At 46.8% G+C, this 72,089-nt stretch overlaps 2 protein-coding genes across 2 annotated transcripts; both read right to left on the reverse strand.

The window, feature by feature from the left end:
* Nucleotides 1-15,278: 15,278 nt before the first annotated feature.
* On the reverse strand, nucleotides 15,279-16,676 carry LOC127292700 (zinc finger protein 1). Its single transcript, XM_051322148.2, has one exon. It carries the CDS (start codon nucleotides 16,512-16,514, stop codon nucleotides 15,690-15,692), a length of 825 nt encoding a protein of 274 aa, XP_051178108.1. The 5' UTR covers nucleotides 16,515-16,676; the 3' UTR covers nucleotides 15,279-15,689.
* Nucleotides 16,677-23,061: 6,385 nt separating this feature from the next.
* Nucleotides 23,062-24,512, reverse strand: LOC127348398 (probable indole-3-pyruvate monooxygenase YUCCA10). Its single transcript, XM_051374438.2, has 4 exons — nucleotides 23,901-24,512; nucleotides 23,545-23,778; nucleotides 23,340-23,462; nucleotides 23,062-23,241 (listed from the first exon to the last, which is right to left on the reverse strand). Exons 1-4 carry the CDS (start codon nucleotides 24,510-24,512, stop codon nucleotides 23,062-23,064), a joined length of 1,149 nt encoding a protein of 382 aa, XP_051230398.1.
* Between the last annotated feature and the right edge of the window lie 47,577 nt (nucleotides 24,513-72,089).

A 72,089-nucleotide genomic window follows, 5' to 3' on the forward strand; every position in this document is an offset into this window, starting at 1 on the left:
CGTATCAGATTTAGGCAGTCCTTGCAAGGGCACAAGATTGGTTCATCTGTATTGTCCAAGTGTTCTCGCGCAAACTTGATGAAATCCCTAACACCTGCCATGTACTTTGCTGTGAACTTCTTGGTGCCATCAGTTATCCAACTTCGATCCATTGCCTACAATTCAGTTAAGAACATGCCAACGTTCTGCTGAACAGATATTGACAAATGATTATTCAATCGAGACCTAACGAACAATCAGGAGAACTCACCGATGATGCGTCTCGCCGCCACCACAATGGAGCCTTCACGGAATTCTTCTCACCTCGACGAGAACCCTAGTCGATTCGACTGTTAGCAAGAGCACCTATATAGGCCGTGTCTGCTAGCGGCGCGACTTAAACGAGGCACCCTCGGCCGACATAAATATTAATAAGGGAATTATTATGTCGTAACATCTAGATCACACCATTGAAATAAATATGTAGAATAGACTACTTACGGATCCAGATCAAAATTCCATATCTACCTTAGCGGTAAGACTCCGCGTCGGTCACGCCGAAGCCCTTGTTCGATTCTTCCAAACCACAATTTTTACTTAATTAAATATGTTCCTGACAAGTGGGTCACGCATGATATATAAAACTAATAACATTTAATAAAGTAACTTAGTATTATTTCGTCACCTCGATCTTTGATTTCGTCACCTATTAACAGACACGATGGAAGCCCTTCCCGCTTGGGTAATGGGTGACGATTTTTTCTTGACGAGAAATCATACCGTCAAGCATTACCTTAAATGCTTGACGAAAGATGAATTCGTCACCTATAAGGACACATCCATGACGGTATGCATTTTTGTCACCAGGGTTTTCGTCAACAAATCCCCCATCTCTTGTAGTGATATTTTATATTACCTTCCTTCATATCAATGATAGCACCAGCAGTTCGAAGAAAAGGTCTTCCCAATATAATGGGACAAGATGCATTGCATTCAATATCCAAGACAACAAAATCAACGGGGACAAGGTTATTGTTAACAGTAATGCGAACATTATCAACTTTCCCCAAAGGTTTCTTTGTAGAATGATCAGCAAGATTAACATCCAAATAACAATTTTTCAGCGGTGGCAAGTCAAGCATATCATAAATTTTCTTAGGCATAACAGAAATACTTGCACCAAGATCACATAAAGCATTACAATCAAAATCTTTAACCTTCATCTTAATGATGGGCTCCCAACCATCCTCTAGCTTTTTAGGAATAGAGGCTTCGCGCTCTAGTTTCTCTTCTCTAGCTTTTATGAGAGCATTTGTAATATGATGTGTAAAAGCCAAATTTATAGCACTAGCATTAGGACTTTTAGCAAGTTTTTGCAAGAACTTTATAACTTCAGAGATGTGGAAATCATCAAAATTCAAACCATTATAATCTATAGCAATGGGATCATCATCCCCAATGTTGGAAAAAATTTCAGCAGCTTTATCACAAGCAGTTTCAGCAGTTTTAGCAGTTTCAGGCAGTTTCTCGTGCTTTGCATTAGAAGTGGAAACATTGCTAACACCAATTCTTTTATTAGTATTAGTAGGAGGTGCAGCAACATGTGTAGCATTAGCATTACAAGTGGTGGTAATAGTCCAAACTTTAGCTACATTCTTCTCTTTAGCTAGTTTTTCATTTTCTTCTCTATCCCACCTAGCACGCAGTTCAGCCATTAATCTTATATTCTCATTAATTCTAACTTGAATGGCATTTGCTGTAGTAACAATTTTATTATGATGATTCTCATTAGGCATAACTTTCGATTTCAAAAGATCAACATCAATGACAAGACTATCGACTTTAGAAGCAAGTATATCAATTTTCCCAAGCTTTTCTTCAACAGATTTGTTAAAAGCAGTTTGCGTACTAATAAATTCTTTAAGCATGGCTTCAAGTCCAGGGGGTGAACTCCTATTATTGTTGTAAGAATTCTCATAAGAATTACCATAGCCGTTGCCATTATTATAAGGATATGGCCTATAGTTGTTACTAGAATTGTTCCGGTAAGCATTGTTGTTGAAATTATTATTTTTAATGAAGTTTACATCAACATGTTCTTCTTGTGCAACCAATGAAGCTAATGGAACATTATTAGGATCAATATTAGGCCTACCATTCACAAGCATAGACATAATAGCATCAATCTTATCACTCAAGGAAGAGGTTTCTTCGACAGAATTTACCTTCTTACCTTGTGGAGCTCTTTCCGTGTGCCATTCAGAGTAGTTGATCATCATATTATCAAGAAGCTTTGTTGCTTCACCAAGAGTGATGGACATAAAGGTACCTCCAGCAGCTGAATCCAATAAATTCCGTGAAGAAAAATTTAGTCCTGCATAGAAGGTTTGGATGATCATCCAAGTAGTCAGTCCATGGGTTGGGCAATTTTTAACCAGAGATTTCATTCTTTCCCAAGATTGAGCAACATGTTCAGTATCTAATTGTTTAAAATTCATTATGCTACTCCTCAAAGATATAATTTTAGCAGGGGGATAATATCTACCAATAAAAGCATCCTTGCATTTAGTCCATGAATCAATACTATTCTTAGGCAGAGATAGCAACCAATCTTTAGTTCTTCCTCTTAATGAGAAAGGGAACAATTTTAGTTTAATAATATCACCATCTACATCTTTATATTTTTGCATTTCACATAGTTCAACAAAATTATTAAGATGGGCAGCAGCATCATCAGAACTAACACCAGAAAATTGCTCTCGCATAACAAGATTCAAAGAAAGCAGGTTTAATTTCAAAGAATTCTGCTGTAGTAGCAGGTGGAGCAATAGGTGTGCATAAGAAATCATTATTATTTGTGGTTGTGAAGTCACACAACTTAGTATTTTTAGGGTTGGCCATTTTAGCAACAGTAAATAAAGCAAACTAGATAAAGTAAATGCAAGTAAACTAATTTTTTTGTGTTTTTGATATAGCAAACAAGATAGCAAATAAAGTAAAACTAGCAACTAATTTTTTTGTATTTTGATTTAGTGCAGCAAACAAAATAGTAAATAAAACTAAGCAAGACAAAAACAAAGTAAAAAGATTGAGAAGTGGAGACTCCCCTTGCAGCGTGTCTTGATCTCCCCGGCAACGGCGCCAGAAAATATGCTTGATGGCGTGTAACTCACACGTTCGTTGGGAACCCCAAGAGGAAGGTATGATGCGCACAGCAGCAAGTTTTCCCTCAGAAAGAAAACCAAGGTTTATCGAACCAGGAGGAGCCAAGAAGCACGTTGAAGGTTGATGGCGGCGGGATGTAGTGCGGCGCAACACCAGGGATTCCGGCGCCAACGTGGAACCTGCACAACACAACCAAAGTACTTTGCCCCCAACGAAACAGTGAGGTTGTCAATCTCACCGGCTTGCTGTAACAAAGGATTAACCGTATTGTGTGGAAGATGATTGTTTGCAGAAAACAGTAGAACAAGTATTGCAGTAGATTGTATTTCAGTAAAGAGAATTGGACCGGGGTCCACAGTTCACTAGAGGTGTCTCTCCCATAAGACAAGCAGCATGTTGGGTGAACAAATTACAGTTGGGCAATTGACAAATAAAGAGAGCATGACCATGCACATACATATCATGATGATTATAGTGAGATTTAATTGGGCATTACGACAAAGTACATAGACCGCCATCCAACTGCATCTATGCCTAAAAAGTCCACCTTCAGGTTATCATCCGAACCCCTTCCAGTATTAAGTTGCAAAGCAACAGACAATTGCATTAAGTATGGTGCGTAATGTAATCAACAACTACATCCTTAGACATAGCATCAATGTTTTATCCCTAGTGGCAACAGCACAACACAACCTTAGAACTTTCATCACTGTCCCGGTGTCAATGCGGGCATGAACCCACTATCGAGCATAAGTACTCCCTCTTGGAGTTACAAGCATCTACTTGGCCAGAGCATCTACTAGTAACGGAAAGCATGCAAGATCATAAACAACACGTAGATATAACTTTGATAATCAACATAACAAGTATTCTCTATTCATCGGATCCCAACAAACGCAACATATAGAATTACAGATAGATGATCTTGATCATGTTAGGCAGCTCACAAGATCCGACAATGATAGCACAATGGGGAGAAGACAACCATCTAGCTACTGCTATGGACCCATAGTCCAGGGGTAGACTACTCACACATCACACCGGAGGCGACCATGGCGGCGTAGAGTCCTCCGGGAGATGATTCCCCTCTCCGGCAGGGTGCCGGAGGCGATCTCCTGGATCCCCCGAGATGGGATCGGCGTTGGCGGCGTCTCTGGAAGGTTTTCCGTATCGTGGCTCTCGGTACTGGGGGTTTCGTCACGGAGGCTTTAAGTAGGCGGAAGGGTAGGTCAAGAGGCGGCGCGAGGTGCCCAGACCATAGGGCCGCGCGGCCAGGGCAGGGGCCGCGCCGCCTATGCTCGGCTGCCTCGTGGCCCCTTTCGTTTCGTCTTCGGACTTACGGAAGCTTCGTCGAAAAATAGGCCCCTGGGCATTACTTTCGTCCAATTCCGAGAATATTTCCTTACTAGGATTTCTGAAACCAAAAATAGCGAAACAAAGAATCGGCACTTCAGCATCTTGTTAATAGGTTAGTTCCAGAAAATGCACGAATATGACATAAAGTGTGCATAAAACATGTAGATAACATCAATAATGTGGCATGGAACATAAGAAATTATCGATACGTCGGAGACGTATCACTTGTCAACACCTTCTGCTCCTCGTTGGGATCGACATTCTTACTTATCGAAGATACTACGATACACCCCCTATACTTGTGGGTCATCACTGTGACCTGAGGAGGCGGTGCCGGCCAACCTGACGCTCACCTCCGAATGCTTGAAGGATGCTGGCCGGAGGATCCGCGAGTGGAAGTGCTCAGCGGCCCGTGCCGGATCAGATGCAGCGCTACGCATTGCCTGCTCTTGGTACGAAGAGCTAGATCTGGACGCCTTCCACAGCCTTCGCGGCGACGCTCCCACCGACACGGACCCAGTCCTCACCGCGAAGCGGAAGGACCGCGCCTACCGGATAGCGGAGTTCGCCTCCACCCGCACCTTCATTCCTCCTCCTCCCGATGTTAGGGATGCCCTCTCCGACGACGAGGAAGAAAACGTCGATGACGAGGAGGATGAAGAAGCCGGGAAGGTGAGGTGCCTCCAGAGCAAGCCCCGGAAGCTCCTGAAGCTGGTGATGCCCCTCCGGAAGCTCCTGAAGCTGGCCCGCAGTCCCCCGTTGCCTAGATATTCTCACTATGTGTTTGTTGTATCTGTTGGCTTACAAAACAATATTGGTTAAACTCTGCCCCGGTATGCCAGGGTCTTTGATGTAAGATAAAACTTAGCATTTCTTTTGGTTGAGCTACAACTTTTATGCCGGTGGCTTATCAAGTTAAATTCGTATGCTATCTTAGCACTTTGCCTTTGTTGTTTGCTTTTATCTTGCACTGTGAAGATTCCGGAATTGTTTCCGCATCCAATCTGATGCACACATGGTTCTTTTGCTTTGGCTCTGCCTACCTCTCTGGGTGTTTTGGCGTATGAGTCTCAAAGTTCTTTTGCCAAGCAAGCACTTTCTTGAACTTAGAAATAACTCGAAATTTTTCACAAAAAACCGGTATAACCGGGGTTAGTTAAACTTTTGCCGGATTGTTTGTTCCCACTCCCTCTTTTCGTGTTTCACGTGCTTAGTTCCTTCCGGTTTATCTTGCTTGCCATGAAGTCGGGTTGCGGACAGCAGCAAAGTCGAAGACTCCGGTAGGTTTAGCACGTTACTAAACCGGAAAGAAAAAACGTCCAACAAGCAACCGGTAAACTGAAAAAATAAACACATTACATGCAATTTCGGTAGAGGCAGTCCCCGAGATTAATTCGAGGTGCCGACATCCTTTATTCATAGTAAATAAGGTACAAAAAAGGAACTTCTTACACCACATCTTCAGGAGTAGAAGGGACGCAACAAAGCTATGTTCCACGGACACTTGGTCTCATCTCCGGATCTGTCCGCCTTTCCTTCCTTCCATTCCTGTGCATCGATCAAGTAGTAGGCATCATTGTGCAGAGCCTTGCTCACAATGAATGGTCCTTCCCACGGAGGTGAGAGTTTGTGGCGTCCCTCAGTGCGTTGCACTAGGCGTAACACCAGATCTCCTTCCCGGAACACCCTCGGGTTAACCTTCTGGCTATGATAGCGCCTGAGATTCTGCTGGTAAATGACTGTTCTTGCCAAAGCCAGCTCTCTTGCTTCTTCAAGAAAGCCAAGCAGTTTGCCGGCAGGGACACCAAAGGTGCACTTTGCCGGATTGAGTTTCATTCGGAACCTTCTTAAGTTATCAAATGTTTGCCTGAGATCATCGATCAAGGTTTCTTTTAGCTTAGTTTTTATCACGACATCGTCCACATAGACTTGCACATTTTTTCCGATTTGATCAAACAAGCATTTTTGCATACAGCGCTGGTACATTGCACCAGCGTTGCGCAAACCGAAAGGCATAGTGACATAGCAATAAGCCCCGTGCGGGGTAATGAACGCAGTTTTTATTTGATCTTCCTTTTTCAGGGGAATCTGGTGGAAACCGGAATAAGCATCCAGAAAAGACAACAGCTCACAGCCAGCAGTTGAATCAATCACTGGATCGATCCGAGGTAAAGGGAAAGGATCTTTCGGGCAACCTTTATTCAGGTTGGTGTAGTCGATGCACATGCGCCACACCTTTGGAGCTTTGGGTTCCTCTTCTTTTTTCTTCTCGACCAGCACCGGATTGGCTAGCCACTCGGTATGCAGTACTTCCACGATGAAACCGGCAACCAGCAACTTTGTTACTTCCTCTCCAATGATCTTTCTTCTGTCTTCAGCGAACCGGCGTAAGGGTTGTCGCACCGGCTTAGCATCCTTCCGGACATTCAGAGAGTGCTCAGCCAACTCGCTCGGAACACCTACCAAGTCATCAGTAGACCAGGCAAAGATATTCCGATTCTCACGGAGGAAGTTGACGAGCGCGCTTTCCTATGCCTCACTCAGGCCAGCACTAATACGAATGGTACGGTCAGGGTATGCCGGATCCAGCACAATGTCCTTTGTTTCCTTGCTTGGCTTGAACGCCGGTGTTCCCAAGTTACCACTCGATCATTGCCGCTAAGATCAACTGTGAGGACTGAGCCAGCGCAACCGCAGTTTGCATCCTTCTTTTTTCCTCTGCGATCACCAGCGATTCTGCCAGGTTTGATCTGACGGAAGCGGTTTCCAGTGAGACTTTGTAGTTTCCCACCACAGTTAAGGGTCCACGAGGTGCCGGCATCTTCATCTTGAGATACGCCGTATGAGTTGTTGCCATGAACGCTGCCAATGCCGGTCTCCCTAGCAGTGCATGGTAGGGACTGTCTAGGTCCACGACTTCGAACAAAACATTTTCGACCCGGCAATTGTCATGCCCTCCGAATGACACATCCACCCGGATTTTTCCCATAGCCTAGCAGGAGAGGCCCGGAACGATTCCGTGGAACGTAGTGTGAGTTGGTTGTAGCATGTTTTCTGTTATTCCCAGCGTGTACATTGTGTGCCGGTACATGATATTTATGCTGCTTCCATTGTCTATCAGCACTTTGCTGAACTTGACTCGAGTCGTTGGCCCATGCATGATTGAGTCCACAACAATAGCGTAGCCACCCGGGTTTGGCATGATCTTGGGGTGATCCTTGAATGACCAGGTGATTTCCTGATCTGACCACAGCATGTATTTTGGAACTGCCGGTATCACCGCGTTCACTTCCATGGAACGACGATGCACGCTTTGTCTGTCGGTTGGCTCAGTAACGAACACAACGCAGCACAAGTGTGGGTCCTTGTAAACATTCTGGCCCAAAGGTGCCGGCGGTGGCGGTTGGCCATTGCCATCTTCCACCTGATGAACTTGCTGGTGCTGTTGCTGGTTTGGCTGAGGCTGTACTGGTAGAGCGTTGGCTCCGGTAAGCGGTGGTGGCGGTGGTAGTTATTGCCGCAAGATGTCTTGCGATGGTGGTAGTATCGTAGTACAGCCTTGTGCTTGCGCATCTTTTACCGCACCTTTCAACAGCAAGTACTTAGTCCAGGAACAATCTTTTGTCAAGTGGTTTGCCGGCTTCACCGGATTCGGAGTGTGCCAACGGCATGGTTGTTCCATTGCCGATTCCATGGTGTATCTTGCATGCTCTTGCCAATTCTTTTTCTCCCGACGGTTTCTTTTCAACCCATTATTTTTTAGGACCCGCCCACGGCTGCGATCCGGTTTTTTGCCTTTGGCTTCCGCTGGCACCGGAATTATCCTGCACCGCGGCTACTTGCTGCAGACCATACCTCCGATCCGGAAAATCTTCCCTTCTTTTGTTGTGCCGGTTATCCCGGTATTGATCTTGGCGCGGTTGGCTTGTTTGCGCCGGATCAGCTTGTACTGCCGGTTGCATTGGGTCTCCCAACGCGTAGCTATCTGCCACACGTATCATTTCTGCCAGAGTTACCGGCATGTTTCGCTGCAGCTTTTGCCACAAAGGTGAACCTCTCCAGCACCCATTGCAAAACCAAGCAATGGCCTGCGCCTCGATCACCCCTTCACAGGAGTTTCTTGTGGAGTTCCACCGGGTCAGGTAGTCCCGGTCTGTTTCATTGGGGCGCTGCACGCATAAAGCGAGCTGCTGTGGCCTGTTTGGCCTCCGGTAGGTACTGCTGAAGTTACTCACAAATGCTTCCTCAAAGTCCAACCAACCATTTATGCTTCCCGCCGGCAAATTGTTAAGCCAGATGCGTGCCTATCCTACCAAGAAAGATGGTACGATTCTCACGGCCCAGCGTCGGTTACCTCCGCCAGTTACAGTTCCTTCGCCGCCAGCGACATAAACTGCGGTCACGTAGTCCGCGAGCCAGTCTTCCGGCTTTGGTGCCATCATATGTTTTTGTGTCACGGGGCAACTGGAAGTTGCGAACCGGTGGTTCCTCTTTCAAGATCTGTGGACCAAAGCATTTTGGGCCAGGAGGACCTTCTGCCTCGATCATCTCAGATAAATGCACCCTGTCCAGCTGGTGCCTCGCATCCCGGTCTGTTAAGCATATTTCTCCTACGCGTTCCCCTAATGGGTTCCGGTAGGCTGCGACTCTTTCAGTTGCTGAATAAGCTTCATCGTAACATTCCGGTGCCGCGGCCCTTGCCTGCCGGTACCTTGGTGGAGGCATTTCCTCTTCAACGTACGCTGCCCTTGCAGCTCGATAATTTTACCCGGTTTCATATCTACCGGCATGATTGTTTCCGGCATAGCCTCTTCTGGCGTAGCCTCGATCTGCCCCTTGGCTTTTTCTACCGGCATCGTGTTGCCCGGCTTGTTGCTTTCCGGCAAGAACCGGATCGTACACAGTCAATTGCTGCGCATTCATTTCTTTTTCTTTTCTTCTGTCCGGATGGGGGGACGACGCCTGCCCCAGGGACTTACTTCCGGCGTTTTTTGCCGAACGCACAGATTTCGAAGCCGCATCTTTGTTTGCCTTAGCCAACTCAGCATTTTGTTCCTGGATCATGTCAAGCAACTCCCTAACACGATCTTGTTGTTTGGCTAGGGCATCTCCGGTAAGCGAATCACACAGCTCTACAGCAGCCCTAGCAGCTTTTATGGTTTTATCCGGGCTACTGTACTTAGGTTTTTCTACGATACTCAGAGATGCAGAGGTACTTTTTCCGGCAAGAACTTCCTTACGCAGATCCTGATCTAGGTTGCGAGCCTTAAGCCGGTTTTCCGGCATCCTAGCAGCCTGAGCGCTAACAAAAGCAAAGCCATGGGCAGCGTTATACTCACGTAGGGTTAAGTTCAGCTCGCGCTGTGCCCGGATGATGTCCGCGCCTGCTGAGAGCAGCTTCTGTTGTTGCGCCTCCAGCTCCGCCTGAGCCGCTGCAGGATCAAGGTTCTGTGCGAGGGGCGTCGCCAGCACGTTCATCGCCGCTTGCAGAGGAGTCTCTGGTGGTGGTGCAGATGCACCCGCAACCCCTTGGTCACGCTCTGTCGGCGGTTTGGCCGTGCGCGTGGACTTTGTTTGTCCAGCGCCTTCCGCCGCAGCCTCCTTGCCGGCGTCAGCCGCGCCAACCACCAGCACCTCGACGCTGCCGGCGGCATGGCCACCGCGAAGCGCAGACCTTGGCGGGTCCGGAGCCACCAGCACCGGCGAGATGCACTGGCGCTCAGGGACGGTGCCGAGGTAGACGCGGTGGCTGCCGAACTCGATGATGCAGCCGTTCTTGGGGAACTTACCGCCGTTGGAGAAGCAGCCAGCGTTGTCGTTGATGAAGTCCAGCGAGCCGAGGCGGTAGACGAGGCCACTGACCACGCGCTCGCCGGAGATGGTGAGGATGCCCGCCCGAATATGAACTCCAGCAAGCGCCGCTGCTGGCCCCATGGTGGGCGCCAACTATCGTTGTGGTGAACAGACAGATGCCATAGGATGGCTTAAGTTGGGGCCGAATGGGCGCTAGAGGATTCAGAGGAGGGTTTTGGTTATTTGGGATGGATTTCCGGATGGATTTCCCGATGAATTGGCCTTGGCCAGAGGTAGAAGAAGAAGAACACAAGGGCAGAATCACCTCTAGATCTCTCTATTGCATGAACATACAAGGTTACAGGTTTTTCCTATCTCAGGTTCGTCATCTCTCTCATAGCATGCCCGCGATGGGGTGTTTCCCCTCTCCTTATATAGGGGAGAGGGTGGCTTACAGGGGAAGAAACCCTAGGAAACCCTAATGGCATCTTTGACTGGACAAACTACTTTACAAAGCCTCTTTGGCTACCGGTGACGCCGGTATGTCTTTAATCAGGAGGAGTGACATCCTCCGGTACCTTTTACGTCATCATCTGCTTTTGCCTCAGAGCTTCGATTAAAGCTGAAGTGCTTCGCTCATCTTTGTCTTCTAGCTCCTTAGAGAATCTTTGACCAGTCTTGCTGACGTGCTACAGTGTAGCCTGTACCGGTAATCCGGTACCTTCTTAGCTCTTTCCGGTATACCCCTCCTGGGATACCGGTATAGATTTACTTAGCCAAAAGCTTAGCTTCACAGCCCGGAATAATCTTTAAACCGGTATCTTGATAGCTTAAACCATCCGGTTTGGCATGCCTTTATCATACCGGGGGTCATCCCCCCAACATGGAGGGAGTAGAACAAAATTTCATGACATTGTCAGTACAAAGAAATTTATCCTTCTTTTCAGTTTGCTTCTCTACCATAAATTTCCACTTTCTAAACACATCGAACACATGAGATTTATATTTTAGAAATGAAATCCACGCTCTTCTGGAGTAATCATCAATGATAGTAAGCATGTAATTAGCACCACCATGGGAAGTCTTACGGGAAGGTCCCCACGCATCAAAATGCATATAATCTAAAATCCCTTTAGTGGTACAAACAGAAACATTCAATTTAACTCTATTATGATTACCAAATATGCATTGCTCATGGAACTCCAACTTACTCAAATTGCAGACATTTAGCAGGTCTCTCCCATGCAACTCTTTCATGCCATGTTCACTCATATGTTTAAGATGCATATGTTGCACATTAGTTTTGCCAGGTTAATCAGGAATAATAACAATAATACCAGGCAAAGTGCTACCTCTAAAAACATATTGCTTAATTCATATCACCTATCATGTGCATGAGAGAACCTTTTGATACCTTAAGAAGTCTACGCCCACCGGCGTACTTATACCCATCAACATCAAGGGTACCGAGGGATATTTCTGGCCATGGTTGGTACGTGTTTCACCCCAGCCAACGTGTGTGTCATGCCATCATGTGTCCTGATCTGAACAGAACCAATGCGAAGAATATGACAAGGGTTGTCATTCCCCACACGCACAAAATTCCAGTCTCCACATACTCGTGTGAACTGAACCAATCTTCGTTATAAGAAATATGAAGCAAACATGCAATATCAAGTATCCATTCATCATCACGAGAAACACATGCAGCAAAAACAGCTAGACATTCATCATCAGAATTATAACTAGAAACAATAACAACCTTACCATCACCATTAATTTTTTTTTGGTTGGTAAGTACGGTTTCTTTTCTCCTTGTTATGCAACTTCCAACAATCATCAGTATTGTGATTAGTTTTCTTACAATACCTACAGAACTGGTTCCTTCGATTTAAACAGACTCTCTCTCGGTCTTGCTCTTATATCGGTAGTTGTTGGTGTTTCTTTGCTCGGGTCTGCCTCAGAATTGCAGTGCTTCTGCCTTAGATGACAACCCCTCTGCCTACACCATAGTTTTAATCTTTTTCCTTTTCTGGAGGGCCTCATAAACTTCGTCAAAGGTTAGTTCATCGTGACTTAATAATATGGTGTCTAGGAAATTCGTAAAGGAACTAGGAAATGCGACTAACAGTAGAAGAGTGTGATCCTCATCTTCATACTATACCTCCATGGACACTAAGTCAGAAACAATCTATCTAAAGATAGATAAGTGATTCATCACCGATGCATCTTGTTGCAACTTGTGCAAGAACAATTTAATCTTCACGTGCATCTTACTGGTTAGATCTTTGGACATGCAGATCGATTCCAGTTTCAACCACATGGCGTTGCAGTTTTCTATAGCACCAATTCATGCAAAATATTATTGGAAGGATGAAGTTCAATCAAAAGAAAAGCCTTACAGTCCTTCCGCTTTCTTCACCGGTCCATCTTTGCATCCGGACTTTCCAAATCCTTCGAGTGTTTCATCCAGATTAGAAGTGTTTGGGCAAGAATCGCCCTCATCTTCACTTGCCACAGAGAAAACCTTGTGGTGTAGTGCAGCTGCGGTAGATCAATCTTCAAAGAAGACATGTTGCAAACCCTAGGTTGAAACACGGAATCTGATACCACTTGTTATAAACACGACAAGCAATAATGAAGAACAAAAAGGAAATCATAGCGGGAGGCACAAGATTTTAACGTGGAAAACCCTCTGCAACAAAGAGAGGTAAAAACCACGGGTGCTAGCCATCAAAACTTCACTATATCGGGGAGCGTTTACAAATGTCGTGGTTTATCGTATGAAGCAATAAACCCTAGCTGGCAGCTTACAAGAGGTACATATAGGCGGTGATGATGAAACCTACCGGCGACGGGCTTGCGTACCTCGCTCCGCTCGTCAGAAGTTAGCCTCCCTTTTATATGACACGCGTTGGGATATGGTGTGGGGGATCTTAGGATCCCATACCGATCTCCGGTGGTGAAGATCTAGTCGACAACGAGCTTGGGGCGACGGGGCAGCCGGTGGAAACCACGCTTTGACTTCGGTCTTGGCAGACGATAGTGGTGTCACTTGGCGTCGTTCCTTATCGAAGGCATCTTCTTTTCTTGTCTCTTCATCACATTTGGGAGCGGCGAATCTTGCAGATTGTCGGCGGGTGGTGTGGGGGCTACTGGCTTTGCTTCAATAAAGGAGGTGGACCTAGGATCCCTCTCAAGCCAACACGAAGATCTGCTTGGCGCATGTCTTCATTGATCTTGCCGAAGTGTCGTGTCCCGCAAGGCTCCGCTGGAGAACTCCACTATGTGACTCATGCTTGGAGATTGCCGAATCAGATGAGATCCGGTCACGCGCAACCGTATTTTTTCCGACCGTTCGGTTTCAGATGGAGCGATGCAACTCTGCAGCCTGTTGCTATCCTGGGACATGTCTTTAGTTCCATGATGACGTTAGTAGCGAAGTATGGCATGGAAGCCAAGATCTGAGGACTAGTAATGATAGTTCGAGTACTGATGAAGATGAGGGGTTGGTTTTGTGATGACTTGGAGGAGGCACACATCGGCAAATAGGAACTACAACACAAGAGAAGTTCAAAGTCTAATCTTCATGGTGAAAACCAAGATCTGCCCTTAACTGATTATGACAATAACCTTGTTAAAGGCATTATTTTTAAGAGAGCGGATCTTCTCAAGAGTGAAAACCTATGATCTATGATCAAGACAACGACGACGTTTATCATTGTTCTTTTCTTGGAGCCGTCGCTTTTGGAGAAGATTGATTTCTAGTGCTATCTTGGTGGTATGTTGATACAAAAAAAAAATCGATCACAGTGGCAGAACTTTCTTTTTTAGGAGTAACTTTTTTTTACCGTATGTATCCGTATTACCATTTGGACGCTCTGTTCTTGCAAGGCTATGGATAATTAGTTTTTTCTCGTTATTAATGTGTTATCTTTGTCAAGAAAATGCTGTACGTAGCGTCCATCGATTGTGCCAGACTCTTCTCTTTCTCTCTGACTTACCTGTTAAGAAAACGTCGCCGAACTCCCAAGACGACGTACGTGGTGCGCACCATCGCAGATCAGACAGGCTGCACGCGGCCGCACAAGATCGCGCGCCACGGCGACCGGAGTTCGAGAACGTCACCGCCATGCGAAACACGTACGGCGACCATCCACATCCCGTCGACGCTTCAACGTTCGCCACCGTACCGCGATCACTCGAGAAGAAACGTAGACGACTAGATGTACGCAGGTGCGCGGAAGCACCGTGTCACAATGGCTCCAGCCAACTGAATTTTCCGTTCGACGTAGCACCTCGCGAGCGGCCGGCCGGCGGGTGACTGCTGCGTGCCGGCCGTGTCGACGCGGCGGCCGGCCGGCCGGCGAGGCGGTGACTGCCGTGTGGAGCTGTGCATGGTGCGGTGGCCGCGCGCGTCGCCGGCCGGCTGTTGCGTCCGAAAGCGATCAGTCGATCCAGCTGCAGGTCGGCACGGAGTTATCTATCAACACCGGCGGGCGGGCGGGCCGGCGTCGCTGTCTCGCCCTTTCCACCGCGCGCCAAGTTGGGTTGCCGCCGGTCGACGTGCACGAAGCTACGAACCGGCCCGAGTATTTTGTTTCCACTTGCGGCGCCGCTGCGTAGTCGTCGCACATGTCAAGCTGCAATTCCCCCGACGGTGGAATTCGGATTTGATCGATTCGTCGACAACTCGTCACGCCAACGCGTACGTGAATAACAGGTCTTTCTCGGCGGCTCGATCGGTCGATTCTCGCGAGGTTGAGCAGTAACTTCTGGACTCTGCATGCATCTGCATCTGGTGCTGCGAACTGAAGCAGAGAGGTTTCCCGCCTCTTTAATTTTCTTGCAAGTTACGGTGTTTCTTCGACGCGAGTGCAAGTTACTACAGTGCACGCAAAGGGAATTGGCGTGGCAGAGCATCAATCCTTTTACAGTTCGATCAAGCAACTGAAATGAGTATTGACAAAGTGAAGAAACCAGAATTTCAGTTCAAATAATCTCCAATTTCCATTCATGTGTATGTTACAGAGTATATACTACTAATAGTATTAGTTCATCATCAATCTCTATACGAGTGTGTATGTATGAACTACTATTGACTACAATACACTGACGGCCACAGAAGAAAGTACTCTGCCATCGTTACAAAGAACCAACCAACAAGATGAAGATCCACCTATACCTATATGAGTATTTTGTATGGCTACCTACTATGATGTACTGTATCACTCACTGACTCGCTCAATCTGTACATGAGCAGGAACAAATTTAACCAAACGAATGAATCGAATAGTGTTGACCGGACGGACGGACGGACTCTCAATTTCAACCACTGGACCAAAAACTTGTGCTGGCTGGATCGATGGGATCCATGCAGCTAGCTAGACGTTGATTCACGCCGTGAGGAGGCGTGGCTTCTTGAAGGCGAGCGGGCTCTGCACCTCCTCCTCGTCCTCCCACATCATCTTGTTGCCCTTGGCGCACGGGCGCCACACGAACTCCGGCACGGCGGGGATGTTGAGGTCGAACGCCGCGCGGGCCGCGGCCGCGGAGGAGCCTGCGTTGGCGCCGGTGCTCCCCACCTCGGACTCGGCGGCGGCCGCGACGGCCAGCAGCTCGGTGTTGGACGAGGCGGTCGCGGTGGCGCCCACGCCGCCGTCGTAGTGCTTGCGCTTGTGCCCGCCGAGCGCCTGCCCGGTGGGGAACTCCTTCTGGCAGATGGAGCACCTGTGGACCCTGCCGGTGGTTGTGCCGTCGGAGGACGCGGCGGTGGACGACGTGGCCGGCTCGGCGGGCGCCACGACGGCGGTGGCGACGACGGGGGGCGCGAGTGGAGCGGTGGCGTCGGCGGGAGGGGCCGGCTGCTTCACCCGGTGGCTCGTCTTGTGGCCGCCGAGCGCCTGGTAGGAGCCGAAGGACTTGCCGCAGACGGAGCACCTGAACTCGACCGGGACGGACAGCGAGGGCTGCGGCGCCTGGACGCGGTGGTTGCCGCCGCCGCCGCTGCGGGAGAGCATGAGGAGGCAGAGCGCGAGGTTCTCCTCCTCGGAGCGGTGGCGGCGGGAGCGCTTCTTCTTGGCCCAGCCCTGCAGCACGTGGCCGCTCTCCTCGCCGCTGCTGAGGCTGAGGGCCGCGGAGGCCTCCTCGTGGTGGTGGTGGTGGTGCTCTGCGGCGGCCGGGATCAGGGCGTGGAGCGCTTCCATGGCGGAGGACGACATGGCAGTACCGGAGAAGCTGATCGAGGAGCTAGGGAAGCAGCAGGGGAGAAGATGGACGCGTTCCTGCGTGGGACTTGTTCTTGTTCCTCTTGAGCCTGAGCGGTGGCTGGAGTGTGGTGGAGCTGGGTGTGGTGGTGTGGGGGGAGTGGTGGAGTGAGATGGTTTTAAAGCGGCGGGAGAAGAAGTTGCGTCGCAGGTGGGGCAAGGTGGGCGATGATGATGCGGCGTGGGCGCGCGCACGAGGCGGGGGGCGCGCGGGGAGGCTGACGGGCGGGGCCGGACGCAGTGGTTGGTTCGTTAGTTAGGAGCCGGTGGAGTGGCGGCGAAGGCTGTACTGCGGTTGTGCTGTGGTGGGTGGTGGAGGGGAGGGTTGGTTTGGGAACGAACGAATAAGTCGTGGTCAACGTGGAGGAGAAGACACGGCCGTGGGATGGAGGAGTGTGGGAGTGTGATGCCGGAGAAGAGTGAGGACTGAAGGTGGAGGGGGCTGCCTGCCAAGTGTGGACTCTGTGAAGCGGTCGTCGTCTGCTGGGCGGATTGGTGGTGCAACGGTGTGACCCGGCCCGGTAATGGCGTTTTCTATCAACACCATTGATTAAGGCATTTTTAGTGGGAGAACCATTTTACTCCCTCTGTATTTCATTATTAAACGTTATACCGTATTAATTTAGCTAAAACGTCTAACGTTCTAATACGGAGGAAGTACTTTTCTGTAGACGTTTATATTGGGACGAATATTAGGACACAGAAACCTGACCTAGAGGTGTGCTTTAAACGAGTAAATGATAAAAAAAACTATCACAGTTGAGACAATCGTGTCACATAACTACCAAATATGATCGTTTTGTCACATGACTACCAGTATTGCAGCGGGCGTCGTCTAACCGGTGGCGGTCGTGAAGGACTATGCGGCGGCGCTGCATCCCTGGCGCGCGGGAGCTAGATTGCCTCAATTATGATAGTTATGTGACGAAACGATCACATTTGGTAGTTATGTTACACGATTGCCTTAAATTGTGATAGTTTTTTTTTTGTCTCTTACTTGATTTAAACGGACAAACTTGACCTATTTCGGGACAAAATTTTATCCAGCTTGGGGTTGGTGCAGATAGTTATGCGCATCCGCACGCGGCACGCCATCCGACGTCCGACATGTCCCACTTGTCACCCACCTACACTTCTCTCTCCTCGTCTTGTCTTTCTTTTCACCTTCTTCCGATGTGAAGGTTCATCACCGATGTCATTCAATCGACGTTGTCTTTGTTCTCACTTGCTCGTTGTCGATGCCTGTCGTGCAGGGGCGCACTCCGCCTCACCCATCGCGTCCTCCCTTGTCTTCTCAGACAACGTGGGCTTCTTTTAGGGGCTCGGCGCAGGAGGTGGTGATGCTTCCCTGCTCGTCGTGCGGGGCACGATCAGGCGGGTCTACAGGGGTGTGTGAAACTCCTCCACCAAAGACGAAGGGCAGTCGCGTCGGGCTGAAGGCCAAGCTCCATCCTTTTCCACGTGAGCTGGCACTTCTAGCATGCCATTGTCAAATCAAGCACTTCTAGCATTTATTTTGTGGCTACAAATTTTCTCGTACGATATGATGCTTAGCCAGATAATTTTGCTTGCTATACCGAAAAGACAAATGATGCACTATAAGAGATTAAGATTTAGTTAGAATAAAAAATTGCGGTATATGATATGCAAGTCTAATTTGTCATATAGTAATTCAAATAGGAAGCACCGCTGGGTTCACCTTCACCCCAAATGGACAAGTGGAAGACATAGCCCGCAAAAATATCCACATGTGAGTAATGAAGTAAGACGAACAATTTTTTTTTTCCGAAATGGGTCACACGCTGGAAATGGCCTAACTGAGGCAGACGAGTCGGGGTTGCCGTACGTAATTGACCTTCATGCACATTGGATAGTTCCAAAGTATGCAAAAAAAAAAAAAAAACCCGAGGCAACCTCCTACGTGTACGTGACATGTCTTTTGGGTAAGAGCAACATCCAAGTTGTGTTGGTCTTGACAAAAAAGATTAATTTCCTGCCTTGCAGCGTGGGTGCAAAGTAGGAGTATTAATTAGCACATGTGTGTAGAGAAGGCCGACATGGTCTTGGCCTCGTGCTCGCTCTTGGCAGTGGAGGCAGACGGTTCCGAGAACCGGTGAGTATCCACGTCAAACCCCACCCGGTAGCAAGTCAGCTCGCAGCCTCAGACCACGCAACCGGATGGAGGGCCCCCAGATGCGTGCTTGGAAGATTCCAACGCTCTGGTCACCTCGGGGTCAATTAAAAATACCCCATCCATGATCCATCCCCTCTGAGCTTCCGTCGCCACAAGTGGCCTCGTTCGGCAACGTGGATCTTCTGCAGAAGCTGCTGCTCAGGATCGCATAGTATTAACTAGCCGGCGGCATGGACCATTTGTCCATTTGGGGTAATATACTATGCTCGTGCTACTGGTCTCCGTGGGCTGTTCGGCAACAGAGCCGCCAGATCGATTGCCCTTCCCTCCCCTCTCCTCCACCTTGAGGTGGCTCCCCAGCCCTTCTCGCCGGAATAGCTAGCCAACTGGAGGTGGCGGAGAGGGATGCCGGAGTAGGTGTAAGTAGAAATGGTCGTTGTAGGTCTAGGTTTTGGCTTTCTGCCGTTTTCTAGCGCCATGTCGGGAGGAAAACTCCACACACCGCCGGTTGGATTTGTTGTGGGCTTCTCCTTCTTGCTCTCGTCACGGTGCTCCATTGGCCAAAGCTAGATGCGGCGGTGGGCGAGACGGAGAGCTACTCCCTCAATAAGGTCGTTTTCTTGATTCTTGCTAGCTTCTTCTTCATCGAATTCGGCAAAACTGCTCGTCTCTTTCAGGTTAGCCATGGCGGCGGGAGGAAGGAGATATGAACAATGTCATGCCTCATGTTGTGCGAAGGTGGTCGGAGGAGCCGCCGGAGTTTGCAACTTATGTAGAATTTCGCAAGCGCTCCTCGTTGCGCCGCATTTTGCGGGATTGAGCCTCAAGCCGAGCTTTATATATTTTTGCTATATAGGAATACGGAGTCTTTGACGGACGTGTCGCAGCTAGTCGGTTCGAGTCGCTCCGAAATTGTGTGTTGTTTTAACAGACATGAAACTTGCGACATGGGTGACCCACGTTGCCTAGGGTTTTCTGAGATGCTCTAATTAAATTTCCACGCGGTTGCCGCCGAAACATACCTCATACACAAGGTATGGTTTTGCCACCCCCCTCTGCTTGCCCGGGCACCGTAGTCTACCACATCTCGCCCGCCGGCTTGCACCGACAAATGGGAGAGCTAAGTTATTGCCATGTGATGGTAGCTATCTTTGTCATGTATTTAATATTGTAAAATTAATCATGATAATATATTATGAAATTATCCAACAAAAAACACGTACCTAATTTATGATTTTTTTACTGTAGCCAAATCCGCAATTCTACGGTTTAGTATACAGGTAGTGCACTGGTTTTCAGGGGCAGAGAAGTGCATTTCCGAGAATTAAATTGGCAGTGCTCGCGTTTCTCTTACATTTCCACGGATGAACTACTTTTCTCACGGACGGAACATGCGTGGCAGGACCGATCGGGAACGAACCACCACTTGTGTTGTTGCTGGTATACTAACCTAGCACTAGCAGCGTGTAGAAGGCGTGGTTATGTGTGGCTAATAAAGTAAAGGATATACAGTATATTGTTAAGCGTTGACGTATCGGCATGACACCCTCTATCTTATCGCACAGGTTCACACCCCCGGCGCGCGCGGGCAATTTGCACACACTTGATCGCCCGCGCGTCACCGGGCACGTCACGCGCGCGCCGCGTTGGTTGCGAGAGAGCCGAAACCAGTGAATTCGAGACGTCGATCGCTTGACGGGATGAAACTTATCACCAGTGAATCCGGCCGACGTACGTACGCACGGAACGGCTGCGTATGCGATTACGCGCGTACGCGCGCGCGCGGTCGGCAAGTCGTCTCGCCTAGCTTGCCAGCCCCTAATTGGGCTACGTACGTACCCCGTACGTGTGGATTAGATCGGGTTGGTACTTGGTACGTTCCGTCGGCCAACGTTAACGGACTTTTTCCAGAAAGGTGGGCAGGCAGCCTGTTGGGTTCGGCGGCTCGACTGCTCCGGCGTCTTTCCGCGCGCGCGCGCGAGGCAAGGCAAGCGAGGGCGGAGACGGCAAGCCACACGTCGCCGTCGGGTCTGTTCGAGCATATGCGTGCCCCTTTCCCCATTTCCACACGTGTTCCTCGCGCTATCCACCACCACGCCCTGCCCAGTACGACTCGTCGCGATCGAGTAGCTCGCGCGTAGCGCGCACGCAGGTTAGCAGCAGTAGGCCTGAACCTAACCAGCGAGGACTGGAGTGAGTGAGTGAGGGAGTGAGTGGCCAGCCTAACACCCACTTCCTCACTGGGCTGCCGTGCCGTGGCTGTTCATCGCTGGGCGCTGGCAAGTGGCGCGGTGGTTGCATGCGCTGCGTCGTGGGCGTGGCGTGCTGGGTGAGCCACGAGCGGCCACGACGGACCGACGAAGGGGGATCTCATTCTCGTGTCAAGGAGGGTAAGGGTGGTTGCCCGGTTGGCGAGTGGCTGCTCATCTAGTTACCAATTGATTAGCCCCGATATATAAAGCGCCTACTACCTAACCTAGCAACACATCCTGTGTTCTGCGTTGCAGAATCAGGTACCTTTTCTATCTGATTCTCATCTGACCTTTTGCTTCCAGCCCTCTGCGCTGTCGCTAAGCAGACTGTACTGATTCCGAGCCTTGATTATACTTAGCGCCGACGCTCTTGTTTGGAACTACTCCCCAGCGTAGTACTATTTTCTTAAGAGGGTCTTAGTCCGGAACTATAAAACCAGCAAGGCAAGCAGCTGGGCCCAAAGTTTGGCCCACATTGTTTCTTAGTCTTAATGATCGGCCCGACCAAGGCAATCCAAATGTGCTAGTACCCTTGTGAGACTTCTTTGATGCTCACTGCTTACTCTAGTCTAGTACCAGAAGGATGTCAGAATCATAGAAACCCAGGTTTATCATTCAGTAGCAACAACCAGTACCAAATCAATGTTCACCATTATGAACTGAAAGCACATAGCAGAACCATACTAAGAATCAACCAATAACACCACAATCCCAGGACACAATTCCCCTTCAAAAACTCTACCAAGCCACCGTAGCATCCATCATGATTCATGAAGCAAGCAAACACCACCACCTTTCTTTTTGGCAAATCACCACACCACATCGAAGCACCAAATGTTTGGCATTCAGCATAGACGTACATACGTACAACCGTGAATAACCGGGAATGCTTAACTGAACTTGAACTGGTTCTTCTGTTGACATGACAACAGAAATTCAGAGATTCGGAGGACATCATCATGGCGGAGGTTTCCTTTCAGAAATTCACGACTGAGAGAGGATCCTGCCATGGTTGAGCACACATCCCAGCTCCTGAGTTGCACGACATTCATCCGCTCAGCACACCACACTAATCTGCAATATTGTCTAAAGAATTTCAGAGTCGATCCAGTAATACATGGCTAGTTAGTGAAACTCTTTTGCCACAACAGCAGCGGCAAGCAGGAGCTTGCCAACCGAAATGTGTGTGTGTGTGCGTGTGTGTGTGGGTGGGGTGGGGGGCGGAGGGGGGAGGGGTGGCAAAGTGCTAAATTTTTTCTCATGTAAGCCTTGGAAAAAATCCTTCAGTAATTCACAAAAATCAGTTTGCCTCCATATGTGAAGAAATCAGATCAGATCTGTAATCGTCTCTCAGTACTTGTCGATGGTATACAGGAGGCCAGGAGCAGATCTTACTCCCTAGCTGCGTAGCACATATGAGACTTGACATAAAGGTGTCCCAAAGATATCAACAACCACAATTTCTTTTTGGGGGGGAATCGGCAACAAACACACCTGGCCTTCTTTAACTACATATAGAAACTGATTTTTGTGACGTCAAATTTCAGTTCTCCACGATCTAGCTTTGCATTGGTGGGCATGACATATTGAAGAGATGTAGTCATCTTCAAGAGTTAGTTATTTTGTACAACAACTATTTATTCTAGGACCTTTTTTTTTTTGGGTAGAAGCTTCAAACACTGGATTTTACGGTTCCCATAACCAACAACCCTTGTGCTTTCATGCAGTACATAGTGTCACCCTAAGACTAGTGAATAGCAGTATAGTACCCGAAATGGATTCTAGTGAAAAATACGGTTGTTTTGAGGCTGATGTGATTACCTGTTGGGGATAAACATGGCACCGAAATTTTTATATAGAAACCACACTACTGATCACATGACTTTTGCATATATAAATTCAACTATTCATTTAAGTAGTACACACGGTTCACAACCATAATTTCAACAAAAGTTATGAAGCTCTTTTGCACAAATGAGTATTGAACTAGAATACCCTTGTCGATAATATTCAAGAGCAGAACTTACTCCTAGAACATATGTGCCTTGGCATGAAGATGTTTTAGAGGCATAATAGTCTAATGCCCTTGCCTATTAAACTACATATAAAAGATAATTTAGCCGCGCACACAGCCTATCACAGATTTAATGTCATCAGCGATATTCTTAGCATCCGCTGCAATACCAGCCAATCCTCTCCTTGCCAACCCAACACAGTAAAGTCTATTTTCACCTTTCCAATGATTCGGATATTCTTTGGTTGGCAGTCCATTGTCATTTAACATGCTCTCCCCATTCTGCGCCCAAAAATATCATATTGCCCTGTTAGGAGATTTGACAATTGTTGCACCAATATGAATATGACTTAGGCAAATTCAAAAATCAGTCTTAGTACCTTGAGCCACATATTTGCTGTGCTTTTGTATCCAGTTGCAAACAGAATTGCGTTAAATGGGATTTCATCCCCCGATTGAAATTTTACTATATTGCCCATGATCTTGCTAATGCTTCCTTGAACCTATAAGACGTAGAGTAAATATTATTAAATTGCCATAGTAAATCAACATATGGTAGTATATCATGTCGCTGAATATAATTACTTGGATGATGCCTCTTTTTATTAACCCAACAGTGCCAACATCAATCACAGCTGATCGACCGGTTTTTGCTTTGAGGGTCATTGGACCCATTTTTGGCATTCTGATGCCATGCCTTGATAGGTCCCCAAATATGAATTTTGTCACCATAACAAGGAGGTTATCCACTAGATTCAGGGGAAGATAGTGGGCTAGTGTCATTCCCAAGCGAATTAATTCCTTTGTCATTACATGAATCTGTAGCCACAAAATGGGTCATACATCTATTACAACATGCTAGAAATAAAGTATCATTCTAGTAGTAATAATAATAAGAATTTGTTTCCCAATGACCAAATAAAATTATGTAGTGCACATACCGGGCTTCGTATAACAATCGAAGCATTGGCACCATGGTTCGCAAGGTCGTAAGCGATTTCCATCCCAGAGTTGCCAGATCCAATGACCAACACGCCCTTACCAGAGAAGCTCTTGCCTGACTTGTATCTTGACGAGTGGATGGCCTCACCCGAAAAACTGTGAAGTCCATGGATCTCTGGAATATTCTCTGCACTATTCTCACCACTTGCCACAACAAGAAATTTTGCAATAAAATTTACTATTGTGCCCTCCGCAATGTCACAAGCCACGATGGACCAACACTTCTTATCATTGTCATATGTGGATGATTCAACGCTAGTGAGATACTTAGGTTGAATATCAAAGCGCTCCATATAGTCATCCAAGTACTTGATAAACAGGGATTTTGGTACGTATGTTGGCGCACTAGTTGGGTATGACATGTGTGGTAACTCACAGAACTCCTTTGCAAGATGCAGCTTCAAGCGGTCATATGCGCGTTTGCGCCAAAGAGACGCGCTGCAGTCCTCACGCTCGACAATGACATAAGGAATGGAGAATTGGGTAAGGCACGCTGCTGTTGCGAGGCCTGCTGGACCAGCACCGACAATCAGCACGACGACATTCTCCATTCCGAAGCCAAGATTAGATGAAGTTGTGGGATAGGGTGTGGTGGTAGGCTATGAGAACAAGAAGAGGTATTTGTTTGCTTGTTGGTCGGATGAATCTTTGGAAGAGATATATAGATGCATATGAGGTATATGTATATGCTTGTAAATTTTCGTACTTGTTCTGTTTTGTGACTAGGTTCAGATCAAGGGACGAAGAAAAAGGTAAAAAATAATTGACGCATATTACCTACTCTATCCACTTCCTCTAGAAATTGGAATGTTATAAATGTCATTTTTGTTGTGAAGTCAACATGGTACGGCATAGGTAGGAAACACAATCTTGATCGCTTACAGTTTTTTTTTTGGAAATGTACACCATATCTCTGTATAGTTGATTTGTGTTTCCTTGCTTTTCTATCGTCGTCAATGAAAAGGGAAGAGATAAAGGCTTACATGGCCGGGGTAGCCCAACACCGCAGCCCATTGATGATCCACAAGTATATGGGGTGTATCATAGTATTTTCGATAAATAAGAGTGTCGAACCCAACGAGGACCAGAAGGTGTTGACGAGCAGTTTTGATCGAGGATTCACTGTAAACACTAGCAAACAGGTTTGCAGGGGTATTTGGTATTACAGATAAATAAAGTACGAGTAAATAAAATATAGTAATAGTAATTGCAGCGAGTGGCCCAATCCTTTCTAGAGCAAAGAACAAGCCGGTTGTTTTACTTATGATGACCAAATGTTCCTGAGAACATATGGAAATTTCGTCAAGGGCTTTCGCTTCACATAGCTGAATAATCTTCAATGGTTTGGTAAGTGTTGTGTGGGTGAATCTATGCTAATGCAATACCCCATACTTGGACTAATACATACTTGTGTTTATACCTCTTGCAAGCATCCGCAACTACAAGAAAGTAATTAAGATAAATCTAACCATGACCTTAAACTTTGAGATCCAACACTCTCTCGTGCACCGGTTTCCTAACGGGGGGTTTGGGTTTCTGTCGCTCCCGCAACCCCACAATTAGTAGCCAAATACACGATGCATTCCCCTAGGCCCATAAAGGTGAAGTATCATGTATTCGACATTCACATGACACCACTAGAAGAATATCACCATAACTTAAATATCAAATCATTGCATATTACTCAACATAGTTCCACTACTAACAGCATGACTTCTCCCATGTCCTCGAGAACTAATCGAACTACTCACGAGACATCATATGGATCATAATCAGAGGTGATATAATGATGAATAACAATATAGACATAAACCTTAATTCAATGGTTTCACTCAATAGCATCAACTACAAGAAGTAATCAACACCGGGAAAGTTTCCCCTGTGAACTAGATAAGTATCAAACCCAAGATGTTATAACGGGACGGCATGGAGACGGCGGTGATGATGGTGCTGGTGGTGGAGATGATGGTGATGATGATCCCGATGAAGTCCAGCTCGATGGCGATGACGATGGCGACGATTTCCCCTCTCCGGGAAGGAATTTCCTCGGCAGAACTGCCTTCCGGAGAGCTTTTCTCTCTCTGGTTCCCTACCCCGTAGCAGCGGTGGATTATTTCTCTAGTCCCTCACTCGATCTTAGGTTTCCCGAGGGGTTAAAATACGCCACGAGGCGTCGTCAGAAGTGGGCCAGGGTGCCCAGACCATGCCTAGGCACGGCCTGAGGCTGGCCCGCGCCTAGGGATGGTCTGGCCCCCTCAGGGCCCATCTCAGCCTCCCCTTCTAGCTTTCTCCCTCATCTGGAAAATAGGATTTTATGTATCTTTGCTGGGAATTGTTGGTCTTCAGAAATATGGTGCCTTGATGGGCCTTTTTCCAGCAGATTCCTGGCTCCGGCGGTTAATTCTCCAATAATCATCATACATGCAAAAAATAGATGGAATAACATAAGTATCACCCCTAAATATGAAATGTATCAATGAATAACAGTAAATTATGATATAGAATAGTGATGCAAATTGGACGTATCAACTCCCCCCAAACTTAGACCTCGCTTGTCCCCAAGCGAAACTAAACTTAGTAAACCAGACCACGGGTTTATGGAGCGAAGTGTCGATAAACAAAATACGGACAACAAGCATCATACTTACCAATACACAAGTCATTATAGACATCAACTTCTTATATAATTCAACTTGCAATGTGTTGCGGTCAGAAACCCACCAGCGAGCAGCGACGGGCAACACAGTAGAGCCGGGAACAACTTAGGGCTGCGGCTGGCCCTGGTCCCTCCGAGCGACGGCCCGCAAAGCCTCTGGTACGCACGTCCGATGCTGGTGCAAGGGCGTGCCACCTGACCTATACCTGGTCAAGAAGGTGATGGAGATGCCTCGCTTAGTTTCCTGCATGGCATACACGTAAACATTAAATACGAGCCTCGATCGGCTCTCAGGTTATCCTGTGAATCGGCTCAAGGAGCCGATCCACCCATGATTCGTACGAGGTGCACGAATATATGGTGGTCCTGCTTGATCAAGATAAAGCTAACACGATCTACGACGATTTAGGGTTTTCACCGCATAATCGGATCATCCTACTCACGATTGGGCCTCGCGGTCACGTACGGTGATCGTAAGCCGGTCCTAGACAAGGCCTAAAAACCAACACGAGGTTGATCCTCGGAACATCCTGTCTAGGGCTAGCAAACGACACCCTACGCGTCGCTGGATCCTCCAACCCTTTGTAAGGCCTAACTATTGCAGATATTAAACTAACCCTTGAAGAACAAGGAGCAACCGTAACGGATCGGATCTACTAAATAATGATCAAGCGGGGTGCCGCCCCTACACCTAAGATAGGTGTAAGGGCGGCTAGATGTATAAGGGTTGCACTACGACAGCATATGATACGTAGAACAATGCTAACCCTAACACATCTAAGATAACTACGTTGCTCGCCATCAAAAAGGCTTCAGTACGAGCAACGCATGAACAACGAAATAAGCTTGTGCTGCCTAGATCGCAAGATGCGATCTAGGCAGCATGATGCTTACCGGAAGAAACCCTCGAGACGAAGGAGTTGGCGATGCGCCGAGATTGATTTGTGTTGAACGATGGTTGTTGTTTATTCCATAAACCCTAGATACATATTTATAGTCCAGGGGACTTTCTAACGTGGGAATAATCCCCACCGTGCACGAGACAAACTCTACCTAACCGACACGTATCCTACTATATTACAGATACACGGGCCAACTAGCCCAAACTTTGCATAACAGGCCGATTCACGTATTTCTTCCATGTATATTCTTCAAATCTATCTTGATCGCGGCCCACCTCTGACTCGGTCAAATTCTGGTGATAACACATGCCCCCCTGGTTTTGGAATTGATAATTCCAAAATCACTCTGCTTTTCCTTCGTCGGGTCATGTCGTGGCAGAACCGTCGCAGTATCCTTCATCATGATGCCTTGCCTTCTCAACTTCTCCGCGTGACCTGGCAGTTTTTTTTTCTTTTAGGCACCACTCCCTCGGAAACTGCTGTGGCATTGAATTTCCACTATATCCCCTTTTATTTAACCGCTCCGAACAGTTTACTTCCGCATCCCCTTCGCATTAGCACTCCAAAAGCCCTCCTGCGCCACCATGTCTTCTTCCTCCTCTGCTTCATCGGATCTTTCCACCCAGTCCTCCTCTTCCCGCGAGCCGACGCCGGAGCCGAACCAGGAGGAGGTCCACGCGGCGAACACCCGCCGCGCCATTGAAGCCGGGGAGGAGTCTAGCCACGACTTCTGCGTCTGGTCTGAGGACGACAAGTCCTTGACCGACGGGGAAAGTGACCTCCGCTTCCTCGCCGACGGGGAAACGGAGGAGGAGAGCGATGACGATCGCTTCTCCTGCGATGACTTCACCTTCCCCGAGGAGGAGGAGGAGGAGAAGGAGGAGGAAGAGGAGGAGGAGGACACCTCCTCCGACGAGCCGCCGGCCAAACGGTTCTGCCCCTGGCCGGGGAACCTCAGCGACTTCGACAGCGACGATGACGACGCTGACGAGGAGGATGAGGACAATGATGGCCCGGCCGGCGGCCGCTGGAGTAGCGACGACGAGCCCGCCGGGAGTAGCGCCAACAGCGGCGACGACGGCGACGACGAGGGCAGCGACGGCCCATAGATTAGGACCATTAGCATAGGATCAGTAGTAGTAGACGGGGCAATGTATCCCCTAGTACTCCCTTTTGAGAGCAATCAGCTCTTTATGTAAGAAATCTTGCTTATCAATGAAGAATTTCCCCAATTTGATTTTGCCGATTTCCCTTGAGACAATTTAGCCGATTTCCCCTCATACTGATTTTGACGATTTGTCCCCTTAGCCAATGCTTGATGAGTCGATAGCAACGCATCGGTCCTTTACAATCCATCCTTCAATTTCTTCAACTGATGACCTTGAGATCTGGTGGATAATGTAGAGTCTTCAAGAGAGCCTTTGAATTCTTCCAACCAGGCCCAATGGTCTTCTTCAAACACTCATCATTTGGTGAAGAAGGTTGCGACGAAGGATCAGCCGATGGTACCCCAATCGGCTCCTAAACAGAGCATCTACCAGGCCTGCTGCCCCCTGAGCCTTACTCAAGGCGAGAATATCGGTGAGGATGCACCAAAGCCGATCACCTTTCTTCCCTCGGAAGCCGATATATTTGCATTGCTGAACTAGCACAAAGGGTTGAAAATCCTCGACAAGAAGGTTCAGGCACCAGAATCGGCTCAAGGCAGCCGAGGAAGCTCTCATTGTTTTACTCCCTCGTGGAAGCAGAAGGCCCCACAGCTGAACTGGACTTGGTGAAGATTCGGGCTTTGAACACATAGCCAGTAGATCCTGCGTAGTTATACTAGAGTCGATGGTTGTGCATCGGCTTTGTCTCTTAGTTCTAAAGTCGATGCCCTTGCATCGGCTGTATATCGTGATGCTGATTTTTTTTTCTCTGGCCGAATTTTTCTAATCGGCCCCCAATGTTTTACTGCACACATGTTCATCTGCACATGTTCATCTGATTAGGTGCCCCCCGAGCCGAATCTGTCAGGTAACTGCAGATATCGGCTCTGTAGTTTAGCCAAGGCACTGTATTTGCACGTCGGCTTCGGTAGGACCAATGTCGATTCTTCCTAACTCATCAGCCGACGTAAAACCGCCGCCCAGTAGATCAACGTTGCATACAAGCAGAACATGTGGCGAGGATAATTTTGGCCGATTGCTGGAATCAGCCTCCATATTGATCGAAGTGTTCAATGAAGGCGTTGTGCCTTTCCTTCATATACCTTTGGGGGCCGATCCCAAGGATCGGCCTCGCCACATTTGCTCATCGGTTTGCTCTTGCTACACGGTCAGGCCAGTGGATAAGACCAGCCTAACCCTGCCCTTCATCACGTCGATGCGCTCGCAGTCGCCCAAATTGATACCTGAGAGTGGCTCTTGGCCTGCTGCTTCCCAAGCGTTCATGCCAGCCGTTGAAATTTCGGCTGAGTCATCGGCCTGGACGACCTCTACCTCATCTCCATCCCACTGTATTACGCATTGGTGCATCGTGGAGGGAATGCAACAGTTGGCGTGGATCCAATCTCTTCATAGCAGAACAGCATAGGTGCTCTTGCTATCGACGATGAAGAACGTCGTAGGGATAGTTTTCCTTCCTACGGTCAGATTCACGTTCAGAACACCTTGTGCGTCAGACGCTTGGCCGTTGAAATCGCTCAATGTCACGTTGGTCTTGATTAGATCCGAGCTAGAGCGTCCCAACCGACGTAGCATAGAGTATGGCATAATGTTGACTGCCGCCCCGGTGTCCACCAGCATCTTATTGACAGGCCTTCCATCGATATAACCTCGCAAGTACAGGGCCTTCAGATGTCTGTAGCTTCTTTCTCGTGGCTTCTCAAAGATAACCGGCCGTGGGCCGCAGTCAAGTTGTGCCACAGGTGCCTCGTCTAATCCTGGAGCACTGAATTCCGAAGGAAGGATGAACACCATGTTTGTGCCAGCCGATGTTTCATCAACGGCTTTCCTTTGCTTGGGGCGCCACTCCATTTTTTGTGGTCGACCCTCTTCATCTAAGGTTCGCTGGATTTTCGCGGCCAGATCAGGCCGCGCCTTCCTTAGCGTGTGCAGGTATAACCTTTCGGCTTCCTCCAAGCCGCGCAATCGCTGGACCCTACGCTTTTGGGAACGGCTGAGTCCATCAGGGCACCACCTTGGCCGGTGGTACCTGTCTTCTTCTTCTTCTCCCTCGTCTTCCAAATCCTCGAGATCTTCCATCCGAGGGGACTCAGCGCGTTTGCTTCGAGGCGGGAGAGGCCCTAAGCGTTGGAACACGGACACGTTGGCTGCCTCCTTCTTCTTCTGGTTACATTCTGGGCAATTGCCGATTGTAGGCAATCGGCTCATTCCTGAATCCCAGTTGTCCGAAGAAGGGACAGTCCCAGTGCCTATCTTCGTCGTCTTGCTCCCTCGATTCTTCCTTGGCACGGCGCTCGTACTCCTCCTCATCGCGATCATGCCGACGATGTCTCCTGGCGTCCCTAGCCAGACGGTCTCTATCATCATCGTCGCTGGATCGTCGGTGTTGGCTATATTGACTCACATACTTATTGAGGAGGTGATCAGAGAGAGGTCGCTGATATCTTATGTTCTGCACTTCTCCCTCTGTGACGTAGCGCTTGCCATCGTGCCGGAGCCGATCGCGTGGAGTGGCTTCCTCCGTGTCCTTGCTCCGAGAGCAGCTGCCCTCGTCTCCATCCTTGCCAGCGTGGTGTCCAGGTCCTACCATGTTGATGCTGAACGAGGATCCTGGCTGGCAACCTTCAGGGTAAGTGCACTCCACCATGTTAACGGCGGGAAAGGGGTGGGTGTCGACCTTCATGGCGTACTGGTTGAAAATCAGACGTCCTTGTTCTATCGCCATTTGGATCTGCTGACGCCACACCCTGCAGTCGTTGGTGGCATGGGAGACCGAGTTATGCCATTTGCAGTATGGCTTTCCGTTCAGCTCCTGTACCGTGGGGATTTTGAGGCCTTCGGGTATCTTCAACTGCTTCTCCTTGAGTAAGAGGTCGAAGATTTGCTCAGTTTTGGTCACGTCAAAATCGAACCCTCTGGGCGGACCTGGTGGCTTTACCCATTTGCAGGACACGGGGTTTGCCCCCCGAGTCCATTCAGCCACTGCTACCTCTTGATCTCCCACAGAGCCTTCGTCTTCATCTGCCTCAACCAGGACTACCGCACGCTTGAATTTGTCCTGGTACAAGTCCGGATGGCGCTGTTCATATGCCGACAGTTTCTGAACCATGTGCGCCAGTGAAGGGTAGTCTGCTTGGGAGGCCATGTCCTTGATTTGTGAGGCAAGGCCCACCACTGCCAACTCGACTGCTTCTTTTTCAGTCACACGAGCCGAATAACATCGGTTCCTCAGATTTCTGAAGCGCTGGATGTATTCTGCCACGGTTTCTCCACGCTTCTGACGTATTTGAGCTAGATCGGCAATGCCGGCCTCGGAAGCTTCTGAGTGAAACTGCATGTGGAACTGTTCTTCCAACTGCTCCCAAGTCCGGATCGAGTCCGGTGGCAACGAAGTGTACCACCCGAAAGCCGATCCCGTGAGGGACTGTGCGAAGAACCTCACGCGTAGTGGATCCGACGCTGAGGCCATTCCTAGCTGTGCCAAATATCGGCTCACATGCTCGATGGAGCTGGAACCATCTGATCCACTGAATTTGGAGAAATCAGGGAGCCGATATTTGGGTGGTAGCGGGACCAACTCGTATTCATCGGGGTACGGCTTGGAATAGCCGATTGTCCTCCTTTTCGGCACCATGCCGAACTGGTCCCTCAGGATCGTACTGATCTGATCCACGGTGCTGGCTGCAGGAGTCGAACTCTGAAGATTCGCCGGGGTGGCGTACTTAGCCAGCCATGTTTGCTTTTCCAGCTCTGAGCCAACTGCAGGAGCTGAGCTCTGGAGGTTCGTCGGGGTGGCATATTTAGCTAGCCACGTCTGCTTCTCAAGATCTGTTGCTGACGTTCCTCCTGCTTTCCCAGAAGTCCCTGCTGTCGCGGCCTGGTTTGTGAGCGCCCAGTTACCGCAGTCTGGCACGTATGTGCACATGTACCCGTGAGGGATCTCCTTGGGCGCCTCATGCAAGAACTGGCAGTCGCTAGGGTCACCACCGATCTTGTAGACGACGAATGCCGGTGAATTCGGCACTTCTGGTGCTGCCAACGCAAATGGCAGCGGTGGACGGGACTGGAGTGGCATCTCTCCTTGGTGTGTCCCGAGAGCTGGTCCTGACGGAGAGTACTGGTGCCTCATGATCTCCTGGATCACCCGAAGAGCGACACGCTCCAAAGTGTTCACCAGGTTCTCAGAATGGCGGTGCAGCGAGTGAGCCACCATGTAGTTGATCTCCTGACGTAGGGACCTGGTGCGTTCTTCTGACGGGGCAGACAGGTCTATTCCATCGAGCGCACCATCAGGCGAGAACTCTTTCCACCTGATGCCATGTGAACGGGTCCTGTGAAAAGAGCCGATGAGGTCGGCCTCGAGGATAGCTTTGACCTCGTCATACTTCTTCTTGAGCTCGTCTGTCAGATCCTCGTACGTGACTGGAGTGTCGTCCGCCATCTCAGATGTAGATGGCAATGTGGTTGATGTCGAAGCTTGTCCCACCGGGCGTGCCAGAATGTGTTGCGGTCAGAAACCCACCGGCGAGCAGCGACGGGCAACACAGTAGAGCCGGGAACAACTTAGGGCTGCGGCTGGCCCTGGTCCCTCCGAGCGACGGCCCGCAAAGCCTCTGGTACGCACGTCCGATGCTGGTGCAAGGGCGTGCCACCTGACCTATACCTGGTCAGGAAGGTGATGGAGATGCCTCGCTTAGTTTCCTGCATGGCATACACGTAAACATTAAATACGAGCCTCGATCGGCTCTCAGGTTATCCTGTGAATCGGCTCAAGGAGCCGACCCACCCATGATTCGTACGAGGTGCACGAATATATGGTGGTCCTGCTTGATCAAGATAAAGCTAACACGATCTACGATGATTTAGGGTTTTCACCGCATAATCGGATCATCCTACTCACGATTGGGCCTCGCGGTCACGTACGGTGATCGTAAGCCGGTCCTAGACAAGGCCTAAAAACCAACACGAGGTTGATCCTCGGAACATCCTGTCTAGGGCTAGCAAACGACACCCTACGCGTCGCTGGATCCTCCAACCCTTTGTAAGGCCTAACTATTGCAGATATTAAACTAACCCTTGAAGAACAAGGAGCAACCGTAACAGATCGGATCTACTAAATAATGATCAAGCGGGGTGCCGCCCCTACACCTAAGATAGGTGTAAGGGCGGCTAGATGTATAAGGGTTGCACTACGATAGCATATGATACGTAGAACAATGCTAACCCTAACACATCTAAGATAACTACGTTGCTCGCCATCAAAAAGGCTTCAGTACGAGCAACGCATGAACAACGAAATAAGCTTGTGCTGCCTAGATCGCAAGATGCGATCTAGGCAGCATGATGCTTACCGGAAGAAACCCTCGAGACGAAGGAGTTGGCGATGCGCCGAGATTGATTTGTGTTGAACGATGGTTGTTGTTTATTCCATAAACCCTAGATACATATTTATAGTCCAGGGGACTTTCTAACGTGGGAATAATCCCCACCGTGCACGAGAAAAACTCTACCTAACCGACACGTATCCTACTATATTACAGATACACGGGCCAACTAGCCCAAACTTTGCATAACAGGCCGATTCACGTATTTCTTCCATGTATATTCTTCAAATCTATCTTGATCGCGGCCCACCTCTGACTCGGTCAAATTCTGGTGATAACACAATGAGTAAGGAGTCACTAAATAGAAGTGCATAGAGGCAATCATAATTGATGATGGCAAACTTTCGTTCTTGGTCAGAGAACAATTAACAAATTGTACTTATCTTTCGACCAGAGTCTTTATATTAGAGCGTATTGCAGAAATCACATGCTCAATCATTTCAATCTCTTTTCAATCATAGATAGCTTTCAGAGTTATATTCATTCAGATAAAAGTATTGTGCTACACAAGGAAGAATAAAAGAGAGGATTGAATGGATCAACATATATAAATGGTTGGATCACAACAACTCAAATGCTTGCTTGAGGTAGAGGGAAATAGGTTTACTAACTCAACATAAAAGTAAAATAAAGGCCCTGCGCGGAGGGAAGCAAGATTAATCATGTGCTAGAGATTTTTGTTTTAAATGCAATAGGAGTGTTGAATATATATATTTTTTAGAGATATGCATGTCTATGTCAACGAATGGCATCAAACAATCTATCATCCTTTCATATAGTGACCTCAAGAGCGGCTCCCATGTAGATCTCCGTTGCACACCATTATTTAGGATCTCTCTAGTACATAATGTGCGGAGCATTGTTTGTTTATTTATTTATTTTATATTTGGGATGGGCACCCAGCGCCTTGCTCTTTTTGCAAAATGAAGGACTTAGCACATTATTCATGCTAGTCACGAAATGAAGTCATGAAAAGACAATAAACTATTTAATCCTTCCTCATGAGTTAAGAACAAAACACAAAATAGGTAGTAATGTTAGAAGGTTTAAAGGTAGCACATAAGCAACTAACTTTGGAGTGGCAGTGAAATACCACATATAGGTAGATACGGTGGACACAAATGGCATGAGTTTTTGGTTCATGGTTTGGATGCACGAGAAGCATTCCCTCTCAGTACATGTCTTTGGCTAGCAAAGTTGGGTAGCAAGCATAAGAGTTGAGCAAAACAAAAACAAAAATATACATATGATAGAAAACAACCATGCAATCTTCCTTGGAAGTACAAACGATTCAATCGTAAGAATATTAAACTTATGAGCCAACAAGAAAGAAAGATAAGGGAGATAAAGAATCTCACGCAGGAAATAAATCTTGCGGAAAGCACCATGGCAAATGTCCCAGATTACATCGACTGGTCTACACAGAGCATCTTGTTTAGCAGGGCCGATCATCCGATGTATGTAGTTGAAGCACAAATTGGGAGGGTTCAATATGAGTAAAGTATTCATGGACGGTGTAAGTGGACTAAATCTGATATTCGCAAGTACAGTTAAAAACATGGGCATTACAGTCGACATGCTGCAGGAGTCTGACACTTGTTTTCATGGCATTATTCCAACTTCACCAGCATATCCCCTTGGCAGAATTTCATTGATTGTAGTCTTTGGGAATTCAGATAATTTCAGAAAAGAAAGGATCAAATTCGAGGTAGTGAATTGGGAATCGCAGTACCACGCTATCTTGGGGAGACCAGCTTATGCCAAATTCATGGCTGTACCGCACTACGCGTACCTCAAACTCAAGATGCCAGGTGAATGGATCGTAGCGAACAAGAGGGGGGGTGAATGGCGCTACGTCAAGTTTTAGCCCTTTTCAATTTTTAGTGCAACGGAAGGTAAAGGTGATAGATTTAGCGATAGCGGTGTTCCTACAATGATCCTAGGACAAGTGCAACAAGCAAAGGAATCAACAAGATAGTAAGAGTAAGGAGCGAGACAACCGGAGGGCGCGGAGACGAGGCGAGATTTGTTTCCCGCAGTTCCTTCCACAACAGGAAGTACGTCTGCGTTGAGGAGGTGCTAGTCTCACACAAGAGACTAGACGGCCACACCACGAAGGAAGGCCTCACCTTCTTCCTCGAGAGAGCTCCACGAAGGTGCTCCCCTTCTCCACTAAGGCACCAATCGAGGCGGTGATTTCTTCACAAGGTTGGGGCGTGCTCCACACCAAGGAGGCTCCCAACGACCTATGGGGCTGGTACATTGTAACGGCCCCGGGTAGCACCCCTAATAGATTTTGTCTGTTCTTTTCTTTTCATGCATCATCATGTCATTTGCATCATATCATCCATGTTTTGACAAAACAAAATTATTTTATAAAACCCCCTTGTCTTCTCTTTTAAGTAAAACCTTAATCTCCCTCTCTCATAAATCTTATTTTATAATTAAACTTTTCCGACAAATAAATTTTGAATATAAAGGTGTTTTGTTTTGTTTTACAAATAAGGTAAATATGTTGAAAACCAGTTTTGAATCTCACTCTCGTATCTAATTCAAATTCAAAACTGAATAGGTTTTCGAATTCAAACAGTTTTAAATAAAAACAAAAAAGAAAAACCCTCCTCTCTCCCTTGGGCCTCTCTCTCTCCCCTGGCCCAGTTCTTCCTCTCTTTTCCTTTCAGCCCAAGTCCAGCCCACCTCTCCTTCTCCTTCCCAGCCCATACCCCTTCGGCCCGTACCCCTTCGTTCGTTGTTTCCCTTGTCGTCTTCCCTCGAGAGAGAGAGAGCACGCACATGGCCTGACCCTCCTGTGGTCCTCTCCCTCTCAACCACCACCGCGCCACCACCTTCCTCCCCTTTTTATTCCGCATCCGAGGCACTCCAGGAAACCCTAGCCCTTCTCCCTCCCTCGCGCCGCCTCCCTTTCCCCCTCACGTTCTCTTCTCTCTGTAGGAAAACGAAGGGGAAAACCTCACAATACCGCACCTACCTCGCCATGGCGCCGCCGCTGCAGACCATCCCCCGTCGTTCCGAGGGCACCGGCGGATGCGCCTCGTCGTCCTCTTCGTCTGGGTACAAGGAATTTCTTCGGGAGGCCCTCAGTCGAGCACACGGTCGCCGATTCCGCGCGGTGGTAGCCGCGCTCCGGCGATGATTGCGGCCATCTCCGACCTCCCCCTCCGTTTTCGAGCACACCAGCACGCTCCTGGTATCATCCCCGTCCTCCCGAGCCTCTCCTCTCTCTTCATCCCGCTCTATGTCGACTTGCCGGCGTTGACGCCGTTTTTCTACCGCAGGACCTCGCCGGCGGCGTCTCTCCGGTGGTTCCCCGGCTCCAACTTCGCCTCGTTCAGCCTCCCCTTCGACTTCCGCTTCGAACGCGCCATCCCGCAGGTCCCGGTTCGCCCTCAATCGGCAGATCGATGCTCGACCTGATCTGCCTCCGCCGTGGATGCACAAGTTCGTCCTCGTCACTGTTTGCTCAAGTCGCACCGCGCCCTTCTTTTGACACGTTCAGAAGCAGTGGCACAGTGGTTAGTTGCTAGCTACCTCACACATGAGATCCTGTGTTCAAATCTCCAATCTGGCTAATTAAGCCATCTTTTTGTTCTATAATTCTCTGAATCAGATCTAGCGCCTGATGGGCCTTGATCCAGTCCTCCGACGCAGCCCATCTCCCCGTGCGCCCAGCTCCTATCCGCCGCCGCTTGCAGGCCAGGTTCGGCCCAGTTCCTATGTGGAGCCTTTTTCTTTTATGTGTTTGCATGTAATGGTTAAATCCATATCTTTTGAACCCTAATTCCAAATGCAAAGTGTTATATATGAATTTTGATCAGAAAAATGCAAGGATCATGAATATGCGATCCATTCATCTGTTTGCATCCCGCATCATGTCGTGACGTAATAGTTTATGCATGTTCACCTTACATATATGCGGAGTATTTCGGAATTCCAATTAGGTCTTCCCCGGTCCGTTTAAATTTGAAGTAGCGCACCCTTTCCATGATATGCCATGCTAACAATCACTTAATTTTGGCGGTAGTAAATGCAACTCCAACCTAATTTGCTCGTCCGGGGTTCCGACTCCGATTAATTTGGATAATTGCATTGCACCATCTTTGCCATGTCATGCATATCATCTTGATCATGCTGGATCTTCTTTATCCGTAGTAGTAAGACTTGCATCCGTTGATTGTCCAGCATTTGCTTCTTCCCGGATAGGATCGCGAAGTGGTGTGGTGAGATACGACAAGTTCTCCGGATGTTCCTCGGCAAGCTTTAACAGGCAAGCATTTCCCCTATACTCCTGCCCCTGCAGAAGTCGCTCACCTATTTTATTTTGCCTTCTCCCTCATGCTATCCTTAAGTTGCGTTCTTGTCACGTGTCCTTTCCACTTGTTACCTCAAGCAGCCCATATTGCCACCATCACCTCCTACGGCTATTGTTTGGTTATCGGGTCTGCCTTGCGAGTCGTAGTGCATGCTAGTGCTGTTTATATCTCGTTACCGTTGTTGTTATCTTCTCGGGTTATGTGTTGGGAAGAATCATGGTTACTTAAGTTGTTGATAATTGTTTAGCGGAGGCATCGGTGGGTCAGCTGCTCGTTTTGTGACGGCTCACTTGTGTTTCCTAAATATCTTAGGACCCCGAGTTCTTGTTATCTGTTCCGAGACTGAGCGCTCTAACCACACGTGGGTATGCTTACCGGGTCTCCCCTCAACCACTGCCGGAATCTACAACTTTGTCCAGTGGCCACAACTAGTTTGGATGTTTGTTTTGTTTCTCCCGGGCGTGCAAGCTTGTTTCTTTGTGGTCAGATGATATGATATTACTTTTGGGGAAGCCATGTTGCCTTGTAACCCCGTTGTCTCTTGCACGTCCGTAGGTGCGGCACGTATTGTTAAGAGGTCATCCTCTAGTGGGCTCTGATCCTCTTAGCCGTTCTCGCAACAGCTAGGTCCGCGTCAGAGTTCTGATCGGGCTCTGAAACGGGTTAACTTAGTTAGGTGGCTTCCTGGACATTGTTGTCGTGAAGGAGAGTGCGAGTCGTGATATCCACCTGTCGCAAGTGGGTTGAGCGTGCGTGTGGGCACATTTGGGCACCCCTGCAGGGTTAGAATCTTATCGATAAGCCGTGTCCGCGGTTATGGATGACTTGGAGCTGTATGACTCGACCATAGACAACTTACACCTGTTGTTTCAATACTAATAACTTGCGTAGTAAGATAGAACAACTTAAATAATAAATGGTTAAAACTTGACAACCGTGTGAGTACCTTTGTAAGTACCTCTTTGCGAAGGGGGAACACATCGGCTGTGTTATGTTTGCAGAGTATAGAACTGTTAGTTTATGCGCTCTCTCATCTTCTCTGATTAGACGACTGTTGTAGAGTGTCTCTATAGGTTTTTAGTGCTTGCGCGCTGCCGCTTCACCCCACCATTTGCCTATGACGTTCCTCTTGCGTTCTCTAAGTCCCCTGCGTGCCTCAAGTACAAAGGACGACTGGTTGACGAATGCTTATACGTCTTGAAGTCTTGTTAAGTACGAACCCGTACTTATTGCTGCTTCTACGGGATATAACCGGGCAGGTATGAAGATATGTTCGATGAAGACGACGTTAGCAAGGTTACCCTTCCGGCTTGGCCTGGGCAGGGTTATGGACGCCACTGGTTATCTTCAGGACTCTTAGTCCAATTTGTATCTTGTCCGTACTCGGATGTATCCGATCTTTTGTATGATTTGGATCTTTGTATTGTATATTTGTATCTTGACTCGTTGGATTCGTTGTTGTAATGTATGTTTCTTGTGGGCTCTATTGTATTCCTGTTGTAATGTTACCGCTCGTGTTAATTCCTCTGGCATCACGTGTGTGATTTGTCGCGCACGTCGTGTTGGAGGGCGTCTCTGAATCGATATCGTGCGGATTTCGGCGGGATCGCTGGAATCCTCAGGATACCGGTTCCGGGGCGTCACAAGTCCACTTCTTCCAAGATTCCACAATAGGAACTCTACCACCAAGATCCACTAAGGACCACCAAGCTAGCCTCCATAGGTCCACTTCTTCCAAGATTCCACAATAGGAACTCTACCACCAAGATCCACTAAGGACCACCACGAATTGGTGAACTTTCTCTCGGTAGAACGATAGATCGGGGTCTCCTCCACCACTCCTCAAAGTATGAGCAAGATTGGTTGGATGGTTGGGGAGATCACCTCAGTTTGAGCTCAGCAACAATGGAGGAGAGAGAGAGAGAGAAGAGCTAAAAATGAGCTGGGGAAGAAGGGGCCTTTTTATTGGTCCACTCAAATCCAACCGATATGTGTTGTTTTGGCCTAAGCGGTACTACCGCTTTTGGGAAGCGGTACTACCGCTCTGAGTTCGAATCCCCACAGAACTTGTCCACATGGATACAGAGCGGTACTACCGCTCACGGTACCGCTTGAGGTACCGCAATAGGGTCCAGACCTTACTGGACTCAAGGCGGTACCGGAGCGGTACCGAAGCAGTACTACCGTAATGAGTTATGGTACTTGAGCGGTACCGTGGGTGGTACTACCGCTAGCAAGCGGTACTACCGCTCATGGTACCGCAAAGGTACCGCCACTTGTACTGTGAGACAATATCGTGTGCAATCCTCAGAGCGGTACCTCAGAAATAGCTTTTTCCTCTTTTCCTCTCCTACCATGTTACCTCGTGACACACACACAAAACCAGAAAGCCTAAGAACTACGCTTCAGTCTTCTGATCAAAATGTGTTCGACGAGGGCACCGTACACCTTGCAAACCTATCAAGGACAATCTTTGTGCACGGTTAGAATTATTCGAGTGTTGTTATCAAAAACACAAAACAAGGGATATAGATCTTGCTCTTACAATCTCCCCCTTTTTGGTGTTTGATGACAACACACGAATTTGCAATAACTCATAGGATATTATATAAGGTATTTGGTTTGCAAGAGTAGACGAAGCTCCCCCTAGATGTGTGCATATCTAGAATATGCATTGGTATACAAATGCACACATCCTAGAGAGAAACTCCCCCTAGATTCTACAAACCAAGCACAAGTGCTAAGAAGAACATATGACAAGATCATATAGCACAAGCACACTATGGAGGCAACTATAAGTGCATATAGGAGAGTTTGGGTGAAACTTTTCATACCTTTGCCTTGAGAAAACCCAAACTCATAATAAGTGCCTCCATAAGATTGATGTAGCCAATCAAGGGATAAATAGTGAAAACCATTAGGCTACGAACGATTAAGTCTTAATACAAATCGGGGGATTGGGAGATCCACAAATAGAGTAGCAAGCATACATACGAATAAAGTTCCAAATAACTAGGGGAAAGAATTTGATGCCAAGGCCGAAAGAACCAAAATGAAGCACCAAGCCCTTGGCATCCCCATGAAAATTCCTGTCCTAATAGATCAACTTCCCCCCTTTGGCATCGAGACACCAAAAAGGGAGAAGAAGCATACTAACGCCCCAAGGGGATCACTCGTCATCATCATCCTCGTCCTCGTCATCATCATCCTCGTCACCCTCCTCTTCGACATCTTCCTCCTCTTCATCTTTGCCTTCATCATCGTCGTCTTCTTCTTGAGCAAGACCCTAGCCATGAGGTGGTGGAGAGGGACGAACAATGTGCTCGGGGATGGAGTCCTCGGAACTTGACCAAGTAAGCTTGGACTTCCACTCACCGGGAGGAGTGATGTTGTCCTCGGAGCCCTCGGAGATAGGAAGCTGCATATGCCTCATCATCGCCTTTTGGCGTTGGCGGATCTTCTTGTTGTCATGGTGAGCTTGATACATCCTATCTTCAAGGTCCCTCTTGAAGCAAAAGGACTTCTTGAGGCGAGCGGTGAGCTTGGCGAAGAGGCCCTTGGTCTTGACGGAGTTGGGCACGTAGTTGGAGTCATCACTATCGCCTTCCTCGTCCTTGTCCTTGGGAGCCCCCTTGCCGTACCTTGGAAGGTCATGGTTCTCGACAAGAGGACTCTTCTCCTTATGGATAGTGATGTTGGGGCGGCATGATACGTCCATTTTGCATCACTATTTTATATCATAATTTACTGTTATTCATTGATATATTTCATATTTAGAGGTGATACTTATGTTATTTCATCTATTTTGCATGTTTCATGGATATTGGAGAATCGCGCACCAGAGTCAGGATTCTGCTGGAAAAAGCGCCGTCAGAATGCAATATTTCGGAAGATCAACAATTGACGGAAATTATACTAAAAATCCTATGTTCCCAGAAGACAAAGAGAGCCAAAAGGAGGAGCCGAGGAGGGCCACCATGGGCCCCCCCATAGGCCGGCGCGGGCCCAGGCCTGGCCGCGCCGCCATGTGGGGAGGAGGCCCACAACCCCCTCTGGCCTCTTCTCCTTCGCGTACTTCTTCGTCCCGAAAACCTAAGCTCCAGAGGATAGTCGCGAAGAGTCACAGCCGCCTCTGCGGGGCGGAAAACACCAGAGAGAAAAGAGCTCTCCGGCAGGCTGAAATCTACCGGGGAAATTCCCTCCCGGAGGGGGAAATCGACGCCATCGTCACCGTCATCGAGATGGACATCATCTCCATCATCATCACTATCATCTCCATCATCATCACCGCCATCTCCACCGCTGCACCTCGTCACCGCCGTAACAATTAGGGTTGGATCTTGATTGTTTGATAGGGGAAACTCTCCCGGTATTGATTTCTACTAGTTATTGATGCTATTGAGTGAAACTATTGAACCAAGGTTTATATTCAGATTGTTATTCATCATCATATCACCTCTGATCATGTTCCATATGATGTCTCGTGAGTAGTTCGTTTAGTTCTTGAGGACATGGGTGAAGTCTAAATGTTAGTAGTGAATTATGGTTGAGTAATATTCAATGTTATGATATTTAAGTTGTGGTGTTATTCTTCTAGTGGTGTCATGTGAACGTCGACTACATGACACTTCACCTTTATGGGCCTAGGGGAATACATCTTGTACTCGTTTGCCAATTGCGGGGTTGCCAGAGTGACAGAAACCTAAACCCCCGTTGGTATATCGATGCAGGAGGGATAGCAGGATCTCAGAGTTTAAGGCTGTGGTTAGATTTATCTTAATTACTTTCTTGTAGTTGCGGATGCTTGCAAGGGGTATAATCACAAGTATGTATTAGTCCTAGGAAGGGCGATGCATTAGCATAGGTTCACCCACACAACACTTATCAAAACAATGAAGATTAATCAGCTATATGAAGCGAAAGCACTAGACTAAATTCCCGTGTGTCCTCAAGAACGTTTGGTCATTATAAGTAAACAAACCGGCTTGTCCTTTGTGCTAAAAAGGATTGGGCCACTCGCTGCAATTGTTACTCTCGCATTTTACTTACTCGTACTTTATTCATCTGCTACATCAAAACCCCCTGAATACTTGTATGTGAGCATTTACAGTGAATCCTTCATCGAAACTGCTTGTCAACACCTTCTGCTCCTCGTTGGGTTCGACACTCTTACTTATCGAAAATACTACGATACACCCCCTATACTTGTGGGTCATCAAGACTATTTTTTGGCGCCGTTGCCGGGGAGTGAAGCGCTATTGGTAAGTGGAATTGGTAAGGGAAACTTTTACTGTTCGTGCTGATTTTATTTCTGCCTGTTGCTATAATTCATTATGGAGAGATTTTCTCTTGAATTTTTATTTGGAAAATCTACTACTACTGCAAAGGTAGTGGATGAGGCGCCAGGTGAGAAAGAGGTTCCATACAAAATACCTATGAAAATTATTGAACGTGTTGTGGATAACCGCTATGAAGGGGATGGAACTGTCCATCCTGGTGATCATTTACTCTTCTTACATGAATTATGCGGTTTATTCAAGTGTGCAGGTATTGCTATGGATGAAGTTAGGAAGAAACTATTCTCTATATCGCTGTCTGGTAAAGCGGCGCATTGGTATAAATTACTGAATAATGGGGATTCTCTTGAATGGAATGATATTGTGCCCCTATTTTACTCAAAGTTCTATCCTCCAAGTGAAATTCACAAAGACCGGAACCGCATATATAATTTCAGGCCTCATGATGGAGAGAGTATTGCCCAAGCGTGGGGGAGATTGAAGTCTTTAATGCTCAAGTGCCCCATTCATGAGCTTCCCGGTAATATTATCATTGATAATTTCTATGCAAGACTTTCTTTTCAAGATAAGACCTTGCTGGATACTTCTTGTTCTGGATCATTTGCACGCAACAAAGAAGAGTTTAAAAGGGACCTTCTTGATCGGATTCAGGAGAATACTGAAGGATGGGTGAACGACAAAGGTAGAGAGTCAGGTATAAACTATGATTATAAATGCATTGAAACTTTTATGGATACTGATAAATTTCGTAATATGAGTGCTACTTATGGTCTTGATTCTCAAGTAGTTGCAAATCTTTATAAAGGTTTTGCCTCTCATTATGAATTGCCTAAGAAGAATTTTGATAAGTATCATGAACCGTATAAAGATAAAATTTATTCATCTATAAATAAATGTGTTGTAATTGAAACTGTTGATCATGTTCTTCCTGAAGCTTATATTGAAAAAACTCCTTTCCCTGCTAAAATGAAGGAGTATTCTGTTATAAATAGTGCTGTTAATAAAAGTGAAAAGAAACCTGTAAAACCTGAAGAGGAAATAAAGGTTGAACCTGCTGTTGCAATAGTTAAAGATCTTGTGACTGAAAATGTGGAAGATGGTCATATTATTTTATGTGAAGATGCTTCTAATATTGTTTCACATCCTAATAAGTCTAGGAAAACTAGTGTTCCTATGCTCTCTGTTAGAATTGGTGATCATTGCTATTATGGTTTATGTGATATTGGTGCAAGTATTAGTGCTATTCCTTATGAGCTTTACACGGAGATCAAGCATGAAATTGGTTCTTGTGAACTTGAAGATATTGATGTGGTTATTCGGCTAGCTAATAGAGAAACTATCTCTCCAATTGGTATTGTTTGAGATGTGGAAGTTCTATGTGGTAAGATTAAATATCCTGCTGACTTTTTGGTACTTGGTTCTGCTGCTAGTAAGCATTGTCCTATCATTTTTGGTAGACCTTTTCTAAATACTTGTGGAGCTGTTATAGATTGCAGGAAAGAGAAAATTGTGACTAAATTTGCTGGTGAATCTTATGAGTTTAATTTTTCTAAATTTGCCAAAACACCTTATAAAGCTGATTTGCCTAATAATGATTTTAGAGTTGAACAGTGTGCATCTATTGCTCTTGCTCCTAATAATCCTTTTCAGCAACATTTGGAGAATAGTGAGAGTGAAGTTTTTAGGGAAGAAACAAATGAGCTTGATGAAATTTTCCTTCGTCAACCTATTCTTAAGCATGATTTACCAGTTGAAGATCTAGGTACAACACCACCACCAAAGGAAGATCATGTTTTTGATTTAAAACCATTGCCTGATAATCTTAAATATGCTCATATTGATGATAAGAAAATATATCCTGTTATTATTAGTTCCAAGCTTTCAGAGTTTGAAGAAGAAAGGTTATTGGAAATATTGAAGAAACACCGAGGGGCTATTGGCTACACTCTTGATGACTTGAAGGGGATTTCTCCCTCTATTTCCCAACATGCCATTAATATGGAAGATGATGCAAAGCCTGTTGTTGAACATCAGCGTCGTCTAATTCCTAAAATGAAGGATGTGGTAAGAAATGAGGTATTAAAACTTCTTGAAGCTGGTATTATATATCCTATTGCTGATAGTAGATGGGTTAGTCATGTGCATTGTGTTCCTAAGAAAGGAGGAATGACTGTTGTGCCTAATGATAATGATGAGCTCATCCCTCAAAGAGTTGTTGTAGGGTATAGAATGTGCATTGATTATCGAAAAGTTAATAAGGTTACTAAGAAAGATCATTACCCTTTACCTTTTATTGATCAAATGTTAGAAAGGTTATCTAAAAATACTCATTTTTGCTTTCTTGATGGTTATTCTGGGTTTTCACAAATTTCTGTTAAAACTAAGGATCAAGAGAAAACCACTTTTACTTGTCCCTATGGAACTTATGCTTATAGACGTATGCCTTTCGGTTTATGTAATGCTCCTGCTACTTTTCAAAGATGCATGTCTGCTATTTTTCATGGCTTTTGCGAGAATATTGTAGAAGTATTCACGGATGATTTTTCTGTCTATGGGAATTCTTTTGATAATTGCTTGCGAAACCTCGATAAAGTTTTGCAGAGATGTGAAGAAACTAACCTTGTTCTTAATTGGGAGAAATGCCACTTTATGGTTAATGAAGGAATTGTATTGGGACATAAAATTTCCGAGAGAGGTATTGAAGTTGATAGAGCTAAAGTTGAAGCAATTGAGAAAATGCCCTATCCTAGAGATGTTAAAGGTATTCGTAGTATTCTTGGTCATGCTGGGTTTTATAGGAGATTCATTAAAGATTTCTCCAAGATTTCAAAACCTCTTACTAATCTTCTTCAAAAAGATGTACCTTTTGTTTTTGATGATGATTGTAAGGAAGCTTTTGAATCTCTAAAGAAAGCATTAACAACTGCTCCTATAGTTGAACCTCCTGATTGGAACTTACCTTTTTAAATTATGAGTGATGCTAGTGATTTTTCTGTAGGCGCTGTTCTTGGACAGCGAGTAGATAAAAAATTAAATGTTATTCATTATGCTAGTAAAACTCTTGATGCTGCTCAAAAAAATTATGCTACAACTGAAAAAGAATTGTTAGCTGTAGTCTTTGCTTGCGACAAGTTTAGATCCTATATTGTTGATTCAAAAGTTACAATCCATACTGATCATGCTGCAATTAGATACCTCATGCAAAAGAAAGATGCTAAGCCAAGGCTTATTAGATGGGTGCTTCTATTGCAAGAATTTGATTTGCATATTATAGATAGGAAAGGTGCTGATAATCCTGTTGCTGATAATTTGTCTAGATTGGAAAATATTGCTTATGATCTTGTTCCTGTTAATGATAGTTTTCCAAATGAACAATTGGCCTTAATAAAGGTGAGCTCGCGAGATAGCCCTTGGTATGCTGATTACGCTAACTTTATTGTTTCCAAGTACTTGCCTCCAACCTTTTCAGCACAGCAAAGGAGGAAATTCTTTTACGACTTGAGGCATTATTTTTGGGATGACCCACACTTATATAAAGAAGGAGCGGATGGTATTCTGCGAAGATGTGTTCCCGAATATGAACAACAAGAGATATTGAGTAAGTGTCATGGTAGTGCTTATGGAGGACATCACGCCGGAGATAGAACCGCGCAAAAGGTTCTACAATCAGGTTTTTATTGGCCAACTCTCTTCAAAGATGCAAGAAAAGTTTATTTTATCTTGTGATGAATGTCAAAGGATTGGTAATATCTCCAGACGCAATGAAATGCCTATGAATTATACTCTTGTTATTGAGCCATTCGATTGTTGGGGATTTGACTTCATGGATCCTTTCCCCTCTTCAGAAGGTAACACTCATATACTTGTTGCTGTTGATTATGTTACTAAATGGGTGGAAGCCATACCCACAAAAAGTGCTGATGGTGAGACCTCTCTAAGAATGCTTTTAGATATAATTTTTCCTAGATTTGGAGTTCCTAGATATATTATGACTGATGGAGGTTCTCATTTTATTCATGGTGGTTTTAGAAAAACTCTTGCTAAATATGGTATTAATCATAGAATTATCAAATAGAGAGATTAAATCTATCTTGCAAAAGACTGTTAATAAATCTAGAAAGAATTGGGCTAGTAAATTGAAAGAAGCACTATGGGCTTATAGAACTGCTTATAAAAATCCCATGGGTATGTCACCTTATAAGATGGTTTATGGTAAAGCTTGTCATTTACCTTTAGAACTAGAGCACAAAGCTTATTGGGCTGTAAGAGAACTAAATAAAGATCCTAAACTTGCCGGTAAGAAGAGGTTGCTACAATTGAGTTCTCTAGATGAATGGAGAAGTGAGGCTTATGAAAATGCTAAACTCTTTAAAGTGAAAGTTAAGAAATGGCATGATAGAAGAATTATCAAAACAGAATTTAATGTTGGGGATAAAGTCCTATTGTATCGGTCTCGTCTCAGATTCTTTGCAGGAAAATTACTCTCAAAATGGGAAGGACCATATGTCATTGTGGAGGTGTATCGTTCAGGAGCAATTAAAATTAGTTCTCTCCAAGGCGATGCCACACAAGTGGTGAATGGACAAAGACTCAAGCATTATATCTCTGGAGATTCTTATAATGAAGATGTTGATGTTATTCGAGTGGTGACACCGGAAGCTTTCATCAAAGGTCAAATTGACAGTCCGGCAGAGTTCGACTTTGAATAGGTAAAAGTACTGGTAATAAAAAGTTCGCGTTTTACTTTCCGAACAATGTCTTTGCTGTTTTTGGAAAATATGAAAAATTACGAGATCGAAACGGAGTGGAGGAGACGCACGAGGGCGTGCCCCCATAGGCCGACGCGGGCCCCAGCCTGGCCGCACCGCCCTATGAGGTGGGTCCCTCGTGGCCCCTCTCCGACTCTGGTTTGGCCTGGTACTTTCCTTTTGTCGTAAAAATTCCTGCTATATAATCCCCCGGACCCCTGGAGGTCCGGATATTGTTTTCTCGACGTGCTTTGTTTCTAGTTGTTTCTGCCAGGATCTGTCTTTGATCTAGAAGCACCATGGTCTCCAACAACAAGGGCAAGGGGCTTTCGGAGGAAGAAGTGAAGAAGATGTTGTCAAAACAAGAGCAACAAGCTGTTGGGAGTAAGCAAATCTTGGTGGGATCTATTGACGCTCGACGTTCCTTTTCTCATAACTTGCAGGGACCCTTACCACCTGCCCCTCGCCTCGAATCTTTCCCTGTTCTGGAAGAAGCTTTACGGGTTACCGATGAGTTTTGTGATCGATACCGTGCTCTGAGAAGGGAAGTGGAGATACTTCAGGAGGAGAATTACCGACTTCGAAGAATGCTAGAGCGGTTCCTCACTCCCATTGAGGTTGTCCCATCATCACCACCATCACCGAAGGAGTAATTCATCATCGGTATTGGCATCCCCTTGGTTTGTTCCAAGCTTGGGGTAGTGTCGCGGTATCACATCATCACTATCTTTTACCTTTTTATTATCAAGTAGTGTCATATCATGAGTAGGGAAGTTATCATATAATATGGGTTGAGGTGTGGAAGTATCTCTCCTTTAGTTGGTCGTCTATGTATCCCTTGGTGTGAGTTATCATTATGGAATATTAATGAGAAGTCTTATCATTTACATATTGCACATCTTATTTTAGTTTGCAATCTCTATTATATGATTGATCTTGTTATTAGTATTGGTATCACTTTGGGAGCATTGAGTAAATCTATTTGGTTTTGGCAAACTTAGCATTGGTCAATAGCAACAACACTATGAGAGTAAATAGAAAAGAGGAAATACATGTAGATATGTTAGTTTATTATCTTTCTTTCTTGTTAGCTCTTAGCTTATTATTCTGAAGTTTAAAATTGTTTGTGCTTACAAGGAAGATGCATGATTGTTTCTATCACATGTATATTTGTTTGTTTCCCTCAACTCTCATGCTTGCTAATCAACCTTGCCAGCCAAAAACCTGTACTGAGAGGGAATGCTTCTCGTGCATCCAAACCTTAACCCAAACCTATGCCATCAGTGTCCACCATAACTACCTACTACATGGTATTTCCTGCCATTCCAAGTAAATACTTCATTTGCTACCTTTAAACAATTCAAAATTTATCATCTCTTATTTGTGTCAATGTTTTATAGCTCATGAGGAAGTATGTGGTGTTTTATCTTTCAATCTTGTTGGGCAACTTTCACCAATGGACTAGTGGCTTCATCCACTTATCCAATAATTTTGCATAAAGAGCTGGCAATGGGGTTCCCAGCCCCAATTAATTAATCTTCATAATTTCACAAATAGACACTCCTCCATGGTATGTGATTGTTGGATGGCACCCGAGGATTCGGTTAGCCGTGGCTTGAGAAAGCAAAGGTGGGGAGGAGTGTCATCTAAATAAAACTAAAATAAAAAAACACTCCTTCATGGTATGAGAATGATTGGAAGGCACCCGAGGATTCGGTTAGCCAAGGTTTGTGAAAGCAAAGGTTGGAAGGAGTGTCAGCCAAAAATAAATTTTATGGTTGCCGCTCTTCGAGAGTTTGTCTGGCAAGGGCGTTAGAGTACCCGCTACCAGTCGTTGACAACAACAAACACCTCTCAAAATTTTACTTTTATTCTCTTTAAATGATTTCAAAACTGAAAAAGCTCTAGCACATGATTTAATCCCTGCTTCCCTCTGCGAAGGGCCTGTCTTTTACTTTATGTTGAGTCAGTAAACCTATTTCCCTCCATCTTAAGCAAGCATTTGAGTTGTTGTGATCAAACTATTTATATTGTGATCTGCTTAATCATGCCTTTTACTCTTCCTTGTTTAGTGCAAGTTTTATCTGAACGAATATAGCTTTGAAAGTTATCAATGATCATGAGGAGATTATTATGATTGAGTATACAAGATATGCCATATAAGCTTTAACATAAGAGCGCTGCTCGATAGATAAGTACAATCTGTTAATTGTTCTCTGACCAAGAATGAAGTTTGCCATCACCAATTATGATTTCTTATGCACCTTTATTTGTGATTACCTTCTACTTGTTTCAAGTTGAATTATATGAGGAAGTTGTTCACTAGAATGTCTTGTGTGAATTAATATGATGCTTCTTGTCCGTATTTGGTTTATCGACTCTTCACTCCATAAACATGTGGTCTTGTTTACCGAGTTCAGTTTCGCTTGGGGACAAGCGAAGTCTAAGCTTGGGGGGAGTTGATACGTCCATTTTGCATCACTATTTTATATCATAATTTACTGTTATTTATTGATATATTTCATATTTAGAGGTGATACTTATGTTATTTCATCTATTTTGCATGTTTCATGGATATTGGAGAATCGCGCACCGGAGTCAGGATTCTGCTGGAAAAAGCGCCGTCAGAATGCAATATTTCGGAAGATCAACAATTGACGGAAATTATACTAAAAATCCTATTTTCCCAGAAGACGAAGAGAACCAAAAGGAGGAGCCGAGGAGGGCCATCATGGGCCCCCCATAGGCCGGCGCGGGCCCAGGCCTGGCCGCGCCGCCATGTGGGGAGGGGGCCCACAGCCCCCTCTGTCCTCCTCTCCTTCACGTACTTCTTCGTCCCGAAAACCTAAGCTCCAGAGGATAGTCGTGAAGAGTCACAGCCGCCTCTGCGGGGCGGAAAACACCAGAGAGAAAAGAGCTCTCCGGCAGGCTGAAATCTGCCGGGGAAATTCCCTCCCGGAGGGGGAAATCGACGCCATCGTCACCGTCATCGAGCTGGACATCATCTCCATCATCATCACCATCATCTCCATCATCATCACCGCCGTCTCCACCGCTGCACCTCGTCACCGCCATAACAATTAGGGTTGAATCTTGATTGTTTGATAGGGGAAACTCTCCCGGTATTGATTTCTACTAGTTATTGATGCTATTGAGTGAAACCATTGAACCAAGGTTTATATTCAGATTGTTATTCATCATCATATCACCTCTGATCATGTTCCATATGATGTCTCGTGAGTAGTTCGTTTAGTTCTTGAGGACATGGGTGAAGTCTAAATGTTAGTAGTGAATTATGGTTGAGTAATATTCAATGTTATGATATTTAAGTTGTGGTGTTATTCTTCTAGTGGTGTCATGTGAACGTCGACTACATGACACTTCACCTTTATGGGCCTAGGGGAATACATCTTGTACTCGTTTGCCAATTGCAGGGTTGCCGGAGTGACAGAAACCTAAACACCCGTTGGTATATCGATGCAGGAGGGATAGCAGGATCTCAGAGTTTAAGGCTGTGGTTAGATTTATCTTAATTACTTTCTTGTAGTTGCGGATGCTTGCAAGGGGTATAATCACAAGTATGTATTAGTCCTAGGAAGGGCGATGCATTAGCATAGGTTCACTGTTATGACCGGCCTGGTCTACCGCCGGAGGGGGCCCACTGGCCCAACCGGCCAGGCCTAGTTAGGGGCTTAGCCCAGTTAGCAGATTAGGGTTTCGCAATTCTCTTATAAATACAAGTTGTAATAGACTATATCGATCAAGCAATAATCAATATCATTATTGCCGACTCCCAGAGGAGTCGGCCTTCTCCCGTCCGCGCCGCCCGAACCCTAGCCGCCGCCTTCCCGTGTGGACCACGACGGCGCCCTGCCGCCGGCGCCACCTTCCTCCCTCTCGCTCGCAGCACTTCCACCCCTACAACCTACGCCCCCGCCCTGGTAGAACCCTAGATTCTACAAATTTGGTATCAGAGACCTCTACGGTCATGTCTTCGAGCCAGCCCACCGCCGCCACCGCCGCCGCCTCCGAGACGCCGCCGGCCTCCTCCGCCGCCGCGCACCTGCCGCCGCCCTCCACGGGCGACGCGGCGCCCCTGGAAGATGTCGCCGGCGCCGCCCCCCTCCTCTCGCAGCAAGAGCTTTCGACGGCCATCCGCGACCTCGCCACCGCCGTCCAGGGCATCCGCCTGTACCTCATCGGTACGCAGGGGATGACCACGCCGCCCCTGTTGCCACCTCTCGCCGCCTACCCGGCCGCGCCGACAGCCTTCACCGGCCAGGGTGCGCCTGCTCCGCCCCGGCCTCACCGCCGCCGCCGTGGGTGTCTGGCAGCCGGTCCCCAGCATGGGCCCCGCCTCGCTGCCCCAGGGTGTGCCCATCCGGCGGGTCCGGTTTCCGCCGTCGCCCTCCCGACTCCCGGCGTGGGTGACCGCGACGGAGTCCCCGCCTGTCTACTCGGCCGCACCGGCGCCGTCCCCCGTCTACACCACCGCCGGGGACCCTCCGCGCCCGTCCTTCCCGGACCCGCCGCCCACCCGCTTCGCCCAGTCAGCCGCTGGTCGCGCGGAGTACCCCGCCCAGGGCGCCACCGGCCTCGCGCCCCCACGCTACGCCAAGCTGGAGTTCGCCACGTATGATGGCGTCGAGGACCGCCTCAACTGGCTCAACCAGTGCGAGCAGTTCTTCTGGGGATAGCGGACCCTGGCTTCGTACTGGACATGGCTCGCCTCGTACCACCTCCGCGGTGCCGCCCAGACGTGGTACTACTCCCTGGAGCAGGATGAGGGTGGCATGCCTCCATGGGACCGGTTCCGTGAGCTCTGCCTTCTCCGCTTCGGCCCTCCAGTCCGCGGCAGCCGGTTGGCGGAGCTTGGGAGTTTAGCGTTCACCACCACGGTGCAGGACTTCCCCGACCGCTTCCAGGCCCTCGCCTGCCATGCGCCCGGCGTAACGGGCCAACAGCGCACCGAGCTCTTCATTGGCGGCCTCCCGGACCACATCCGCGTGGATGTCGAGCTACAGGCCCCGCAGGACCTCCAGACGGCGATGCACTACGCGCGCGCTTATGAGCGTCGCGCCCAGGCGGTTCAGCAGGTGCCCCTGGGCCGCGGTACCCGCGCTGCCCGGCCTCCGCATACGGCCGCGGCTGCCACCTGCCCCGCCCCACCTGGACCGACCGGGCCCGCCCCCGCGGCTACACGTACGTTCCGCCGCCTCACCCCGGCGGAGCAGCTGGAACGCCGCCGCCTGGGACTCTGCTTCAACTGCGACGACCCGTACACACCCGGCCACGTGTGCCCTCGCCTCTTCTACCTGGAGACAGTCGATGTGGAGGAGGGCGACCCGACGACCGGGCCGGTTGCCGCGGCGTCCGAGACGGCCGGGCCGACCGACGCGGCTGCCACGGCCTTCGTCGTGTCCCTACACGCGCTCGCCGGCATCCGCCACGAGCGGACGATGCTGCTTCCGGTCACTATCCAGGGCGAGCCCCTGGTGGCGCTGCTGGACACGGGGTCTACGCATAACTTTCTCCCCGCCGCCACTATGCGCCGCCTCGCGCTAAAGCCGACAGGTGGGGATACCCTCCGCGTGACCGTGGCCAACGGTGACCGCCTCCACTGCCATGGGGTGGTCCAGCACGTTCCCCTCACCATCGGCGACGAGCACTTCGTCATCACGTGTGCCGGCATCGACTTGGGCTGCTTCGACTTCATCCTTGGCGTCGACTTTCTGCGGACGCTCGGCCCCATCCTTTGGGACTTCGACGCCCTGACGATGACCTTCTGGCGCCAGGGACGCCACATTCGATGAGAGGGCCTCGGGGGTACCTCCCCCGCGCCGCAGCTCCAGCTCGTCTCTGGGGCCGACGACGCCGAGCACCCCCTCCTGACGCACCTCCTGCAGCAGCACGGCGACATCTTCGAGGAGCCGCAAGGCCTGCCGCCCCCACGAGCGTGTGACCATCGCATTCACTTGCTCTCAGGGTCGGCACCAGTGGCGGTGCGCCCATACCGCTACACCCAGCTGCAGAAGGACGAGCTGGAGCGCCAGTGCGCGCTCATGTTGGCGGCGGGCATCATCAGGATCTCCACATCCCCGTTCTCCGCGCCGGTGCTGTTGGTGCGCAAGTCGGATGGCACGTGGCGCTTCTGCATCGACTACCGCGCCCTCAACACCCTCACGCTCAAGGACAAGTTCCCGATCCCGGTGGTCGATGAGCTGTTTGACGAGCTCCACGGCGCACGGTTCTTCACCAAGCTCGACCTCCGCTCAGGCTATCATCAGGTGCGCATGCACCCGGAGGACATCGCCAAGACGGCGTTCCGGACACACCATGGCCACTTCGAGTTCGTGGTGATGCCTTTCGGCCTCACCAACGCGCCTGCGACCTTCCAGGCCCTGATGAATCATGTCCTTCGCCCATACTTACGCCGTTTTGTGCTGGTTTTTTTTTGATGATATTTTGATCTACAGCGCATCATGGGCAGAGCACCTGCAGCATGTCGCCATCGTTTTCAACGAGCTTCAAGCGCATCGACTTCACCTCAAGCGCTCGAAGTGCTCGTTTGCGACGACCTCGGTGGCCTATCTCGGTCACGTCATCTCCGCTGACGGGGTGGCGATGGAAGCGGACAAGGTGGCAGCTGTCGCCGCCTGGCCGACGCCGCGTTCCCCACGCGCCCTCCGCGGGTTCCTGGGCCTCGCCGGCTACTACCGGAAGTTCATCCGGGATTTTGGCCTCATCGCCTCGCCACTCACGCGCCTGCTGCGGCACGAGGCTTTCGCTTGGGATGACGAGGCTACCGCTGCTTTCGAGGCCCTCAAGGGGGCCCTGACGACGGGCCCCATCCTCCAGATGCCGGACTTCGACAAGCCGTTCATCGTCGACTGCGATGCCTCCGGGGCGGGGTTCGGTGCCGTCCTTCACCAGGGTGACGGGCCGCTCGCCTACTTCAGCCGGCCGTTTGCTGCACGCCACCTCAAGCTTGCGGCGTACGAGCAGGAACTCATTGGCTTGGTTCAGGCCATCCACCACTGGCGTCCCTACCTATGGGGGCGCTCGTTCCGTGTACGTACGGACCACTACAGCCTTAAGTTCCTCTTGGACCAGCGGCTGTCAACGGTGCCCCAGCACCAGTGGATCAGCAAGCTGTTTGGCTTTGACTTCACGGTGGAGTATCGGCCGGGGCGCCTCAACACGGTGGCCGACGCCTTGTCCTGCCGCGACGCTGATCCCGACGCTACTGAGGGAGTCTCGGACGGACGCCTGCTCTGCATCCGCTCGGGGCCCTCCTTCGCCCTCTTCGACCGCATCCGCCAGGCGACGGTGTCCACGCTGGATGCTCAGCGTCTGCGGCAGCAGCTCGACGCGGGTGAGCTAGACGACCCTTGGCACGTCATCGACGGCCTTCTCCTCCATGGGCACCGCGTGTTCGTTCCCGACCACGATGACCTCCGCCACAAGGTGCTACTCTTGGCGCATTCCGCCGGTCATGAGGGTGTCCAGAAGACCCTCCACCGGCTGCGCGCGGACTTCTACATCCCTGGCGATCGGGCCATGGTCCAGGATTGGGTGCGTTCGTGTGAGACGTGCCAGCGCAACAAGACGGAGACTTTGCGCCCAGCTGGCGTCTTGCAGCCGCTTGACGTTCCGTCGCAGGTGTGGGCCGGCATCTCCATGGACTTCATCGAGGGACTCCCGAGGGTGGGCGGCAAGTCTGTCATCCTCACGCTGGTTGAACGCTTCTCCAAGTACGCCCACTTCATCACGCTTGGCCATCCCTACACGGCATCATCCGTGGCCCGCGCCTTCTTCGACGGTATCGTCCGCCTACACGGGTTTCCCTCGTCCGTCGTCTGCGACCGGGATCCGGTGTTCACGGGGCACGTGTGGCGGGACCTCTTCCGCATGGCCGGGGTCCAACTCCGGTTCAGCACGGCGTTCCATCCTCAGACGGACGGCCAGTCCGAGGTGGTCAATAAGGTGATCGCCATGTATTTACGCTGTGTTACAGGTGATCGTCCTCGCGCGTGGGTGGATTGGCTTGTATGGGCGGAGTACTGCTACAACACCTCCTACCACTCCGCCCTGCGCGCTACGCCATTCGAGGTGGTCTACGGTCGGCCACCGCCACCTATTCTACCGGTGGATCCAGCGACGGCGCGGACGGAGGCAGCTGGCGAGCTAATCCGCGCCCGCGACGAGATGCTGGCCGAGGTGCGGCAGCGTCTTGTCCAAGCTCAGCAGGTCGCCAAGCACTACTATGACGGGCGTCACCGCGAGGTTGAGTACGCGGTGGGTGACTGGGTGTGGCTTCGCCTGTTGCACCGCTCTCACCAGTCCCTCGACCCGCGTGCCAAGCGCAAACTTGGTCCGCGCTATGCGGGGCCCTTCGTCATCGTCGAGCGGATTGGGACCATGGCGTATAGACTTCAGTTGCTTGAGGGGGCCCGCATTCACGACGTCTTCCACGTGGGACTGCTGAAGCCCTATCGCGGTGCCCCGCCGGTGGCCACTCCACCACTTCCGTCGACGGCTGAGGGTCGTCTCCTGCCCAGTCCGGCCAAGGTGTTCCGTGCTCAGCTACGTCGTGATGTTTGGCACTTGTTGGTGTAGTGGGAGGGCCTTTCCGAGGAGGGGGCGACTTGGGAGCCACGCGAGGAGTTCCAGCAGCATTACCCAGACTACCAGCTCGAGGACGAGCTGTTTGCGCAGGCGGGGAGAGATGTTATGACCGGCCTGGTCTACCGCCGGAGGGGGCCCACTGGCCCAACCGGCCAGGCCTAGTTTGGGGCTTAGCCCAGTTAGCAGATTAGGGTTTCGCAATTCTCTTATAAATACAAGTTGTAATAGACTATATCGATCAAGCAATAATCAATATCATTATTGCCGACTCCCAGAGGAGTCGGCCTTCTCCCATCCGCGCCGCCCAAACCCTAGCCGCCGCCTTCCCGCGCGGACCACGACGGCGCCCTGCCGCCGGCGCCGCCTTCCTCCCTCTCGCTCGCAGCACTTCCACCCCTACAACCTACGCCCCTGCCCTGGTAGAACCCTAGATTCTACCATTCACCCACACAACACTTATCAAAACAATGAAGATTAATCAGCTATATGAAGTGAAAGCACTAGACTAAATTCCCGTGTGTCCTCAAGAACGTTTGGTCATTATAAGTAAACAAACCGGCTTGTCCTTTGTGCTAAAAAGGATTGGGCCACTCGCTGCAATTGTTACTCTCGCATTTTACTTACTCGTACTTTATTCATCTGCTACATCAAAACCCCTTGAATACTTGTCTGTGAGCATTTACAGTGAATCCTTCATCGAAACTGCTTGTCAGCACCTTCTGCTCCTCGTTGGGTTCGACACTCTTACTTATCGAAAATACTACGATACACCCCCTATACTTGTGGGTCATCACGACATTTCTCAAGAAGATCTCCACGGCCCGCTCGCTCCCACTTGAGACAAATGAGCCTCATGACGTAGGGCGCATATTGAGGAAGCTTGCGAAGAAAAGCACAATCACGCATCTCATGCCAAATGTAGTCCATGACGTCCAGTTGTTTGCCACGGCCCCTTATCTCATGGGTGCGCACAAGAAGGTTTACAAGAAACCCGTGCACTTCATCATGATTGGTGTGCTTGGGGTTGATGGTGCTGCGGTAGATGCGGTTCATGATGTCATAGACGGGAAGGAGGTTTTTGGTGCTTCCACACAACATCCTCCCGCGGATGTAGAGGTCGGCCATTTTCTCCTTGGCCATTGGCTTGGCTTGGAGATGAATCCGGAAGACGTTTGAGTCATCGTCGGGGAGCTCATATCCAATGCATCTAGCAAACTCCTCCCACGTGGCCTCCATAACATGTTCCCTTGTCATCCACTTCAAGGAGCGGAAGCCTCCTTCATCCTCAAGGAAAACAACCGTGGCGTAGAATTGGCAAATCACCTCCTTGGAGAAGTTGTGAGAGAAGGTCATCAGAGGTGTAAGTCCTTGTTCGTCACATATCTTAAGCGCTTCTCCAAAGTACTCGGGGTTGGAGTTGAGCTTGTCCATGCTGATGGAGTATTGGGGGCAACACTTGAATTCCTTGGCCCCATAGACTTCATTGTAGATCCTCTCTTGGTTGACATGATGAAAATAGTGATTGGGGCATTGACAAGCATTTCTTGGTAGCAAATAAGGATTGGCCCCTCGTACTTCCATGAATTGGCCTTTCTTGATGTCAATCATTGATCTTTGAGGGGCCCTTGCACCAGCTGCTGCATCCCTCTTTCGCTTGGTGGTTCTCGCCAGAATGATCTCCTCTTGCTCGTCTTCATCTCGATGACGATGAGAGGGTGGCTTGACCTTGCCACCACCACGGGGCCTAGATGATCCTGTGAACAGCGAAGGTTTGGGAGGGAATAGGGGATAAGTGCACAAGCCACAAATTTAAAGATCAAAGAGGACACTAACAAGCAACATTGGTGAAACTAGTCAAAGCGGTAGTACCGCAATTTCGAACCGGTAGTACCGCTTGGACCGGTAGTACCGCCCGTGAACGAGCGGTACTACCGCTCAAGCTCATTGATGTCTACGGGAGCTTCTATTCTTGTAGACAGTGTTGGGCCTCCAAGAGCAGAGGTTTGTAGAATAGCAGCAAGTTTCCCTTAAGTGGATCACCCAAGGTTTATCGATCTCAGGGAGGAAGAGGTCAAAGATATCCCTCTCATGCAACCCTGCAACCACAAAGCAAGAAGTCTCTTGTGTCCCCAACACACCTAATAGGTGCACTAGTTCGGCGAAGAGATAGTGAAATACAGGTGGTATGAATAAGTATGAGCAGTAGCAACGGCACTAGAAAAGTGCTTTGCCCAGGACAGTAAACAAGCAGTAGTAACGCAGTAGTAGTAACGCAAAGAAACAAGAAACAAGCAGCGATAGCAGTATTTAGGAACAAGGCCTAGGGATCATACTTTCACTAGTGGACACTCTCAACTTTGATCACATAACAGAGTAGATAAATGCATACTCTACACTCTCTTGTTGGATGATGAACACCACTAATTGCGTAGGATTACACGAACCCTCAATGCCGGAGTTAACAAGCTCCACAATATTCGATGTTCATATTTAAATAACCTTAGAGTGCATGACAGATCAACACAACTAAACCAAGTACTAACATAGCATGCACACTGTCACCTTCACACTATGTAGGAGGAATAGATCACATCAATACCATCATAGCAATAGTTAACTTCATAATCTACAAGAGATCACAATCATAGCCTACGCCAAGTACTAACACGGATGCACACACTGTCACCATTACACCGTGCAGGAGGAATAAACTACTTTAATAACATCACTAGAGTAGCACATAGATAAATTGTGATACAAAACACATTGCAATCATAAAGAGATATAAATAAGCACTTCACTATGCCATTCATAACAGTGAATAAGTATTCTGTGAAATATAGCCTAAGAGACCCACACGGTGCACACACTGTCACCTTTACACACGTGGGACAAGGAGTCTCCGGAGATCACATAAGTAAAATTCACTTGACTAGCATAACGAAATCTAGATTACAAGCATCATCATATGAATCTCAATCATGTAAGGCAGCTCATGAGATTATTGTATTGAAGTACATAGGGAGAGAGATTAACCACATAGCTACTGGTACAGCCCCGAGCCTCGATGGAGAACTACTCCCTCCTCATGGGAGACAGCAGCGTTGATGAAGATGGCGGTGGTGTCGATGGAGAAGCCTTCCGGGGGCACTTCCCCGTCCCGGCGGCGTGCCGGAACAGAGACTCCTGTCCCCCAGATCTTGGCTTCGCGATGGCGGCGGCTCTCGGGTGTTCTGGATGCTTCCGGGGATTCTAAGATCTTCGGCGTTGATTTCGTCCGATTCCGAGAATATTTCCTTACTAGGATTTCTGAAACCAAAAACAGCAGAAAACAGCAACTGGCACTTCGGCATCTTGTTAATAGGTTAGTTCCAGAAAATGCACGAATATGACATAAAGTGTGCATAAAACATGTAGATATCATCAATAATGTGGCATGGAACATAAGAAATTATCGATACGTCGGAGACGTATCAGCATCCCCAAGCTTAGTTCCTGCTCGTCCCGAGCAGGTAAACGATAACAAAGATAATTTCTGGAGTGACATGCCATCATAAACTTGATCATACTATTGTGAACATATGTAATGAATGCAGCGATCAAAACAATGGTAATGACATGAGTAAACAACTGAAACATAAAGCAAAGACTTTTCATGAATAGTACTTCAAGACAAGCATCAATAAGTCTTGCATAAAAGTTAACTCATAAAGCAATAATTCAAAGTAGAGGTATTGAAGCAACACAAAGGAAGATTAAGTTTCAGTGGTTGCTTTCAAGTTGTAACATGTACATCTCATGGATATTGTCAACATAGAGTAATATAACAAGTGCAATATGCAAGTATGTAGGAATCAATGCACAGTTCACACAAGTGTTTGCTTCTTGAGATGGAGAGAAATAGATGAACTGACTCAACATAAAAGTAAAAGAATGGTCCTTCAAAGAGGAAAGCATCGATTGCTATATTTGTGCTAGAGCTTTGATTTTTGAAAACATATAGAGAGCATAAAAGTAAAGTTTTGAGAGGTGTTTGTTGTTGTCAACGAATGGTAGCGGGTACTCTAACCCCCTTGCCAGACAAACCTTCAAAGAGCGGCTCCCATTTTATTTTATTTTTGTGTGGCACTCCTTCCAACATTTCTTTCACAAACCATGGCTAACCGAATCCTCGGGTGCCTGCCAACAATCTCATACCATGAAGGAGTGCCTTTTTATTTTAGTTTTATTATGATGACACTCCTCCCCACCTTTGCTTTCTCAAGCCATCGCTAACCGAATCCTTCGGGTGCCGTCCAACAATCACATACCATGGAGGAGTGTCTATTTTTGTTAATTAATTTGGGACTGGGAATCCCATTGCCAGCTCTTTTTGCAAAATTATTGGATAAGCGGATGAAGCCACTAGTCCATTGGTGAAAGTTGCCCAACAAGATTGAAAGATAAACACCACATACTTCCTCATGAGCTATAAAACATTGACAAAAATCAGAGGTGATAAATTTTGAATTGTTTAAAGGTAGCACTCAAGCAATTTACTTTGGAATGGCGGAGAAATACCATGTAGTAGGTAGGTATGGTGGACACAAATGGCATAGTGGTTGGCTCAAGGATTTTGGATGCATGAGAAGTATTCCCTCTCGATACAAGGTTTAGGCTAGCAAGGTTATTTGAAACAAACACAAGGATGAACCGGTGCAGCAAAACTCACATAAAAGACATATTGTAAACATTATAAGACTCTACACCGTCTTCCGTGTTGTTCAAACTCAATACTAGAAATTATCTAGACCTTAGAGAGACCAATTATGCAAACCAAATTTTAGCAAGCTCTATGTATTTCTTCATTAATAGGTGCAAAGTATATGATGCAAGAGCTTAATCATGAACACAACAATTGCCAAGTATCACATTATCCAAGACATTATAGCAATTACTACATGTAGCATTTCCCGTTTCCAACCATATAACAAATTAACGAAACAGTTTCAACCTTCGCCGTGAACATTAAAAGCTAAGAACACATGTGTTCATATGAACCAGCGGAGCGTGTCTCTCTCCCACACAAGCATTTATTCAAACAAAAACAAAAATGAAAGCAAACAGACGCTCCAAGTAAAGTACATAAGATGTGACCGAATAAAAATATAGTTTCAAGAGAAGGAACCTGATAATTTTGTCGATGAAGAAGGGGATGCCTTGGGCATCCCCAAGCTTAGATGCTTGAGTCTTCTTGAAATATGCAGGGATGAACCACCGGGGCATCCCCAAGCTTAGACTTTTCACTCTCCTTGATCATAGTGTATCATCCTCCTCTCTTGACCCTTGAAAACTTCCTCCACACCAAACTCGAAACAAACTCATTAGAGTGTTAGTGCATAATCAAAAAATCACATGTTCAGAGGTGACACAATCATTCTTAACACTTCTGGACATTGCATAAAGCTACTGGAAGTCAATGGAACAAAGAAATCCATCCCACATAGCAAAACAGGCAATGCGAAATAAAAGGCAGAATCTGTCAAAACAGAAAAGTCCGTAAAGACGAATTTTATTGAGGCACCAGACTTGCTCAAATGAAAATGCTCAAATTGAATGAAAGTTGCGTACATATCTGAGGATCACTCACATAAATTGGCACAATTTTCTGAGTTACCTACAGAGAATTTTGCCCAGATTCGTGACAGCAAAGAAATCTGTTTTTGCGCAGTAATCCAAATCTAGTATGAACTTTACTATCAACGACTTTACTTGGCACAATAAAACACTAAACTAAGATAAGGAGAGGTTGCTACAGTAGTAAACAACTTCCAAGACACAAAATAAAAACAAAGTACTGTAGTAAAAACATGGGTTGTCTCCCATAAGCGCTTTTCTTTAACGCCTTTCAGCTAGGCGCAGAAAGTGTGTATCAAGTATTATCGAAGGATGGTGCATCTACAGCGGGGTGTGGAGTTTTCTCAGCCAAGCATAGTATATTGGATACATAAGTTTTAGCGTCTCCCTTTTCATTAGTCTTAGGCTTGCTACTCTCATCAAATAAATTTTCCGGAACAAGCCAAGCATAGTTATTTTCTAGTGCATCATTCATTGCTAGGAGCTTGCATGGTATTGGTGCTTTGATCTCCCCACCATCATTAATATTATTAGTGTACTTTATTCTATCCATATCCATTTTTTCAAGGAGACTAACAAAATTGGTGTGAGAACCAAGCATATTATATTTAGTAAAGACCTTTCTAGCCTCTCTTGCTAGACCACCAAATTCTCTAAGAAGGGTTTCTAAAACAAAATCTTTCTTTTCCCCTTCTTCCATATCACCGAGTGTAAGAAACATGTGTTGGATTATAGGATTGAGATTAACAAATTTAGTTTCCAACATGCGAACTAAAGCAGCAGCAGCAATTTCATAAGTAGGAGCAAGATCTACCAAGTGTCTATCTTCAAAATCATCAACGGTACTAACATGGTTGAAAAATTCTTCTATATTATTTCTCCCGATTATAGACCCGCGCCCTACCGGCATGTTTTTTACGGTAAAATTAAAGGGAAACATAATGAAATAAGTAAAGTAACTGCAAGTAACTAATTTTTGTGTGTTTTTGATATAGCAAACAAGATAGTAAATAAAGTAAAACTAGCAACTAATTTTTTTGTATTTTGATTTAGTGCAGCAAACAAAGTAGTAAATAAAAATAAGCAAGACAAAAACAAAGTAAAGAGATTGGGATGTGGAGACTCCCCTTGCAGCGTGTCTTGATCTCCCCGGCAACGGCGCCAGAAAAGTGCTTGATGTCTACGGGAGCTTCTATTCTTGTAGACAGTGTTGGGCCTCCAAGAGCAGAGGTTTGTAGAACAGCAGCAAGTTTCCCTTAAGTGGATCACCCAAGGTTTATCGATCTCAGGGAGGAAGAGGTCAAAGATATCCCTCTCATGCAACCCTGCAACCACAAAGCAAGAAGTCTCTTGTGTCCCCAACACACCTAATAGGTGCACTAGTTCGGCGAAGAGATAGTGAAATACAGGTGGTATGAATAAGTATGAGCAGTAGCAACGACACCAGAAAAGTGCTTTGCCCAGGACAGTAAACAAGCAGTAGTAACGCAGCAGTAGTAACGCAGTAAAACAGTAAACAAGCAGCGATAGCAGTAGTTAGGAACAAGGCCTAGGGATCATACTTTCACTAGTGGACACTCTCAACTTTGATCACATAACAGAGTAGATAAATGCATACTCTACACTCTCTTGTTGGATGATGAACACCACTAATTGCGTAGGATTACACGAACCCTCAATGCCGGAGTTAACAAGCTCCACAATATTCGATGTTCATATTTAAATAACCTTAGAGTGTATGACAGATCAACACAACTAAACCAAGTACTAACATAGCATGCACACTGTCACCTTCACACTATGTAGGAGGAATAGATCACATCAATACCATCATAGCAATAGTTAACTTCATAATCTACAAGAGATCACAATCATAGCCTACGCCAAGTACTAACACGGATGCACACACTGTCACCATTACACCGTGCAGGAGGAATAAACTACTTTAATAACATCACTAGAGTAGCACATAGATAAATTGTGATACAAAACACATTGCAATCATAAAGAGATATAAATAAGCACTTCACTATGCCATTCATAACAGTGAATAAGTATTCTGTGAAATACAGCCTAAGAGACCCACACGGTGCACACACACTGTCACCTTTACACACGTGGGACAAGGAGTCTCCGGAGATCACATAAGTAAAATTCACTTGACTAGCATAACGACATCTAGATTACAAGCATCATCATATGAATCTCAATCATGTAAGGTAGCTCATGAGATTATTGTATTGAAGTACATAGGGAGAGAGATTAACCACATAGCTACCGGTACAGCCCCGAGCCTCGATGGAGAACTACTCCCTCCTCATGGGAGACAGCAGCGTTGATGAAGATGTCAGTGGTGTCGATGGAGAAGCCTTCCGGGGGCACTTCCCCGTCCCGGCGGTGTGCCGGAACAGAGACTCATGTCCCCCAGATCTTGGCTTCGCGATGGCGGCGGCTCTCAGGTGTTCTGGATGCTTCCGGGGATTCTAAGATCTTCGGCGTTGATTTCGTCCGATTCCGAGAATATTTCCTTACTAGGATTTCTGAAACCAAAAACAGCAGAAAACAGCAACTGGCACTTCGGCATCTTGTTAATAGGTTAGTTCCAGAAAATGCACGAATATGACATAAAGTGTGCATAAAACATGTAGATATCATCAATAATGTGGCATGGAACATAAGAAATTATCGATACGCCGGAGACGTATCACTCATCACATCTAGATCGAGATTGAGGGCATGGCAAAGTAGTTCATAGTGTCACGCATTGTTGCTAGCTAGTATCCCCGCACATGTAGAGCTTCCAAGAGGGGCTTCTCCACCGTAAACCTCCATCAAACCCTAGCCTATGCATCTAGGGAGTTCAACACACCCTAGAGAGAGAGATTAGGGTTCATACCGGAGGACATGGTGGAGAAGAGGGTGGGGAAGCATCTCCACGGAGGAGATTTGGCCAGCGGCGGCTGGAAGAGGAGATCGGTGCCGATTTCCTCGAGGTCTTGAGCTTGGGGGCGTTGTTGACTGATGCGTCTCCAACGTATCTATAATTTCTTATGTTCCATGCTACTTTTATGATGATACCCACATGTTTTATACACACTTTATGTCATTATTATGCATTTTCCGGCACTAACCTATTGACGAGATGCCGAAGAGCCAGTTGCTGTTTTCTGCTGTTTTTGGTTTCAGAAATCCTAGAAAGGAAATATTCTCGGAATCAGACGAAATCAACGCACAATATCTTATTTTTCCCGGAAGCTTCCAGAGCACCGAAGAGGGGCCAGAGGGGAGCCAGGGGGCCCCACCCCACAGGGCGGCGCGGCCAAGGGGGGGGGGTGATACGTCTCAAACGTACCTATAATTTCTTATGTTCCATGCTACTTTTATGATGATACTCACATGTTTTATACATACTTTATGTCATATTTATGCATTTTCCGGCACTAACCTATTGACAAGATGCCGAAGAGCCAGTTGCTGTTTTCTGCTGTTTTTGGTTTCACAAATCCTAGAAAGGAAATATTCTCGGAATTGGACGAAATCAACGCCCAGGTTCTTATTTTTCCACGAAGCTTCCAGAAGACCGAAAGGATTACGAAGTGGGGCGACGAGGCGACGCCACGCCAGGGCCGCGCGGCCAAGGGTGGGGCCGCGCCGCCCTGTTGTGTGGGCCCCTCGTGACGCCCCTAAACCTACCCTTCCGCCTACTTAAAGCCTTCATCGTGAATACCCTAGTACCGAGAGCCACGATACGGAAAACCTTCCAGAGACGCCGCCGCCGCCAATCCCATCTCGGGGGATTCAGGAGATCGCCTCCGGCACCGTGCCGGAGAGGGGAATCATCTCCCGGAGGACTCTTCATCACCATGATCGCCTCCGGATTGATGTGTGAGTAGTTCACCCCTGGACTATGGGTCCATAGCAGTAGCTAGATGGTCGTCTTCTCCTCATGTGCTATCATTGTTCGATCTTGTGAGCTGCCTAACATGATCAAGATCATCTATTTGTAATGCTACATGTTGTGTTTGTTGGGATCCGATGAATATGGAATACTATGTTATGTTGATTATCTATCTATCATATATGTGTTGTTTATGATCTTGCATGCTCTCCGTTGCTAGTAGAGGCTCTGGCCAAGTTGATACTTGTACTCCAAGAGGGAGTATTTATGCTCGAAAGTGGGTTCATGCCTCCATTTAATCTGGGACAGTGACAGAAAGTTCTAAGGTTGTGGATGTGCTGTTGCCACTAGGGATAAAACATCAATGCTTTGTCTAAGGATATTTGTGTTGATTACATTACGCACCATACTTAATGCAATTGTCTGTTGTTTGCAACTTAATACTGGAAGGGGTGCGGACGCTAACCCGAAGGTGGACTTTTTAGGCATAGATGCATGCTGGATAGCGGTCTATGTACTTTGTCGTAATGCCCAATTGAATTTCACACTACTCATCATGATATGTATGTGCATTGTCATGCCCTTTTTATTTGTCAATTTCCCAACTGTAATTTGTTCACACAACATGCTATTTCTTATTGGAGAGACACCACTAGTGAATTGTGGACCCCGGTCCATTCTTTTACATCGAATACAATCTACTGCAATACTTGTTCTTACTTTTCTTCGCAAACATCATTTTCCACACCATACATTTAATCCTTTGTTACAGCTAGCCGATGAGATTGACAACCTCACTGTTAAGTTGGGGAAAAGTATTTGGATTGTGTTGTGCAGGTTCCACGTTGGCGCCGGAATCCCTGGTGTTGCGCCGCACTACACTCCGCCACCAACAAACTTCACGTGCTTCTTGACTCCTACTGGTTCGATAACCTTGGTTTCTTACTGAGGGAAACTTGCCGCTGCATGCATCACACCTTCCTCTTGGGGTTCCCAACGGGCGTGTGCTTTACGCGTCATCAATGCAGTTTTCTGGCGCCATTGTTGGGGACCTGAAGAAAAGTTACACCACAAAGATTCCTAACTCCCACATCAACTGTACGCCAGCAACAGTTTTCTGGCGCCGTTGCCGAGGAGATCAAGACACGCTGCAAGGGGAGTCTCCCACTTCCAATCTCTTTAGTTTGTTTTTGTCTTGCTTTACTTTATTTTATTTACTACTTTGTTTGCTTTCTTATATCAAAATACAAAAAAAATTAGTTACTTGCATTTACTTTATTTACTGTTTTGTTTGCGTTCTCCATATTAAAAACACAAAAAAATTAGTTACTTGCATTTACTTTATTTAGTTTGCTTTATTTACTATTGCTAAAATGAGTAATCCTGAAGTTGAAGTTCGTTCGTTTAAGCAACAAGTGGGAGAATGTTTAAAAGATGCTTGGTATAGAATTAGTGATGCTCATAATAGGTGCACTAAGAAACACTCCACTATTATCCTACTCAGGAATTTTTATGTTGGTATCTGTAGCTGGAATAGGTATGTTCTTGATACTCTCGCGGGAGGTAATTTCCTAGGCACTCCTGCTTTAGAAGCTAGTTGCATTATTGAGAGTCTATTTGGAATACCACCTGTTAATGAAGCTAAAATTGAAATCTCTCTTGAAGATATCATGAAAAAGTTGGAGACCATGGAGCAAAATCTTCCAAGTATTAATACTAAATTGGAAATATTACTTAATAGCACTGATAAACTTGATAAATCTCTAGGAGGAATTAATGAGAGAATTGCCGTCTTAGAAGCTTGTGCTACTCATGATAATCAAACCCATAGGATTAGTGAACTTGAAGAAGCTATGGGAACCTTGGGTTCAACTTTTTCTTCTCTTAAGTTTAAGGAGAAAGTTTATGTGGGTAAGGAGCAAAAGTTCATGTATGTCTCTAAGGTGCCTAAGCCAAAAAACTATTATAGGCCTAAAATTGACAAAGCCCTTAGTACCACTATAGATAATGGAACATCTAAGATACCTATTGTGACAAGTTGTGAAAATTATGATGTTGATTCTTCGTCTCTTGATAATACTTGATACACACTTTCTGCGCCTAGCTGAAAGGCGTTAAAGAAAAGCCCTTATGGGAGACAACCGATTATTTTACTTCTGCACTTTTGTTTTATATTTGAGTCTTGGGAGTTTTTACTACTGTAGCAACCTCTCCTTATCTTTATTTTATTGCATTGTTGTGCCAAGTAAAGTCTTTGATAGTAAAGATGATACTAGATTTGGATTACTGCGCAGAAACAGATTTCTTGCTGTCACGAATTTGAGTAGTATTCTCTGTAGGTAACTCAGAAAAATCTTCCAATTTACTTGCATGATCCTCAGATATGTACGCAACTTTCATTCAATTTGAGCATTTTCATCTGAGCAAGTTTAGTGTCCCAGAAAAATTCGTCTTTACAGACTGTTCTGTTTTGACAGATTCTGCCTTTTATTTCGCATTGCCTGTTTTGCTATGTTTGATGGATTTCTTTGTTCCATTAACTTTCAGTAGCTTTGTGCAATGTGCAGAAGTATTAAGAATGATTATGTCACCTCTGAATATGTGAATTTTTTATCATGCACTAACCCTCTAATGAGTTTGTTTTGAGTTTGGTGTGGAGGGAGTTTTCAAGGATCAAGAGAGGAGGATGATACAATAGGATCAAGGAGAGTGAAAACTCTAAGCTTGGGGATGCCCCCGTGGTTCATCCCTGCATATTTCAAGAAGACTCAAGCATCTAAGCTTGGGGATGCCCAAGACATTCCCTTCTTCATCGACAAATTATCAGGTCACCTCTAGTGAAACTATATTTTTATTCCGTTACATCTTATGTGCTTTACTTGGAGCGTCTTTATGTTCTAGGCCTCTATGCCGCCTGTACAAAGGTCCAAGGAGATAAATCGCATTTGATTTCTCGTTTTTGATACATCTCAACTTAGGACATCCATACCGGGACAACATAGAAAACAGATAATGGACTCCTCTTTAATGCATAAGCATTCAACAACAGATAATATTCTCATAAGAGATTGAAGATTAATGTCCAAACTGAAACTTCCACCACGATTCATGGCTTTGGTTAGCGGCCCAATGTTCTTCTCTAACAATATGCATACTCAAACCATTTGATCATGATAAATCACCCTTACTTCAGACAAGACGAACATGCATAGCAACTCACATGATATTCAACAAAGGTGTAATAGTTGATGGCGTCCCCAGAAACATGGTTACCGCTCAACAAGCAACTTATAAGAAATAAGATACATAGGCTATATATTCTTTACCACAATAGTTTTTAAGCTATTTTCCCATGAGCTATATATTGCAAAGACAAGGAATGAAATTTTAAAGGTAGCACTCAAGCAATTTACTTTGAAATGGCAGAGAAATACCACATAGTAGGTAGGTATGGTGTACACAAATGGCATAGGTTTTGGCTCAAGGATTTGGATGCACGAGAAGAATTCCCTCTCAGTACAAGGCTTTGGCTAGCAAGGTTGTTTGAAGCAAACACAAGTATGAACCGGTACAACAAAACTTACATAAGAACATATTGCAAGCATTATAAGACTCTACACTGTCTTCCTTGTTGTTCAAACACTTCACCAGAAAATATCTAGACTTTAGAGAGACCAATCATGCAAACCAAATTTCAACAAGCTCTATGGTAGTTCTTCATTAATAGGTGCAAAGTACATGATGCAAGAGCTTAAACATGATCTATTTGAGCAAAACAATTGCCAGTATCAAATTATTCAAGACAATATACCAATTACCACATGAAGCATTTTCTGTTTTCAACCAAATAACAATGAACGAAGCAGTTTCAACCTTCGCCATGAACATTAAAAGTAAAGATAAGAACACCAGTGTTCATATGCAACAGCGGAGCGTGTCTTTCTCCCACACAAAGAATGCTAGGATCCGATTTTATTCAAACAAAAACAAAAATAAAAACATACAAACCCTCCAAGTAAAGCACATAAGATGTGACGGAATACAAATATAGTTTCACTAGAGGTGACCTGATAAGTTGTCGATGAAGAAGGAGATGCCTTGGGCATCCCCAAGCTTAGATGCTTGAGTCTTCTTGAAATATGCAGGGATGAACCACGGGGGCATCCCCAAGCTTAGACTTTTCACTCTTCTTGATCATATTGTATCATCCTCCTCTCTTGACCCTTGAAAACTTCCTCCACACCAAACTCAAAACAAACTCATTAGAGGATTAGTGCATAATCAAAAATTCACATATTCAGAGGTGAAATAATCTTTCTTAACACTTCTGGACATTGCACAAAGCTACTGAAAGTTAATGGAACAAAGAAATCCATCCAACATAGCAAAAGAGGCAATGCAAAATAAAAGGCAGAATCTGTCAAAACAGAACAGTCCGTAAAGACGAATTTTTTAGAGGCACTTAACTTGCTCAGATGAAAATGATCAAATTGAATGAGGATCACTCACGTAAATTGGCAGATTTTTCTGAGTTACCTACAGAGAGGCGTACCCAAATTCGTGACAGCAAGAAATCTGTTTCTGCGCAGTAATCCAAATCTAGTATCAACCTTATTATCAAAGACTTTACTTGGCACAAGAATGCAATAAAATAAAGATAAGGAGAGGTTGCTACAGTAGTAACAACTTCCAAGACTCAAATATAAAACAAAATTTGCTGTAGTAAAATAATGGGTTGTCTCCCATAAGCGCTTTTCTTTAACGCCTTTCAGCTAGGCGCAGAAAGTGTGTATCAAGTGTTATCAAGAGATGAAGCATCAACATCATAATTTGTTCTAATAATAGAATGAAAAGGTAACTTCATTCTCTTTCTAGGGAAGTGTTCCATACCTTTCTTGAGAGGAAATTGATACTTAATATTCCCTTCCTTCATATCAATAATAGCACCAACGGTTCGAAGAAAAGGTCTTCCCAAAATAATGGGACAAGATGCATTGCATTCAATATCCAAGACAACAAAATCAACGGGGACAAGGTTATTGTTAACCGTAATGCGAACATTATCAATCCTCCCCAAAGGTTTCTTCATAGAATTATCAGCAAGATTAACATCCAAATAACAATTTTTCAATGGTGGCAAGTCAAGCATATCATAGAGTTTCTTAGGCATAACTGAAATACTTGCACCAAGATCACATAAAGCATTACAATCAAAATCATTGACCTTCATCTTAATGATGGGCTCCCAACCATCTTCCAACTTCCTAGGAATAGAAGTTTCAAGTTTTAATTTATCTTCTCTAGCTTTAATGAGAGCATTTGTAATATGTTTTGTAAAGGCCAAATTTATAGCACTAGCATTAGGACTTCTAGCAAGTTTTTGTAAGAACTTAATAACTTTAGAGATATGGCAATCATCAAAATCTAAACCATTATGATCTAAAGCAATGGGATCATTGTCCCCAATATTATGAAAAATTTCAGCGGTTTTATCACAAGCAG

The sequence above is a fragment of the Lolium perenne genome, chromosome 4 (genome assembly GCF_019359855.2).
Source record: "Lolium perenne isolate Kyuss_39 chromosome 4, Kyuss_2.0, whole genome shotgun sequence".
In the NCBI taxonomy this organism is placed as follows: domain Eukaryota; kingdom Viridiplantae; phylum Streptophyta; class Magnoliopsida; order Poales; family Poaceae; genus Lolium; species Lolium perenne.

Bases quoted from the DNA above. Each gene is read 5' to 3' on its own strand.
- LOC127292700 (XM_051322148.2), bottom strand. From the start codon at position 16,514: ATGTCGTCCTCCGCCATGGAAGCGCTCCACGCCCTGATCCCGGCCGCC.
- LOC127348398 (XM_051374438.2), bottom strand. From the start codon at position 24,512: ATGGAGAATGTCGTCGTGCTGATTGTCGGTGCTGGTCCAGCAGGCCTC. The intron at 23,779-23,900 runs GTATGTGCACTA...TTGTGGCTACAG, and splicing joins CGATTGTTATACGAAGCCCG to ATTCATGTAATGACAAAGGA. The intron at 23,463-23,544 runs GTAATTATATTC...TACGTCTTATAG, and splicing joins TAAAAAGAGGCATCATCCAA to GTTCAAGGAAGCATTAGCAA.